This window comes from Phocoena sinus, chromosome 13, assembly GCF_008692025.1.
Source record: "Phocoena sinus isolate mPhoSin1 chromosome 13, mPhoSin1.pri, whole genome shotgun sequence".
Classification (NCBI taxonomy): Eukaryota; Metazoa; Chordata; class Mammalia; order Artiodactyla; family Phocoenidae; genus Phocoena; species Phocoena sinus.
The window spans coordinates 34,376,550-34,437,497 of record NC_045775.1 but is presented as its reverse complement, the minus strand read 5'-3'; the positions used below and the strand labels follow the sequence as shown (position 1 = coordinate 34,437,497).

The 60,948-nt window shown below is 44.8% G+C and overlaps 2 protein-coding genes and 1 long non-coding RNA gene across 3 annotated transcripts; 2 read left to right on the top strand and 1 right to left on the bottom strand.

Annotated features, from left to right (window-relative positions):
• Positions 1-351: 351 nt before the first annotated feature.
• Positions 352-35,541, bottom strand: LOC116763907. The gene is made up of 4 exons (XR_004352672.1): positions 35,088-35,541; positions 34,402-34,524; positions 26,883-26,977; positions 352-630 (listed from the first exon to the last, which is right to left on the bottom strand). It is a non-coding gene; the product is annotated as an uncharacterized LOC116763907 (long non-coding RNA).
• LOC116764312 (60S ribosomal protein L6-like) lies at positions 22,421-23,896 on the top strand. The gene is given in 4 exon segments (XM_032652833.1): positions 22,421-22,524; positions 23,098-23,671; positions 23,674-23,742; positions 23,745-23,896. Coding segments are annotated over 3 exon segments (696 nt in total). The 5' UTR covers positions 22,421-22,524; positions 23,098-23,157; the 3' UTR covers positions 23,858-23,896.
• LOC116763905 (ubiquitin-40S ribosomal protein S27a-like) lies at positions 22,551-23,058 on the top strand. Its single transcript, XM_032652019.1, has one exon. It carries the CDS (start codon positions 22,576-22,578, stop codon positions 23,041-23,043), a length of 468 nt encoding a protein of 155 aa, XP_032507910.1. The 5' UTR covers positions 22,551-22,575; the 3' UTR covers positions 23,044-23,058.
• Positions 35,542-60,948: the final 25,407 nt, after the last annotated feature.

Sequence of the window (60,948 nt, the reverse complement as noted above, 5' to 3'; positions counted from 1 at the left end):
GCCGAGGTTGAGAATCACTCCTCCACTTCCTGAGAAAAGCGAGAGAAAGGAGAGAGCAAGATAAAGGTCGAGAGGGGAAGAGAGAGAATGAGACCTGATTTCAGGGGCTCTGCCTGGCACTGGTCATTGAGGGGATTTGGAAGAATCAAGAGGCAGACACATTCCACTCGAGCAGGGGGAAAAAATGTTCAAGAAAGTAATATACTTCGAATGCGTTCCATTTAGAGCAAAACAGATGTGAAAAAGCACTTCTGAAAAGACCAGAGAGTGTTTCATTTTGTGCCAAACACTGTCCTTAGAGATGCCCCAGCTTACCAAAAAAAAAAAAAGAGTCCCCTAGAGAGAGTCCCATTTTTCTTTATTATCCGGTGAGTCTAACCAACGCCAGGATCAGGTTCAGAAGCCGGGCTGCTCACATGCGTGGCCTTCCTGGTGTTAGCTGAGGAGCAAGCTTCTGATGTCACCATGGGCTCCTCAGCGAAAGAGCCTCACCCCTTGGCTCCATGTGGGCTGTGAGCCCAGAGTGTCAGTCCCTGTGCCGTCAGCACACGCCGGCCTCGACAAGTAGGGCAGCATCGACATGGCTCCAACCTCCACCAAGAGGTACTTGCCGCTGGCAGGAAGCTGCTTCTGCAGAATTAAAAACCATCAGAGTTGATCAAAGGAAGTGCAGGGTAGGCTGGCAGGCGGGCCAGATCCTAATCTCCACTTGTTGGCCTCACACATCACTGCACATGAGTCACCCGCTGAGCTCAGCGGACATGCTGTTTGGATTAGGCTTTTACAGGCGAGGCTTGCCAAGCTTGCCTCTGCCGGCTCGCTGCACAGAGCAGCAGAGAGGCGAGGGAGGAAGGTGGGATGTGGGTTAGATGTGGTTGCCCAGGTGCCAGGGGGGGAGGCGGTTAGCTCCCCAGCTACACAGGACAGTGGCAGCAGGGGGTGGTTGTGAGTCCCACTGTCCCCCACCCATCTTCTCAGCTCAGCTCCACGAACCCCATTAGGAGCAACGGAGCCCACACCAGGCCTACACAGCCTTCCTCTCTTGCCAACTCTCCAATTAAGATGTACTATTACAGGACTCACATCTTGCCTTCACTCAACCATTTGCCTCTCAACGAGCAGAAATTCCTTTTCTCAAAAGCAGGCAACACTTCATCACTCAGGCATCCTGCTCAAATGCAGTGGAGTCCAGCAAAAAAGGGAGGGAGGTCAGAAAATAAAAATTCCTAAATTAAGAGCCAATCCATAAAAGCAGGGCTTCCCCTAGTGCCTAGCTGGTGTGACATCACCATGAGTTACTCAATGAAAATGGTGTCAGAGTAGCGGCTCAATTACACGTGGAAGATTTCCTCAAGAAACAGAAGTCTGCAGAAAATGAATAGGGGTAGAAGATATTCTGCACTTAGGTCTTCGGGGGGCTGCCTCCAGAGGGGCTGATTTCCCTGGGCAGAGAGCTAAATGGGATTCTCTTCCAAACAGTGCCTAGCAGAGTCTTGGTACTAAGGAGTGGCAGTAGAGGTAACCCAGTGGTTTGTTTTGCGATGGTAGGAACAAGATCAAAATCCTTTGTCTCCAATTCTGCCAAGTTTTGCTTCTGTGCGTGGTAACTTGGGAAGAAGCAGCCCCCATTATTTTGTAAGCCAAGGATTTTTGGCTTGTAGTCTCTGTATTCTCTTTAGAGTATTTTAGACTCTCATTTATTAAAAGCTTCTAAATGGAGGTGGCAGTTCTTGACACTTTCAAAATAAATGTTGCCACCGGTCCTTACACCACTCTTGACTCTAAACCACAAATTTCCAAACTTACCATTGTTCAATTAGCTGTAATTTTAAAAGTATTTCTTATTCCTGGCTTCAGGTTTCTTTTCACCTATCTATAATTCTCAGGGTGCTCAAATTTGCTCATGAAACCTGTCCTTTCCTTCCTTTCCTCCTTTATTATTTTCACTTAAAAATGCAAATGGAGATAGAAGGTACTACCCTGGGTAGGATTCCAGTCACTAAAGCACAGCACAGCAGTGACTGTTAGGTGAACCTGTTTGAACTCCAGCTCGGCCACCAATTCCCAATGTGACCTTGGAGCAATTTTCTTAACCCCTCACAGTTTCAAATTCCTCAGCTGTAAAATGTGGATAAAAACCACCCTGAGCTGGGGCTTCCCTGGTGGCGCAGTGGTTGAGAGTCTGCCTGCTGATGCGGGGGACACGGGTTCGTGCCCCGGTCCGGGAAGATCCCACATGCCGCGGAGCGGCTGGGCCCGTGAGCCATGGCCGCTGAGGCTGTGCGTCCAGAGCCTGTGCTCCACAACAGGAGAGGCCACAGAGGTGAGAGGCCCAAGTACCGCAAAAGAAAAAAAAAAAAAAAAATCACCCTAAACTCATTGATGAGGACTAAATGAGCTAAGGCAAGAAAAACATTCAGTAAAGTCCCTGGCACCCAGTAAACACATAATCAACGCATTATTATTTCTATTACAGTAATTACTCTGCAACCAGCATTACACAGCTAATGGTGGTAAGCTTAACTGGATTTTACCATTTAACATTTCTTCCTTCTGAAACTCCTCAGTGCCCCCAGAGAGCTGACATTTGCTTTAATCAAAAGTATTTGCTTGACGGTGCCTGTGCATCCTTCGTTAGGAAAAGACCATAGGAGAGGAGAAGGAAGAGAGGATTGTGTATCAGTTATGAAAAGAAGGTATTTTCCCTTGGGGGTTCCTTTCTATAACTAGAAGGAAAGTCTCAACTCTTGAGGGCTTGCTATGGATGGGGGACAGAGGGTGCACATTCACATCCTAATGGAATCTGTGAGTGGAGGAAATCATAGGTAGGAATGGGATGTGGCTCAATGTATCAAAAAGGCACATCTACCGAGTTTCTGCGTAGCAGGGGATGACGTAAGGAGTAGAGGTCTTTCTGTTTAGAAAGGCACCGTGATAGGCAGCATTTCTAGTGCACGGGTAGGCCCTGGGCATAATCTACAGGTGGGAGCTGAGAAAAGGGGAATTGGAGATGCTTTGCATAAAAAAAATAAGGCATGCCCCCATTTAGATTTAGTTGGGGAGAATATGTTGGAAGATTGGAATATGTGTTGGAAGATTCTCCCCTCCCTTCCTTAATATGGATTTGGACTGAGACTGATGGTTTGTCTTTGGTGGTGGGTGTGTGTGTGTGTGTGAGAGAGAGAGAGAGAGATATCTGAGAGTTACAAGCAATCAGAAGACCACAGGAAGAATGAGGAGGGGTATCTTGACTACATGCTGGCAGAGGGACCCTGAAGAGAACGAGAACTGGAGAAATGAAGCCTCCCTTGGATTGTTCTGGGCATCATCTAACTACATGGCATTATTTCTAACTGAGTAACTCAGACTTTGAGAAATGCATGGCTGTGGATTATCTTTACCTTACAGATGATCCTATTTGTGGTAAGAGGTAAGGTTGGGTTGGATCTTGTTGAGTGGGGATTTCATGGGCCGGGTTGGGGGGTTGCATTAAAATGTAAACATTGTGATAGCTTGTATTCTTTGTCTTTTGTGTGCTTTAATCCCAGCACCTAGAACAGTGCCTGGGACATCGTTTGTATTTAGTAAACATTTATTGAATGAATGAATTTTGCCATGGAGAAAAGTAGGCTCACAGAGGAAAAGAAGAAACAGAGGTTGGGCCTTGGGGCTGGTCATTAAGGATAGGAAATGGGCCATGCCTATGAAGACACCCTGCTAAGGTTTTTTCCTTCTTCCCTTGGCCTCTGGGAACAATCATGTTTAATATTCAGATTTTTTCCCCTTCTACATATTCCCAAATTTTCAATGAAGTGGTTTACACATACATGTTAGAGGTGTAGAATTAAGTGACAACACAACAAAGGCAAATGTCGCTTCCCCGCATTGTCCCTTGTATTAGTTTCCCATGGCTGGTATAACAAACTGTCACCAATGCCACAAATTTATTATCTTACTGGTCTGCAGGTTAGAAGACCTAAAATCAAGGCATCTGCAGGGCTGCATTGCTTCTGAAGGCACCAGGCAAGAATCTGTTTTCTTGCCCTTTTCAACTTCTAAGCACAGCCTGCATTCCTTGGCCTTTTCCTCACATCCCTCTGACCTCTGCTTACATTGTCACATCTCCCTCTCTGACTCTTACTCTCTTTCTCTTATAAGGACCCTTGTGGTTTCATCGTGTTCACCCAGATATTCCAGGACAATCTCCCCAATTCAAGGTCCTTAACTTAATCACATCTGCAAAGTCCTTTTGCCATGTAAGGTAACATATTCACAGATTCCAGAATGTGGACATTCTTGGGGGCCATTGTCCTGCCTACCACATCCCCGAGGCACCATCGGTGTCATGTCCAGGGAAGATGGCAGCCCTGGAACACAGGCCAAGACCCACACTCCAGCGAGCAGAGACCCTAGCTGAGTGTGGAGTTTAAGGGCAGGTGAAAGCAGAGGCATAGGCAGCAGCCTGGACTGGCTTTGGAGATGAGAGACCCATCCCTTTCTGCAAATATACTGGAGCAAAGTGATTCTTAGTGACAGAGACAGAAAGATAGAGTCTGCTTTTATGGATAGAGGGGCTGTCTAGGCAGCAGACACTGAGGTTACAGCCCTTTTCCAGTTTGGGGGTTAAGAATTTGAAACAATTTGTAAAGTGCAGTGTCTGGTTTATGGCAGGTGCACAATTCAATAAGAGCCATCTATTATTAAAACCAGAAGGAAAGGGGGCAGGGGGGCTCCAGAGCCCCAGCTGCCGGAGGAAGCAGGTCATACACAGCTCTACATCCCCAACCCCGGGAAAACAGGAAGAAGACCTGTCATGAGGGAATAAGGTATGAGGCAGGTGTGCAGAGGTAGAGTTTCAAATGCCCTTTATCTTAATTTCTTCACATACAAGCTAGGAGGAAGCATCTGGCCGGTTCTCTAATGAAACTTGGAACTCACTGCTGAAGGCAAGAAGAAAATATTTTTGTGGTTTTTCTGTGGGGGAAGAAAGCAATAAATTTTTCTGTTGTTGAAGGAACACCTTTCAGTGGTGTAGCTCTGAGAGGGATGTATTATTATTAAAGCATACGTGCCTGAAAGTTTATCACTCAGGCCATTGGGAAGCTTCACGTAGACCCTGAAGGGTAAGAACAAAGGATGAGCTGGTGGTCCCAAGCTCAAAGGTAGTCACAGTAGATACAGATTTAAGAAATTGACATTCCTACTAGAACAGCTAGGTTTTTGTGGTGAGTGTTGGCTCTGGAAAGCTCATCTGTATCTCCCCATGGATTTCTTACAGAGCCCCTGCTCAGCAAGGAGCATCTGTTTTCAGTTGGCCTGCTCTTATCAGTCGGATGTGGTAGGAGAAGAGGACAAGGTTTTGCTTTTTTTTCCACTTAAAAATTAAAAAAAAATTTTAATGTTTATTTATTTATTTTCTTATTAGTCATCCATTTTACACACATCAGTGTACACACGTCAATCCCAATCTCCCAATTCATCCCAACACACACCCCCACCCCCAGCAATCTGTATGTCTTCTTTGGAGAAATGTCTGTTTAGGTCTTCTGCCCGTTTTTGGATTGGGTTGTTTGTTTTTTTAATATTGAGCTGCATGAGCTGTTTGTTATATTTTGGAGATTAATCCTTTGTCCAATGATTCCTTTGCAAATATTTTCTCCCATTCTGAGGGTTGTCTTTTTGTCTTGTTTATGGTTTCCTTTGCTGTGCAAAAGCTTTTAAGTTTCATTAGGTCCCATTTGTTTATTTTTGTTTTTATTTCCATTACTCTAGGAAGTGGATCAAAAAATATCTTGCTGTGGTTTATGTCAAAGAGTGTTCTTTCCATGTTTTCCTCTAAGAGTTTTATAGTGCCTGGTCTTACATTTAGGTCTCTAATCCATTTTGAGTTTATTTTTGTGTATGGTGTTAGGGAGTGTTCTAATTTCATTCTTTTACATGTAGTTGTCCAGTTTTCCCAGCACCACTTATTGAAGAGACTATCTTTCCTCCATTCTATATCCTCACCTCCTTTGTCATAGATTAGTTGACCATAGGTGCGTGGGTTTATCTCTGGGCTTTCTATCCTGTTCCATTGATCTATATTTCTGTTTTTGTGCCAGTACCATATTGTCTTGATTACTGTAGCTTTGTAGTATAGTCTGAAGTCAGGGTGTCTCATTCCTCCAACTCCGTTTTTTACCCTCAAGACTGCTTTGGTTATTTGGGGTCTTTTGTGTCTCCGTACAAATTTTAAGATTTTTTGTTCTAGTTCCGTAAAAAATGCCATTGGTAATTTGATAGGGATTGCACTGAATCTGTAGATTGCTTTGGGTAGTATAGTCATTTTCACAATATCGATTCTTCCAATCCAAGAACATGGTATATCTCTCCATCTATTGGTATCACCTTTTATTTCTTTCATCAGTGTCATATAGTTTTCTGCATTACAGGTCTTTTGTCTCCCTAGGTAAGTTTATTCCTAGGTATTTTATTCTTTTTGCTGCAATGGTAAATGGGAGTGTTTCCTTCTCTTTCAGATTTTTCATCATTAGTGTATAGGAATGCAAGAGATTTCTGTGCATTAATGTTGTATCCTGCAACTTTACCAAACTCATTGATTAGCTCTAGTAGTTTTCTGGTGGCATCTTTAGGATTCTCTATGTATAGTATCATGTCATCTGCAAACAGTGACAGTTTTACTTCTTCTTTTCCAATTTGTATTCCTTTTATTTCTTTTTCTTCTCTGATTGCTGTGGCTAGGACTTGCAAAACTATGTTGAATAACAGTGGTGAGAGTGGACATCCTTGTCTTGTTCCTGGTCTTAGAGGAAATGCTTTCAGTTTTTCACCATTGAGAATGATGTTTGCTGTGGGTTTGTTGTATATGGCCTTTATTATGTTGAGGTAGGTTCCCTCTATGCCCACTTTCTGGAGAGTTTTTATCATAAATTGGTGTTTAATTTTGTCAAAAGCTTTTTCTGCCTCTATTGAGATGATCATATGGTTTTTCTTCTTCATTTTGTTAATATGGTGTATCACATTGATTGATTGCATATACTGAAGAATCCTTGCATCTCTGGGATAAATCCCACTTGATCATGGTGTATGATCCTTTTAATGTGTGTTGGATTCTGTTTGCTAGTATTTTGTTGAGGATTTTTGCATCTGTATTCATCAGTGATATTTGTCTGTAATTTTCTTTTTTTGTAGTATCTTTGTGTGGTTTTGGTATCAGGGTGATGGTGGCCTCATAGAATGAGTTTGGGAGTTCTCCTTCCTCTGCAATTTTTTGGAACAGTTTGAGAAGGATGGGTGTTAGCTCTTCTCTAAATATTTCATAGAATTCACCTGTGAAGCCATCTGGTCCTGGACTTCTGTTTGTTGGAAGATTTTTTTTTTTTTTTGCAGTACACAGGCCTCTCACTGTTGTGGCCTCTCCCGTTGTGGAGCACAGGCTCCGGACGCTCAGGCTCAGCGGCCATGGCTCACGGGCCCAGCTGCTCCGCGGCATGTGGGATCTTCCTGGACCGGGTCACAAACCCGTGTCCCCTGCATCGGCAGGTGGACTCTCAACCACAGCGCCACCAGGGAAACCCTGTTGGAAGAGTTTTAATCACAGTTTTAATTTCATTACTTGTGATTGGTCTGTTCATATTTTCTATTTCTTCCTGGTTTAGTCTTGGAAGGTTATACCTTTCTAAGAATTTGTCCATTTCTTCCAGGTTGTCCATTTTATTGGCATAGAGTTGCTTGTAGTAGTATCTTAGGAGGCTTTGTATTTCTGCAGTGTCTGTTGTAACTTCTCCTTTTTCATTTCTAATTTTATTGATTTTAGTCCTCTCCTTCTTTTTCTTGATGAGTCTGGTTAATGATTTATCAATTTTGTTAATATTCTCAAAGAACCAGCTTTTAGTTTTGATCTTTGTTATTGTTTTCTTTGTTTCTATTTCATTTATTTCTGCTCTAATCTTTATGATTTCTTTCCTTCTGCTAACTTTGGATTTTGCTTGTTCTTCTTTCTCTAGTTCCTTTAGGTGTAACATTAGATTGTTTATTTGAGATTTTTCTTGTTTCTTGAGGTAGGCTTGTATAGCTATAAACCTCCCTCTTAGAACTGCTTTTGCTGCATCCCATAGGCTTTGGATCGTCATGTTTTCATTGTCATTTGTCTCTAGGTATTTTCTGACTTCCTCTTTGATTTCTTTAGTGATCTCTTGGTTATTTAGTAATGTATTGTTTAGCCTCCATGTGTTTGTGTTTTTTACGTTTTTTTCCCTGTAATTCATTTCTAATCTCATAGCATTGTGGTCAGAAAAGATGCTTGATATGATTTCAAGTTTCTGAAATTTACTGAGGCTTGATATTTGACCCAGGATGTGATCTATCCTGGAGAATGTTCTGTGCGCACTTGAGAAGAAAGTGTAATCTGCTGTTTTTGGATGGAATGTCCTATAAATATCAATTAAATCTATCTGGTCTATTGTGTCATTTAAAGCTTCTGTTTCCTTATTTATTTTCATTTTGGATGATCTGTCCATTGGTGTAAGTGAGGTGTTAAAGTCCCCCACTATGGTTGTGTTACTGTCGATTTCCTCTTTTAAAGCTGCTAGCAGTTGCTTATGTATTGAGGTGCTCCTATGTTGGGTGCATATATATTTATAACTGTTATATCTTCGTATTGGATTGATCCCTTGATCATTACGTAGTGTCTTTCCCTGTCTCTTGTAACATTCTTTATTTTAAAGTCTATTTTATCTGATATGAGTATAGCTACTCCAGCTTTCTTTTGATTTCCATTTGCATGGAATATCTTTTCCATCCCCTCACTTTCAGTCTGTATGTGTCCCTAGGTCTGAAGTGGGTCTCTTGAAGACAGCATATATATGGGTCTTGTTTTTGTATCCATTCAGCAAGCCTGTGTCTTTTGGTTGGAGCATTTAATCCATTCACCTTTAAGGTAAATTATCCTTATGTATGTTCCTATTACCATTTTGTTAATTTTGGGGGGTTTGTTTTTGTAGGTCCTTTTCTTCTCTTGTGTTTTCCACTTAGAGAAGTTCCTTTAGCATTTGTCATAAAGCTGGTTTGGTGGTGCTGAATTCTCTTAGCTTTTGCTTGTCTGTAAAGGTTTTGATTTCTCCATTGAATCTGAATGAGATCCTTGCTGGGTAGAATAATCTTGGTTGTAGGTTCTTCCCTTTCATCATTTTAAGTATATCGTGCCACTCCCTTCTGGCTTGTAGAGTTTCTGCTGAGAAATCAGCTGTTAACCTTATGGGAGTTCCCTTGTATGTTATTTGTCGTTTTTCCCTTGCTGCTTTCAATAAGTTTTCTTTGTCTTTAATTTTTGCCAATTTGATTACTATGCATCTCAGCATGTTTCTCCTTGGGTTTATCCTGTATGGGACTCTCTGTGCTTCCTGCACTTGGGTGGCTATTTCCTTTCCCATGTTAGGGAAGTTTTTGACCATAATCTCTTCAAATATTTTGTCTGGTCCTTTCTCTCTCTCTTCTCCTTCTGGGACCCCTATAATGCGAATGTTGTTGCATTTAATGTTGTCCCAGAGGTCTCTTAGGCTGTCTTCATTTCTTTTCATTCTTTTTTCTTTATTCTGTTCTGCAGCAGTGAATTCCACCATTCTGTCTTCCAGGCCACTTATCCGTTCTTCTGCCTCAGTTATTCTGCTATTGATTCCTTTTAGTGTAGTTTTCATTTTAGTTATTGTGTTGTTCATCTGTGTTTGTTTGTTCTTTAATTCTTCTAGGTCTTTGTTAAACATTTCTTGCATCTTCTTGATCTTTGCCTCCATTCTTTTTCCGAGGTCCTGGATCATCTTCACTATCATTATTCTGAATTCTTTTTCTGGAAGGTTGCCTATCTCCACTTCATTTAGTTGTTTTTCTGGCATTTTATCTTGTTCCTTCATCTGGTACATAGCCCTCTGCCTTTTCATCTTGTCTATCTTTCTGTGAATGTGGTTTTTGTTCCACAGGCTGCAGGATTGTAGTTCTTCTTGCTTGTGCTGTCTCAGTCTTGCTCTTAAGGAGGTCATTCATTCTGTACAAATGTGGTGAACCCTTGCTGGACGTTCTAGGCACTGATCTAGGTTCAAGGGATATTACAACGACCAAAACAGACAACAAATGATAACCATGTATCAGGTTGTGATAAGTGGTCTAGAGACAGACAAGGCAGAAGAAAGGGTTGAAGAGCAGCATTTGATGTGGGGCGAGTGAGGAAGGCCCCTCTGATAATGGGGTAGTTGTGTAGAGACTTGAAAGAAGTGAAGGTGGCAAAGGGGCAAGTCACACAGACATCGCAAGAATGGGCCAGGTGGAGGGAACATCTATTGAAGCCTATGAAAGTAGCTCAGTTTTCAGCGGGCACTATGTACAGTGCTGACAGGGTTACAATATCTGTCTCCCTCCTCATGCAGAGTCCTCATCCACAATGGTGGGTGGCAGCTCCTTTGTGTCACACATCCCAATCTCCAGCCACGGAGAACTGGACCTGAGGAGGGAGGGCATCCATCCAAACTGAGCAATCTTGCATAAAGTAAGGGCAATCAATCATCAGGGAAAATCAGCAGTACGCTGCGACTGTCTCTCGAGGCTCACCTGGGGTTTTGAGTCTAGGAGGCTGGAGTTAGAAGGCCAAAGCCTGTGTGACTGAGAGTGGGTTTATCAGCCTGTCCTTGAGGCAGAGACACACCCCAAGGCTATGCTGTGCAGTCGAACCTTTCCTAGGGTGAGTCCTGCTCCTCTGCCGGTATCTCCTGAGTGCAGGCACATAGATTAGGTGCAGAGATTGCAAAGGAAGAGCACACAGCAAACAGAAATACTTACACTGAGATTGCTTAGGCTTGAAGCAACATTCCTCTAATGCTCCCTATGCACACACACTTGATAAGTAGAAACATAATTTGGATTTTTCAAAACTCTTTTTATGAATGGTGGGGTTTGTTTGTTTGTTTTTTTAAGGCACTACTTTTTTAAGAAGCTTGCGTGTTTCTATCTTGAAAATGTAATTTATGGGTGTGAGGAAGGATTTTTGTTTTTGTCTTTTTTTTAAAGGAAATTTTCAGATGAGGAAGCTTTGTCCTTTTAATACCTTGAATATCCAGGGTGGATGGAGCCAGTCAGGCTCTGACACGCCTCTTGTTCCAAGCTCTGCCGTCTCTTGGACTGCAGCCTCTCCACAGCTTACCCTGAGTTGGCTGAGCAGTTTTCTTCATGAGTAAAATGCAAATAGCAATGTTCTCAAGGCCAGAGCATTTCTTTCTCCCAGGGAGGTTGTGAATTTCTAAGGTGCTTCTCTGCTAAGCTGAGATTTCATTAACTAAATTGTGTTAAAGGCTTATTGTCATACCTTGCACTAAATATCAATACCATACAAATACCAGTAGTTGCTAAATACTAGTGCCTATAGAGGTTATGTCAAAAAAGAAAGTCCTGGGCTTCCCCGGTGGCACAGTGGTTGAGAGTCTGCCTGCCAATGCAGGGGACACGGGTTCGAGCCCTGATCTGGGAAGATCCCACATGCCACGGAGCAACTGGGCCCGTGAGCCACAACTACTGAGTCTGCGTGCCTGGAGCCTGTGCTCCGCAACAAGAGAGGCCACGACAATGAGAGGCCTGCGCACTGCAATGAAGAGTGGCCCCCGCTCTCCACAACTAGAGAAAGCCCGCGCCCAGCAACGAAGGCCCAACACAACCAAAAATATAAATAAATAAATAAATAAATTAAAAAAAAAAAAAAAAAAAAAAAAAGAAAGTCCTTTTTAGATAGAGATGCATACTGAAGTATTTATGAGTAAAATGACATTGTGTCTGGAGCTTGCTTTAAAAAATTCCAGTTAAAAAAATGTGCATATTTGTGGGGGAAGGAGATGGAATTAGGGTGCTAGTTGCAACAAGATTGGCACCTGTAGAGATTGTTCAAACTGGGTGGTAGGAACATGGGGGTTCACTATTCCATTCTGTCTCACTTTGTGTGTGTTTGAAACGTTTCATGATACAAAGTTAAAAGACAGAGAGAGAAAGAAAAATAAAATAGTCTGACCCACTCTTTTCTCTCTGGACTCTGTTATTACATAACGTCAGCAGGGATCCGAACGTGGGGAATTTGATTATGGGAGTTTTTGCAGTGTGACTTCAACAAAGGGAAAGCTTTGATGGATTATTTCTGGAGAGTGGAACAGTCAGGGTTTCCAAGAAGAGTGATGTTGAAATGACTAATGAAGATTCCTTGCTCAGTGATGCAGCCTGCGGGCTCTTGTCAAACGTTCTGGGAAATCGCGGAAGGGGCTGGCTTCGACCTGGTGGCTTAGCACTTACTTGCGCAGGGCAGGAAAGATTCACGTGCTCCCTGCAGTTTCCCTCAGTCCCTCGAGAATGGTAGTGGGATTTACTTGTACTTTATATCCAGGGCTATGGCCAGGACAGTGCAGCCGTCCAGGTCAGTCGTGCATCCTGGCTCCCTGGACGTGACATTCTCAGAAGCCTCGGTGTTTTGCAGCGGAACGTGGTTGAGGGAGTGTGTGTAGGGCAGTCAGGCCTGGCAGCCTGTCTCCAGCATTCTCGCAGATTCCCACTAAGCCCAGAAAGGAGCACCGGAATGCAACACAGGAAGTTCCTTCTTCTCAACCCCCGTCCCTGGGCTTGCAGGGTGGGGTGGAAATTGGCCTATGGGTGACCACACCCAGCTCCCTATCCACCCCAACCAGAGACTTTACATCCTCAACAGCTGCTGTCTGTGTTTGGCTTTCAACTCAGGCTGCTTTGACCCAGCTCCCAGAAACCAGTTTGCAGGGGACAACTGTGACACAGACGTTCCAGTCATAACTGACCTGCAACTTCTTCCTACTGTCCCCCTGCCATGCACATAGTGTGTCCTCATTTCATTGCTAAGACAGGATTTATCTCAGGCGGTGCATCCTTGATTTGCCTATGATTTTGTTCTGGAGTTTCTTAAAAGTTATTCCAAAAGCTCATCTCATCACTTAAAATGTGTGAGGAATTTTTTTTTTTTTTTTTTTTTTAGTGGGTTTCAGTGGAATAGAGAATAAGGTGATGGAGATGCCTTTATTTGTATTGATTGCTCAAGCTGCTCTGTGGGATAAGATTGGACAATGAATGGTGCTTTAGGAAGTAACTTGGCTCTTCCATATCGTAATCAATTCAACAAATCAAGAGATGATGTGGGCTATGAACTCTGTGTGGTGCTGCCTTTTTAAGAGCTCATAATCCCTGAAAATCATTCAAATCCTTCAGTATGGTAATAGCACTCCTGGAAATTTCTACAAAGGAAATAATTCAAAAGAAGAAGGAGGGAGGAAATCTTTATACGTATATAGATATTTATGGGAGAATCACTTGTAATAGTGAAAATTGGAAACATAGCAGAGGAATGGTTAAAAAAATTATGATATATCTGTGGAAAACCATGTAGCCACAAAAAATGATGATTAGGAAGACTATACAAGGAAAGTGTTTATTAAGTGATGCTAAAAAAGTGGAACACAAAAATTATATGAACATTAAAATTATGTAATTGTATTATAATAATGTAATTTCTATATCTGACTGAAGACTGAAAGGAAATTTGGGAGAAGGGAAAGTGGTTGTGTTAAATGGTGGAAAAAATGAGTGATGTTTTTCTTTTTAAATACCTTTAGTGTTGTTGTAGACTTATTTTAGTAATAAATAATTCTTTTTTTTTTTTTTTTTTTTTTTCGGTACGCGGGCCTCTCACTGTTGTGGCCTCTCCCGTTGCGGAGCACAGTCTCCGGACGCGCAGGCCCAGTGGCCATGGCTCACGGGCCCAGCCGCTCCGCGGCATGTGGGATCTTCCCGGACCGGGGCACGAACCCGCGTCCGCTGCATCGGCAGGCAGACTCTCAACCACTGTGCCACCTGGGAAGCCCATAAATAATTCTTTTAAAAAAAAGAATACTCAGGCTCCTTAACTTGTTGTGGTTGTTTTAACTTTGGGCAGTAAGTGAAAAAATATTCAAAAACTAAAGGAAGTCACATCAGCAACTATCAAATCTTGAGCTCAGAATGTGACTAATTGACAATAGTAGGAGTCAGATGAGAGAATCTAAAGGTAACAGATACAGGAAATAGGTCCAAGAGGCAGTGGGGGAAAGGATTTGCATAGTTGAATATTTACAAAAAGGAACAAACTCACATCCATTCATTAGTCTATATTGAGTCTGATGATACCTGTGAACAAAAAGAGAGAGCCAAAGAGGCATCCTATATTAGCCTTTCTCTAACATTAATGGTCCATTTTGGGTGCCTTCCCTGAAGGCAGCTGAGCAACTCACTTGGAGGAATGGTTCAAATCATTCCTGATTTTTAAATATTAACCCTTGGCCAACTTAATTAATCATAGCGTACCAGCACTTGAAAGCACTCAAACAAAACACCCTTTACCCACAGGAGATGCATCCACCCCAAGCTGCTCTTCCCTTATAATCTTGCCCCAAACTTGCATGGGCAGCTCAGGACAAATTCTGGTCCCAGGCTGCCAATGTCGTGTATTGATGGAGTGAAGCAGGCTGACAGTCTGCAACCTGAGAAGGTTTTTGGAGAAGAGCCTGTGTTAAGTGCCAGTGTTAATTACAGTTGATTTAAACCTTAGATTGTGGATGGACCATGAAAAAGGCAGATTGATGACTACTATGTGGTCAGATGAACCCAGATACTTAGATCTTTCAAGAGAAAACAAAAAGCCTTAAAATCATCTCCAGGGTACAGACACTGTGGTAGGTCCAGCGAAAATTATAAGTTTAGGGTTAGACACGACTCTGCCCACAACCCAAAAGAGTGTGTTAGGGGAGCAGGATGGAAATACAGACAGAATTCGGGTCAATAAACGTATCTCACAGAACAAAATATAAGTACCTCAAAGTAAAAAATTTGAATTAGGTAACCTGGGTTTAAGTCCCAGCTAGGCCCTCTGATCAACTGTGTGATGTTGGACAACTGTCTATGACTCAATTTCATTTCCTGTAAAATAGGAACGAATAACGTCTACCTCAAAGGCAGGTATGAAGATTAAATAAGATAATGCATTTGAGAATCTGTTGAATCCGCAATGTGGACTGCATAAGGCAGTGGTTCTCAAACTTGACTACACATTGGAATCACTCGGGGAGTTAAAAAAAATACTGATGCCTGGGTCTGAATTAATTGGTATCATGTGTAGCCTTGGCAGTGGGATATTTAGAATTGTAGAAGAGAAAGAAACAAACCTATAATTATAGTTGGAGATTTCAAAACCCTTCTCTCAATAATTGACGGAACAAGTAAGGTAGAAAAATCAGTGAGGATATAGAAGACTTGAGCAATGCTATCAACCGATTAGACTTAATCGACATTCCACTTAACAATGTCAGAGTATATATTCTTTTCAAGAGCACACAGAAAATTTTCCAAAATAGACCATATTCTAGCTATAAGATAAGCCTTAAGAAATTAAAAAATATCCAAATCAGAAGAGTGTGTAATTTGATCACAGTGGAATTAAGCTAGATGTTAGTAACAGAAAGATATCTGGGAAATAGCCAATTATTTGGGAACAAATTTGCATACTTTCAAATAACCTACAGGTCTAAGGAGAATTAGGGCAATTAGGAAATATCTGGAACTAAATGAAAACACAACATATCAAAATTTGTGAAATTCAGCCAAAATACATTTATAGGGAAATTTATACCACTAAACACAGTATGGAAGAAGAAAGGTCTCAAACCAACGGCTTTAGATACCACCTTAAGCAACTAGAAAAAACAGCAAATTAAACCTAAACTAAGCAGAAAAGTGTAAATTATAAAGATTAGAGAAGAAATTAGTGAAATAGAAAACAGAAAAACAATGGAGAAAAATCAATGAAATTAAAAGCTGGTTCTTTGAGAAGATCAATAAAATGGATAAACCTCTAGCCAGACTGATCAGGAAAAGAAGAGAGAGAAGACACAAATTACTAATATCAGGATTGAGAGAGGTGATATCCCTACAGATTCCATAGATATTATGGAATAAAAGTATTATAAGGGAATATCAAGAACTTTGTGCCAATAAATATGACCAAATTAGAGGAAATGGAAAGATTCTTTGATGCAATTTACCATTTAATTAAAAAAATAGATAACCTGTATAACTCTACATCTATTAAATAAATTGAATTAGTGGTTAAAATTCTTCCCACAAAGAAAATTTCAATCCAAGATGGTGAATTCTATCAAATATTTAAGGAAGAAATAATACCAATTCTACACATGAACACTTCAAGTAAATTGAAAAGGATGGACTATATCCCAACTCATTCCATGAGACCAGCATTACTCTGATACCAGAACTAGACAAAAATATTACAAGAAAAGAAAACTAGAGATCAATATCTCTCATGAGTATAGATGCAAAAATTCTTAAGCAAATTTTAGCAAATAGAATCTAACAATATTTATAAAAGATAACAAATAATGAGCAAGTTGGTTTACCTCAAGAATGCAAGGTTAGTTTGATATTTGAAAATCAATCAATGTAATTCACCATATTAACAGACTTAAAAGAAAAACCATATGAATATCTCAGTAGATGTAGAAAAATAATTTGACAGCATTCAAAATCCATTTCTGTTTTTTAAAAAAGCAACTCTCAGCAAAGTAGGGAACTTCTCAACTTGAGAAAAGGCATCTATGAAAAACTTAAAGCTAACATCATACTTAATGGGAAAGACTGTCTTTCCTCTAAGACCAAGGACAAAGCAAGGTTGCCCATTTTCACTATTTTTATTCAGCAATGTATTGCTTCTAGCCAGCACAATAAGGCAAGAAAAAAATATAAGAGGAAGTCAGACTGGACAAGAAGTAAAGCTGTCTTTATTCTCAGACAACATAATTATCCATATAGAAAATTCTATGGAATCTACCAAAAAGCTGCAAAACTAATAACTGAGTTTAGCGAGGCTGCAGGACACAAGATCAATATTAAAAATCAACTGTATTTCTAAATAATTTCAACAAACAACTGGAAACTGAACTTATATAAACATCAGCATTTACAAGTGCATAAGAATATCAACTACTTAAAATTAAACCTCACAAAAGGAGTCTAAGACGTGTATGCTGAAAAAACATTGCTGAGAGAGACCTACATATATGGAGAGATATACTGTGTTCACGGATTAGGAGATTCAAAATGGTTAAGATGTCAGTTCTCCCCAAATAGATCTATAAAATCAATGCAATCCCAATCAAAATCACACTACTAGACTTTTAAAACCCAGAAATTGATAAACACTGTAAAACTTAAGTTCATTCTAAAGTTCTTATCTTTCTTAGAAAAAGAATAGAGTTGGATTTCAAGGCTAACAATAAAGCAATAGTAATCAAGAAAATGTGACGTTAGTATAAAGATAGATCAATGGAACAGATGGAGAATTTAGAATATACCCACAAATATATGGCCAACTGGCTTTCTCACAAACGTGCAAGGGCAATTCAGTAGAGAAAGGCCAGTCATTTCAATAACTGGTGCTGGAACTATTGCATATCCACATGCAAAAAAGTAAACATCATTCCAAACCTTGCCTCATACATAAAAATTAACTCAAAATGGATTATAGACCTACATATAAAACTTAAAATTATATAACTTCTGGAAGAAAACATAGAAGAAAATCTTTGTGACCTTGGGTCAGTTATACCACAGAAAGTAGGATCCATCAAAAAATTAATATATGAGACTTTATCAAAATTAAGAACTTCTGCTCTTTGAAAAACATTGTTAAGAGAATAGAAAGATTGGGAAAAAGTATTTGTGAATCATATATCTGACAAAGGACTTGTATACAGAATATATAATGAACTCAAAACTCAACAATTAAGAAAACAAAACCCAATTTAAAAAATAAGCAAAAGATTTGAAAGACTCTCACCAAAGAAGATATAAGGATGGCAAATATACACATGAAAAGATTCTCAACATCAGCAGTCATTAGGGAAATGTAAATTAATACTACAATGGAGATATTATTATACATCTATCAGAAGAGCTAAAATAAAAAATACTGATAACACCTATTCCTGGAGAGGAGGTGAAGCAACTGGAACGCTTATACATTTCTGGTGAGCAAGCAAAATGGTAGAACCACTTTGGGAACCAGTCTGGCAGTTTCTTTTAAAGTTAAATGTACACTTACCATACCCACTTCTAGGTGTCTACCTAGAGAAATGAAAACTTATATGCTCATACTTGTTCATGAAGCTTTTTAGCAGTGTTATTCATAATTGCTTAAAACTGGAAACAACCCAAATGTCCTGCACTGGGGAACAGTTAGATAAACTGTGGTATATTCATACAATGGAATATTACTCAGCAATGAAAAGGGCAAACTATTAATACAGGCAACAACGTGGATGAGCCTCAGAAAAATTATGCTGAGCGAAAGATGTCAGACCAAAAAAAAAAAAAAGAGTATGGTTCCATTTATGTAAAATTCTAGAAAATGAAAACTAATCTATAGTGGCAGATAAGCTATTGCAGAATGGGGGCAGGGATTACCAAGGGGCACGAGGAAACTTTAGCGGTAATTAACTTGATCACGGTGATAGTTTCACAGCCATATAACATATATCAAAATTCATCCTACCATATACTTTATTGTTTTTATTATTATTTTGATGGCACCATGTGGGATCCTAGGTCCCCGCCCAGGGATTCAACCTGCGTCCCCTGCAGTGGAAGCACATGGAGTCTTAACCACTGGACCACCGGGGAAGTCCTTTTCCTACTATACACTTTAAATACGTGCAGCTTATTCTATGTCAATTATATCTCAAGAAAGCTGTGTAAAAAAATGTTATCTAGGCGACTCTAATGCACAGCTAAGTTTGAGGACCCTGAAACACATACAAGACTATCTTATGTCCTTCAGTTTTGGCTTAGAAGTGGCTGCCATTAACCCACAGAGAGTTTTCTATTGTCCAGATTCCAAACTTGTTACAAATCTAAAACCTATAGGATAGCTACAGAATGAGCATACAGTCCACCGCATAAATTCATTTTCATAGTTCCAAGGCCTTCATTTTAAGCTGCAGGGAAGTACTAGATAAAAATTCCTAATCCGAAATAGAGCAAGAAGCTTCAAGGCTTTAAGCTTCCAGGACTATAAATCAGCCACCGTGCAGAGACAATTTTGGAACTGGTAATTTGGTGAAATTGCTCTTCCCATCCCTCATAGACTCAGCTTCTGTACTACCCTTACTTTATTAGAGTTTGGTATTTGAACCCACTCCATTTTCTGCTTCTCTTTCCTTTGACCTAATCTGCAGTGCTTCTAAGAATAGGTACTTGAACGTATTGAAGAAGTTGCTAACTCTGTTAGGTTATGCAAGACTTCCTTAAATGAGTATATTTCCCCTTTCCTCTCAATGACTCAAACGGGACAAACTATAAAGGACCTGAAACTAGATGAATGAGACCAGTGTATGCATTATGCACAGTTTTGTTCAAAGGCAGGGCGATGACTTAGAGTGGCATAGTTTCATCTTCAACGTGCATATGAATCACTTGGGGATCCTGTCAAAATGCAGAATCTGAGTCAGTGAGGCTGGGGTGGACCCCAAGATTCTGCATTTCTAACCAGCCGCTCTTTGGTAATGCCAATGCTGCTAGTTGGGTTGCAAAGTGACCCTTCAAAGTCCTTTCATGCCTGGGACACTGTGAAACAATAATCACCCTAATAGGGAAGAAGAGGGCATTCAAGTCAAAGGGAGGAACATTGTATTAGCACTGCCTTTGATGACGCTCTCCAAGTTATGAACCCCCTGCATTACACAAATGCTTATACATCTGGTAAGGGTAAGGATTCATTGGTTGTGAGAATAGCTCAGAATGTTTAAAAAAATGTTGATGGAATTGCCTTACCTTTTACTGAAAAGGATTTGTAATAGATAGAATGGTTTTTGTAGGTTATAGTTAGTCACCCAAATTTAAGTCACTTTATCACTGTTGCATCCAACCATGTCCTGTGTGTGCCCCCCCTTTTCTTCTTTTTACAAAAGATACATAATATTGAAGTATGAAACTCTAACGTTTAATTTACTACGTAGCTGATGTTTTCAGTTCTTATGACAAATGGGCTGGTTTCTCTCTTAGATAGTGAGAGGATTATATTGCATGTCCTGAATTTTCTTCTTTTTGAGGCAAAGATAGCTTTGGTAACAGCAGCAGTTGCTTCAAATGATTTAGAGTTATAGTAAAATCGCTTGGAAAGAATTGCAGGACAGTATTGAGGCATGGTCATGAATCTTCCTGGGGAAGCTGGCTGCAGTCCTTGGGTGGGTCTTTCTCACTCATTACTTACTTTCCTTCCCCTCTGCTTTGTACATCACACTGCATGATTTTTTTCCAGAGCAGATTCTTGATTTTTGGAAAGGAACTTAGTAGTTTAGTTTTGCCTAAAGCTGACACATTCAAACAAACACATTTCAAATCTCTCCGAATTTGCAATTTAAACCAAGAGTCCTTGATATGCTTAAAACCAGGCCAGTCTATATTTTCATCAAAATTCTTATTATGGGTAATTTTCCATCTCAGTTTACTTTGCTATTTAAATTAGTTCGTCATGATTTTCAATGAAAATAACTGAGAAAAATGCATCCATAAAAGCTAAGAGTAAATCTATATTCGTAGCGCTGTATTCCTTGTCCAGGATTCCTTAATAAGTGATTACAAGAGCAATTTTCTGTCTTTCAAGTCAATCACCACTGGAATGAATGTGGTAACAAGAGTAGGTCTGTCAACAATATGTGACACTAGGGAGGGGAGCATAGGAGCTGGGCTGTCTGGACGATGGTTTTGGATGGGGTTTGGGGTTTTTGTTGTTGCCAGAAAACTCAAAGTTCAAAGAGAGAAAAAAAGCATATTGATTAGTTTTGGACTGGTCAAAGACTAGATTTATATCTGAATTTAACTAATGTTTTGCACATGGTCTCCTTTGTGTTTTGAAAGATGTTGTACCCCGGGTTATTTAAAGACCAGGGCCAGCTGAAAGTAATTCCTCTTCTTGTCTTCTCCAAATCATGACCATTTAATAGGCTGGTAGATATTAAATCTCTAGGAACAAAAGGGAGTGTGACTGGCCCATATGACCTGTGATCTCTAAAGTCCCCGTTGGCGCCTCAAGATCTTCGTGGCTTATTTTTCTCCCCAAACCCCCTATTCTAGAGGCCACGTTCGTGGGGATGTCTGGAGAACCAAGCTGACAACTTGCCCGTCTCCCAGTGCATCTTTCTTTTGTCCGGTTTATGAAAGATATTTGGATCTGCTGATGTCAACTTCAGCTCCATCAGTTAATTTTTGTTTAAAAATTAAGCTGCTAACATTATGAGGTGCATTGTCCTCACCACTTTGCACATATTATCTTAGTTAATCCCCATGATACCCATTTTATAGATGAGAAACCTGAGGCTCAGGCAGGTTCCATAACTTGCTGAAGTCCTCAAGGCCAGGATCCAAAACACAGACAACTTAAACCCCAGACATATGCTCTTAACCACAGTGTATCCTGCTTCCTTCATCTGTAGATTTTTACAGAACTTGGGAACTAAAGCAGTTTGGGAAAGGGACAAGAATATGGATTCTAATGAAGCTGCCTTAAAGCTTCATAGTCATCTACTCATTCAACAATAGTGTGCTCCTCAGATGGAGAGAACAAACGTATGGACAGCAAGGGGAGAAAGTGGCAGGGTGGGGTGGCTGTGGTGGGATGAAGTGGGAGATTGGGATTGACATGTATACACTGATATGTATAAAGTAGATAACTAATAAGAACCTGCTCTATATAAAATAAAATTCAAAAAAATATTAAAACAAAAAAACCCAATAGTGTTCTCCCGCTCAACTCTTCCAGAAGCATGCTTTCAGTTAAAGGTCATCGCATCACTCTATAGCAGACACTTTTTCCTGGCAGTGATCCTCACACTAATTCACAGGGTAAGTCTTCTGCAACCATGTTTCTATTTTAAAACCTGTCCCCCTAGTCAGAACGGAATAAGTCCTAAGCTGGGTCAAGAAGATTCTTTCTACTGGAAATCTGAAATTGGGAAGAAGACGTGGAAAGTTAGCTTCTGATATAGCCGGAACTGTGTCATGCAAACTTAGTGCAACATGCAAACTCAGGAACTGTAGGGAAGCCATTTTCTTCCACAGACGAGAACAGGGAGAGGGGAGCGGGGAAAGGAAGGAAGGTGAGGGGATGTTAGAGGACAGGAGAGGAGAGAGAGAGAGAATATGAAGAAGGTGAGGCAAACACACACAGTAGCTGAGACCAGATAGACACGGGACTTTTTGCCAACTTCCCAGTACATGGCTTCAGTTCTTCATGAAGTATCCCTATTTCCTTAAAAAAACTCTTTTTTTTGCTTTTTCCCATCTCGCAGGATGGTGGGTGAAAAGGCTGAGAAGCCAGATACTAAGGAGAAAAAACCTGAAGCCAAGAAGGCTGATGCTGGTGGCAAGGTTAAAAAGGTGAAGCACTTCTTTTCGGATCCGCCATCCGCGGTGGCACCAGCCGCCAATATGCAGATTTTCGTGAAGACCCTGACGGGGAAGACCGTCACTCTCGAGGTCGAACCCTCGGATACGATAGAAAACGTAAAGGCCAAGATCCAGGACGAGGAAGGAATTCCTCCTGCCCAGCAAAGACTGAGTTTTGCTGGCAAGCAACTGGAAGATGGACGTACTTTGTCTGAACACAACACTGAAAAGGAGTCCATCCTTCATCTTGTGTTGAGACTTCGTGGTGGCGCTAAGAAAAGGAAGAAGTCTTACACCACTCCCAAGAAGAACAAGCGTAAGAGAAAGAAGGTTAAGCTGGCTGTCCTGAAATACCATAAGGTGGAGGAGAATGGCAAAATCAGTCGCCTTCTTCGGGAGTGCCCTTCAGATGAACGTGGTGCTGGAGTTTTTATGGCCAGCCACCTTGACAGACATTATTGTGGTAAATGTTGTCTGACCTATTGTTTCAACAAACCAGAAGACAACTGATTGTATATTGGTTAATAAAAGACGTGAACTAATGAAAAAAAAAAAAAAAAACAGGTGAAGCAGGTTAAGAAGGGGAAGCCCCATTGCAGCTGAAACCCTGTCCTGGTCAGAGGAATGGGCAGATATTCCCGATCGGCTATATATTCCAGAAAGGCCTTGTACAAGAGGAAGTATTCAGCAGCTAAATCCAAGGTTGAAAAGAAAAAGAAGGTGAAGGTCCTTGCTACTGTCACAAAACCAGTTGGTGGTGACAAGAATGGCGGTACCCGGGTGGTTAAACGTCGCAAAATGCCTAGGTATTATCCTACTGAAGATGTGCCTCGAAAGCGGTTGAGTCACGGCAAAAAACCCTTCAGTAAGCATGTGAGAAAACTGCGTGCTAGCATCACTCGTGGGACCATTCTGCTTACCCTCACTGGGCGCCACAGAGGCAAGAGGGTCATTTTCCTGAAGCAGCTGAGCAGTGGCTTGCTACTTGTGACTGGGCCTCTGTCCCTCAATCGAGTTCCTCTGCGGAGAACACACCAGAAATCTGTCATTGCCACTTCCACCAAAATTGATATCAGTGGTGTGAAAATCCCAGAACATCTCACTGATGCTTACTTCAAGAAGAAGAAACTGCGTAAGCCCAGGAAGGTGAGATCTTCGACACAGAGAGAGAGAAATACGAGATTACAGAGCAGCGGAAGGTTGATCAGAAAGTGTGGACTCACAAATTCTGCGAAGAATCAAAGCTGTTCCTCAACTCCAGGGCTACCTCCGCTCTGTGTTCGCTCTTACAAACGGAATTTATCCTCACAAAGTAGTGTTCTAAACTTCTTACAAAGAACCTAATTAAATAATTCGGTCCATTAAAAAAACAAAAAACACTCTTTTTGCTTAAGCTGCTTCAAGTTGATTTCTGTCCCTTGTAATCAAAATCCTAATTAATGCTTATTCGAGCTCCTGCAAGACCCAGGAACTCTGACACTTTTGTACCTTCCCCAGAGCCCAACAGCAGACTCTGTGTTCAATCAATGCCTTGTTCTCCATTCTCTGCTTCAGTGTGCTTCAACCCTGCCCACTTATCTGGAGGCTTTATTCAATCATCTAACTGTATGGCCTGAATCCAGGCTCTCTTCCCTCTTGCTCACCTTATATTCTACCATGAGATTAATCTTCCAAAACTTTGTTTTCCCTCAAGCATTACTTTCCAGCTCTAACATCTTCGGTGGCTCACTAGCTCCTAATTGTGTCTCGTGGAACACCAAAGGAAATGGTCCATGATAAAAAGAGTTCTGTGGTCAAAGACTCTTAGGAAGTCCAATTTCCCCCTCTCTTGACCTTGCCACATAAATGAACAATATTAAAGGCTTTGAGAAGTTCTGTTTATAAACCATCCTCCGCCGCCCCTGGCCCTACACACACCAAAAACCAAAAACAACTCAGCTTGAATTTGACTTGACATTTCCTTTCTTGGTGTGACACCTCCAGGACAAGGGGAAACATCTACAGAATTAGGGTCGAACTTCTTTTTGGCCCTCTACCCATGTGCCCCATGTATGACTTATCTGGTCTGACTGACCATCTCTCCCAAAGCTGCAGCCACAGGAACCTCCTTCTTGCTTCCTGTGCTTCCTGGCCTCTGTGTCCCCTCCACACGGAATATTCCTTGCCTACCCTGCCTCCAAGCTCCACCTGTTCCATGGAGTCTTCTCAAACCACTCAATTCTACCTTGTGCTTATACTTTTCTCACCTCCTAAAGCCCTTGCGATTTGAACCACAGATTAGCATTTAGTCATTCACACATAATCTGTTTCTACCTAACTCTTTCACACCTATATGTTTGTCAACCCATGAAGAGTAAAAGTTTATGAAACACAGAAACCATATCTTTTCTTCTATAATATCCAGCTCAGGTCTAGCACAAAAAATATTTTTGAGAATGATGTATTGAATAAATTGGGCCAACACCATGACTTAGAATGACAAATATTTTCTCTCCGTCTGCTCAAGAATGGCCTGGCCAGTAGACCTAAGGTTGCTCAAGGCCTAATGCCGGGCTTTCCCTGAAGAACACAAGGACAGCTGAATGCTTGTGAGGAGTTACTTCTGTCAAGGCAGGGTTCTCTTGGGTACAGACCTTTGAAGGGATCCTTATCTGCTCGTAAGGGAAGAAGGTTACCTTGTTTACCTAACAAAGTTAGCTTGTTAGCTGAAAACAGGGGTGGTGCACACAACCCTGCCACAGTTAAAATCTCATGCTTGGAAAAAGCCTAAATATTCTGCCACATAAAATTGGTTGATAAATCTTTGATAGCATACCTATAGCACAAAATCATAAATAGCTTTAACAAATCATGTTGTAGAAGAGTATTTAATGACTTGGGAAAAAATTAGGATACACTGTTAAGTGAGAAAAAATGTCTAAAAGAGCATATATACTATGTTTATAATTTGATTAAAAAAAGAATATGCGTGAAAACAACATTGGAAAGGTAAACAAACATGTTAACATTGATTATATCTGGGTGGTGGGATCACAAGTGTTGTTTCTTTTTTTTTTCAATCCCTTCTTGTACTTTTCTGTATTTTCCTGGTTTTCTACATTGAACATATGTTACTTTTGTAATCAGAAAAAAAATAATCAGAAGCACAATTCTCTGTTTTCTCTCTTCTCCCAGCTCCTGCCTTCACACTGAATGCTTCAAGTTCAGAGGCCTACAGAATCCTCTCCATTTTGACTTTGTGCCTTAACCTCTTGTTGGTTGTGTTCAGCTTTCTTTTTTAATTAGGCTAACATAGGAATGTCTCAGAATCCACTGATAATCTGGGCACTGTCCAGTGTAGGCGTCTGAGCTATGTATAAGGAGCAGATCAAAAGATGTCTTTCCTTCCCCAGACATGTTCTGACTGCTCTCACTCTGTCTTTCCTCTCTTGTTCTCTTTTCTCCTAAGAAGAAAATGATGATGGATGTGGGTATTAAAATGACATCCTTTAAAGAGACGTGGAGGAAAGGCATAGGGTTACACAATATCTCCCCATGAATATGCATAGCTTTACCTGACTACTGCCTGAGAAAGATTCTAGCTCAGCTGGTCTGCTACTGTGCTGATCAGAGTAAGAACCAGGAAGAACTAAGACTTGGAAGGAGCCTGAGCATCCAGGCATTGTTACATTGGAAATACAGAAAAGGGAAGGTCCAGGGAGGCAGGGAGAGAGGAAGGGCATCAAGAGCCTGTGTGTGTGTGTGTGTGTGTGTGTGTGTGTGTGTGTGTGTGATGGAGGTACGCAGGGTGGGGGAGGATTGTGAGCTGAGTTTTGGAAGAGTGAAGAGGAACAAAAAAGGGGCAACTGAGCGGAAGAAAGAGAAGTTAGATTGAGTGTTGAGAATATACTTAAGCCCTTTGACCTTTTTCTCATGGGACTGGGTAAATATTTTAACTGATTTAAAAAATATATATAATACATATATATAATACATATATATAATACATGTATTATATATATACATATGTATTATATATAATACATTATATATATTTTATATATATATATATATACACACATATATATATATATATTTTTTTGTTTTTTTTCTTTTGGCTGTGTCACGTGGCTTATGGGATCTTAATTCCCTGACCAGGGGTCAAATCCGGGCCCACTGCAGTGCCACTGCCGAGTCTTAACCACTGGACCGCCGGGGAATTCCCTAAATTATATTTTTATACAGGAGTGCTGCTTCTTCTGCTGTGTTTCGTGCTTACTCTGAACCTCGTAGGGCGTCCCTATTCATGTCAAAGATGAATGCCTTCCTTACGAATGAATGTTTTCTATGGAGAAATGACGTAGGCTTACCTTATTTCAATGCCTTTTGCCGCTCTCTTGGCACTAGGTGAGCTCCATCAATGCACACACGTTCCTTATGATGAAAGGTGTAGCTGAGGATGCCCCTGTTTTGGAAGAAGGCAATTTGGTTCGAGTCTGTCCTGGGAATTGGGGTCTTGTCTTCATGTCTGGCCGAGGGGGATCTTCTGGAGCTTCTGCCCAGACCCCTCTGGGAGCTTTGTCTGCAGTTATGAGCTGTGAGCTGAAGCCTCAACTCTGTAAAGGCTCTGAGATTCTATTTCTCTTCAGGACAGGTAAAGCCTCCTGCCCCAGAGCCTACAGTGGCCTCAAGCCCCTGGTGCAGCCACAAGGCTGATACCCCAGGGTCTCTAACTAAAATGTCTGGAGGGCCTTAGGAGCCTCATTTAACTTGTTTATCCTTAGTGCAGAGGCTCCTCGCATAACACTGGTATCTTTCGAGAAGGAATACATTGGCAGTCAGCCTGGAAGCTGCAATCCCTATGGGAAAGGAAGGCATGGACTCCAGAAGGCCTCTGTTAGCAGTGGACATGTGGGGGCCAGGCAAGCAGAATTATTAACCATCTGCATCCAATGATTGCAGAATTCTGAGGAAATGGCTTGGGTACTGCCCCGAACATCTGGTACTGCACTATCCCCTACTGAGAAGGCACTTAGGGGAAGAGGTGAAGAGAGAGGAGTTTCTTTTTCAAAGTCCTCACTTGTAGGACCCTGTCCTTTTGCCTTTACTCTCTGTGGTGCCTCTGACAAACTGTACCGTTGTCCTTCGGTATCCACGGGGCACTGATTCCAGGGGCCCCTGCAAATACCAAAATCCGTGGATGCTCAAGTCCTTTATATAAAACGGCATAGTTCACTGGATACAGTCGACCCTCCGCGTCCTCGGATTCAACAAACCCCAGATCAAAACTTAATCTGCTGTCCATAGTTGGTTGAATCCCCTAATGCAAAGCCCGTGAAAAGGGAGCGCCGACTGTACATTTGTTGAAAAGAATCCGTGTATAAGTGGACCCAGGCAGTTCAAACTCCACGCTGTTCAAGGGTCAACTGTAACTGGCTCACTTAGGGCTGGGGGAACAGCTAAAAAGCAACTGACAATGACGGGAATCGGATAAGTCGGTGTCATTGGCCCAGGCTTTTATTTATTCTATATGTGGTAAATAAAGTCGCTTTATTACCTACCATGTGGGAGATTCTATCTATCTATCTATCTATCTATCTATCTATCTATCTAGTGACTATGAGCACACAGTTTGTTCATTCTGACTTGACCTGACTTTGCCCGTGAATCATGTGTTTATGGTCAGCTCCAACTGTTCTTTCTGGTTCCATTTTCCCTTTTGTTCTTGGCCCAGACATTTCTGATGGGCAAGGGAGTAAGTCCCTCTCTGCCTGGATTATTTTCATTCATTCCCCAAAAATACATATTGTTTCCCTACCATGTGTCAGGCACTGTCCTAGGCATTTGGGATACATTTGTGAACAACATAGAGAAAGAGCCCTGTGGGGGTGGGGTCAGGGGAAGATAGATAATAGGCAATAAACATAAATATATAAATTACATAGTATGTTAGGAGATAATAAATGCTATGGGGACAAAAACGAACAAGGTTGTCCAGGTTAAGGGTGATCAAGAGTGTCAGGGTGTAGGGAAAGGGCAAGTATCAGTATTAAACAGGGTGGTCAAATGGGTCTCATTGAAAAGGTGGGAATCTAAAGACTGAAGGAGTGAGAAGGTTGGCAAGTAGATTTCTGGGGCAAGAGCGTTCAGGTAGAGGGTAGAGCTAGAGCAGAGACCTCACTGTGGGAACATGCCTAGTGTGTTTGAATAACATCAAGGAGGCTGGACTCCCAGAATGAGTGAGGAAGGGAGTATCCAAAGAGGAAGACAGGGAATTCCCTGGCGGTGCAGTGATTAGGACTCTGTGCTTCCACTGCTGGGGGCCCGAGTTCGATCCCTGGTCAGGGAACTAAGATCCCGCAAGTCACGTGGTGTGGCCAAAATTTAAAAAAAAAGAAAAGAAAATAATCCAAAGAGGGAGCCAGGGAGGTGTGTGGTGGGAAGAGTGGGCAGATAATGGAGGAACTCTTTGGTCATTGTAAAGACTTCCATTTTTACACTGAGAGAAATGGGGAGTTATTAAAGAGTAACCCTAAAAGAAATGGGGGACAGGGGGCTTTAGAAGTTTTGATTAGAGAGTGATGTGGTCTAAAGTATATTTTAAAAGGATCACTCTTGGGGATTCCCTGGAGGTCCAGAGGTTAGGACTCCACACTTCCATTGCAGGGGGCATGGGTTTGATCCCTGGTCGGGGTACTAAGGTCCTACAAGCCCCAAGGTGCGGCCAAAAAAAAAAAAAAAAAAAAAGATCACTCTGGTTTCTGTGTTGAAGGCCAGAGTAGAAGCAGGGAGACTTTTGATAGGAGGACATAGCAGTAATCCAGGTGAGAGATGACGGTGGCTTCGACTAGGACAGCAACCATAAAGGGGGTGAGAAGTGGGTGAAGTCCAGATGCATTCTGTTGGTAGAGTTAATTCCTGTCAGATCTGATGTGCATGTGAGAGGAAGACAAGAGTCAAGGATAACTCAGTGTTTGGGCCTGAGCCACTGGAAGAATAGAGTTGCCATCAACTGTGATAGGAAAGACTGCAGGTAGATCAAGTTTGGGGAGCATCTCAAGAGTTTAGTTTTGGACATCTTGAGTTTGGAGATGCGGGGCAGACAGTCGGATATATGAGTCTAGAGTTCAGGGCAGAGGTCTGGACTAGGTATAAATGTGGGTCATGGGTGCATAGATTGTATTTAAAACCACATATCTAGATGAGATCATCAAAAGAGGTAGATAAGGAAGAGTAGAGGACTGAGGTCTGAGCCCTGCGCACGTCAACACTTAGAGGTCAGGGAAAAGAGGCAGAGCCAGGAAAAGAGACCAAGAAGGTGGGAGCAGTGAGAGAGGAGGAAAACCAAGAGAGTGAGGTGTTCTGGAAGTCCAGGGAAGAATGTGCATCAAGGAGGAGGATGTGGTTGATTATATCAGATGTTACTAATCAATAAGACAAGAACTGAGAAGTGACCACTGGATTTATTAAGCCATGGTAACTTGGACCAGAATAATTTCTGTGGAGCACTGAGGGATATAGGCCTGATTTGGGGTTGGTTTAAGAGAGGACTGGAGGAGAGAAACCGGACATAGCCAGTACAGATGACTCTTCTGAGGGATTTGCTCTAAAGGGGAGCAAACAAATGGGAGAGAGGCTGCCAAGGGAAGTACAGTCATTAAAAGGCTTTTTTTTTTTTTTAAGATGTGGGAAATAATAGCATGTTTGTGTGCTGATGGAAAGAATCCAGCAGAGAGTAATAATTTGGTGTAGGAAGAATTGCTGAGTAATATCCGTGAGTAGGTGAGAGGGACTGGGTTGCCTGCGCAAGTGGAGGAATTTGCTTTTGATGGATGGGTCACCTCTGACAGTAGGTGGAAAGGCAAAGTGTGAAGATGCAACTGCTGGACAGGGGATGAATGTGATGGTGGGACTCTGCAGATTTCTCCTCGTGTTGCTTCTATTTTCCCAGTGAAAAAAGAATCCAATTAGATTCTTTTAGAATTCAGCTGAGAGTGAGAATGGGAAGGGAATATTAAGGGTTTGAGAAGAGAAAAGAAGGAACAAAACTGTCACCCAGGAGCATAGGTGAGTGAACGGATCAGGGAAACACAAGTGTGACTGTTGGGCAGCATTAAGGGCCCACTTAAGTTTCATCAGCATGAACTTCAAATGAGGTCCAGCAGTGGGGCTGTGTGTATTTCTCTGGCTAGGTATGGCTATGAAATTTACACTGGGTCAGGAGGGGATTAAGAACATCAAAGGGGTGGGCAACAGTGAAGGGTATAGTGGGATCAACATATTGGAGGCTCTGGTGGGGTCAGAGGATGGCTGGGATCAAGCAAGGAGGTGAGCTGGAAAGATAGGAGGAGGCACGAAATTGAGATCATGGAGGGACTGCAGTTGTGTGTAATCACAACTATGGGTTGAGGGGAGGGAAAATCACTGGGGGAGAGAAATTCAAGAGACTGAGAGGCTGGGGTATTGGAAGGGTCATCTACTCTATACTGAATCGCCAAGAGTTAAGACAGTGTTGGTGAGAGTGACAGTGAACCAAGACCTAGAATATTTGCAAAATAATGCCTGGGGGTCAGGAGAAGACAGCAGTGATTGGTATAATTTGATAACACGAAATTCAACGTGGTGTGCAAGGGAATACTTCTAAAGGTGACGATGACCAGTCAGGAGGACACCTATCTCACCTCCAGGTCTAGGGACGGGGGCTGTGAGAGAACAAAATCAGGCCCTGCTGGAGAAGGCTGTGAGGGCAGCAGTGAACTCAGGGGAGAGCTGGGTGTCCCATAGGGACAGAAGTGAAGAGGATGCTCAGACAACAGGTTGAGGATAAAGGAGAGTTTGCTAATCACGGATTATGAACTCCAGAGGTCACGGAGGAAGAGTTTCAGGACTTGGGGAGGGTGGGAGAGGCCACAGAATAGGGGAAAGACAGGGCCTCTGGGAGCCAGGGAGATTTGAGGACTGACATGAACAGGAACGAGGACACAATGCACAGATGATGGCGGCAAGACTGAGTGCTGGGATTTCAGGGGCTCCTGGTGATGCAGCAGGGGAGAGGAGGCTCTCTGAATAGAGTGTGTCCCTGCCCCAGCCTGCCGACTCCCCGAAGGGGCCTCTCCTACCCCTTTGCTGCTAATTTGTTCTTTTCCAAACGCTTCACCTAGCAGTTGTGACAATTCTGATGGCCATGTTATCCCCTCACTGGTTTTGAAAGAAGTTGAATAGATTTTCCTGTCTCTGATAACTGTATTTCCTGTTTCTCTAAAAGCCCTAAAAGTACCTCATCACATTCACGCCCTCCACACCCCAGAGTTCACATCTGGGGCTCTGTTGACACACTTGTCCCATGGACTACTGCCAAAAAGGTCTGAGTTCAAATATTCACAGGGCTGAAACTCTCCCAGATGAGCATTTGGGGAAGGCTGAGGTTGCCCCGAGGACTGTCATACAGTCCGTCAAAGCCCATCTCGTCCCTTCTTACGTCTCCATACAAAACCTTTTCACCTCTCTGCGTGCACGATAAACTGCTTTGGCAGAAAAGCTTCCAAGTTCGGGGGAGATGGTTTTCCCTCATGTGGTCCACGTTTCAGAGAACACAGCTGCTCACCATCTTGGTGAATGAGGTCGTGCTTCAGTTCCTGGCTGCTCAAACCCCTCGTCTTCATTCAGCTCCTCCTCTGGGCTCAGCTCTGTCCTGGTTGAAAGCTCAGCCCCGTTCCTTTGGGCTCGCTCATAGCCTGAGTCGGCAGCCCTCTAATCACCTCCAGGGTTTGCTTCTGGACATTCCCCAAGGCACTTCCAGAAGCAGGTTTGGGAAAGGCTGCCCAGGATGCTAATAAAAGAGTGGTGTTTGCTAAGTTAAATGAAAGGATGAGCTCCTGGGAAACAGGTGATGTTCTGACATCCATGTCAGCTGTTTGAACACCAATTTCTCATCTTGTGGTCTTCTGGGAACTCAGAAGTCTGCTCTGTTCTGGTATGGTCTGACGCTTTGTTTGGGGGAACCCCACTTTCTCTCCTACCCTCACTTTAACTTACCTCAACTATTCTACCTTAACCAGCTCTCCAGAAAAGATAGCCAAAGTGGAATGTGACTAGTTAGACTCAACAGTTACCTCTTTAGTGAATAATTGCATTTTAGTGAGGAAGATGGGGGTCAGCAAATTCAAATGTCAATTGGCCAAGCAGGAGGGTGGAATGGCTGGGACTGGGGTGGACCACAGAGTACATGTCAGTGTGGCCAGCTCTTAAAGACTGGGGGGCGGGGGGAGAAGCTAAAAAAATCCAGATATTTCTGCACAATCTTCCAATTTTAAACGTTTGGTAATTAACTCAACTTTTAAAAAATGCTAGGAAAGCCAGACAACATGTATCTTTGGGTCGCCTTGGCCCATGGCCCAAGGTGAGATAGCAGTGACCTGTGTAAATTTAAACACACATCTGGTTCTGTGTTAAGCACAATGGTTCTTTTATGGTTGATTTTTAGTAAGGAGGCCACTTGGGGCTCCCTGTGGTCCTGAAATCACACAGGAAGGGCTGACCTTGGTGACTGCATCCAGTCCATTCAGAGTCCTCCTCTTACGGAGGGCTTGTTTCTCTATACACTGGGGTCTTAGGGTAGGTTGCCTGGCCCCCTCAGGAATGCCATCAAGTTCAATGAGGCTGCAATCACTCGGGTCTACTAGAGGCAGGCAGGTGTTACAGCAATGTCTTCCTCACTGTTAAAGACAGCTGAAGGCTGAAGTGGAGTCATGCCAATCTCTGGTCAGAGAGACCATCAGAGCTGATTACCCTACAGCAGAGGTTCCACAGGTAACCACTGGAGTCAGATCCCTGAGTTCGAAACTCTTCTCTACTAGTTAATTAGCCTCTCTGACCTCAGTTTTCTCATCTGTGAAATGGGGAATTAATAGTACATTCTAAGCAGGGTGAGCTGACCAAGTGCTTCCTTAGCACAGCAACTCGAGAGTAAGCGCCCACATTGGAAGACGAGTGTGACTTCATTTTTTAAACCAGGGCTTTATTTAGCATTTAGTTAAAGCTTATTTTTACAGACACATTTGAAAACTGGTGGTTCAGATCTGTTTCACTCATTATCTCCAAACCTGCCTTGCTCTTTGCCACCCTCTCCTGGAGTCATCAGATGTCCGAGTTTCCTGGGAATAATTTTTGTGTCTGAATCCCTTAGCCCAGGTGGTGGAACTTCATTAACCTTTTTTCCAGAGCAGTCTTATTGTGTCCAACAGGCTCCTTCTCAGGGAGCTGCACCCCATAAAGTCCCAGGCTCAGGAGACTGGCTCAGAAAGCCGCACCAAGCTCCTGGGAACCAGCCTGCTGGGACAGCAACTCTCTTTTCCAGCGGAGAGATATCCCCTCTTTACATGTGTGTACTCCCAGCTTCTTTTTCCCCCTCTTTTAGATTTACTCTGCCTGCAGCCTGTTCCCCACCGTCGTCCGTCCCCACCTCCACCAAAACGAAAAGCACCATCAAAAATTTAGAATCAAATTTTACATTTAAAAATGTGATTTCGTTCGTTGCCTTCTAACCTAAGGCAGCATCCCCCCATCCATCTTGAAAGAGAAGTCAGCATTTCAGGAAGACTGGCCACAGCCTTTAAAAAATACCAGGGGAGGGAGGAAACGGTCTGCGATTGGGAGTTCGGGAGGTGTATCCAGAGTGGAGAGAAAACCCTCAGGTTAGGCACTCAGGGGGTCTCGGGCGAGGAAAAGGAAGCCAGGCCTCTGCTACGGATGGAGTCCGCCCCTCCCAACTCGGAGAGCCGCCTGCAGCGCAGCGATGGCCGGAAGTGCTGGGCTCAGAGGAGGGTGGGTGGGGACGGGCTGCCCGGGAGCTGTGTCTCCCCGCTCGCCGGACTGGGATATTTATAGCACCTGTGTTTCTGGACCTGTCTCCACCTGGATTTATGCGGTCTGTGGCTGTAGCGTGTGGAGGGGGCGGGGGACGAGGGGAGCACGTCTTGCTGCAAGGGCTGATTCTCGGCCTTGGCGCTCTGGCTGGAATGGAAGTTTCAAAATCAAAACAAGGAGCCATCTGGGGGAACACCGCGGCAGAGCGGCTCCTCGGGGCTGCGTCTGCAAAGCAGTCGGCGGTTAGGCCCGGTGAAACCCGGGGCTTTCCAACTCCGCTCAGTGTCACATTTACCGCAGTCGTGGGCGGGGGTGGGCGGCAGGGGAAGTGGATCCCACCCACCCAGTCGCCTAGGGGCTCTGGCTTTCCCTTTCTCGCTGCTCTAGCGCAGGGTTAAAGCTGAAAGAATGTTCCCTTCTCCCGGGGGCTGGGGGTGGAGGATCTGCACTTTGAAAGAGGAGCCCAGAGAGCACATGGTGGCCCAGCGTCTGTTGAGACCGGCATGTGGAGTCCACGTCTGCGGACCTACCATCCCAGTCCGCACCCTCAACTTCCACCAATCGCTACGTGCCTGGTTGATGTCAGACGGCGATGACATCATTTAAAAAACGAAATAACTGTCCCTTAGGTTTTTCAAGAACCTAGCGGGCAGAGAATCCCGAGGGAGAGCCTACCGCCGGTCCTTGAGGCGGCCGTCTTCAGTGCCTACCTGTAAAGCCGCCCCGACTGCTCCACCAAGAATTAGTATGGAGAAGAGGCCCTGGGCAGGGTGGGCGGAAGATCCAGGAGAGCCGAGGACGGCAGCGATACCTAGAGAAACGAAAACATCGTTGACATTGCTCCAGCACGTTCCCTCTCTCATTTAACCTCAGGGCGGCACAAATGAGGTAGCACTATTGTCAGGGTGCCCATTTCACAGGTGGAGAAACTGACGCTTAGAGAGGCTAAGGGACGTGCCCCAAGGTGGCGTAGCAAAGGCCACCTTCAGTTTCAAACTGAGATTCGGGGGACCCGCGGGTTAGGGTGCGCGGCGAGTACGGAGGAGGCAGGCGGGCGTGGGGCGGGAGCGATTACGCCGGCTGCGGCCGCGCGGGGAGGAGCCGGGGTCCCGGCAGCGCCGCGCCGGCCCAGGGCCGCTCCAGGGCCGGTTTGGTCGCCCGGGACGAGGCGCGGCCAGCCGTGAATCTGGAGCGGGACGGCGAGGCCGGGGCAGTTGCCAGACGCGGCTGGTGACGGGCCCGCGCCGCCGGCCCCCACCTCCGGGCCGCGCTGCGGTCGGGCAGCGAGCAGGCCACATACCGCGCGGCGCAGAGGAAATGGCTGGAATTCCTCTCGCGGCGCCTCCCTCGGGCCTCGGGGAGGGCGCGGCGCTGGCGAGGGCTGCCCCGGCTCCCAGCTCCGGGCATGGAAGGGGACCCCTTCCCTGGGAGGGCCGCCACCACTCACTGCGAAAGGGCACAAGGTCGGCCCCCGCAGAGACTCCCCGGCCCTGCCCAGTCTCCTGCCCCCTTAACCTGTCTCGGGCTCAGATTGTCTGGGCCGGGCATATGGGGAGCGGTCCTGCACCCCTACTCAATCCCCTGCTGATCAGACCTCAGGCCCCAGCAACCGGGATGGTGCACAAAGCGCACAGCACGCGAGGGGCCTAGCTGAGCGCGACGCTGAAGCTCCAGGCAGTGAGGACTCTGCAAGTCCCAGACTACGCTTTTGGAAAGCCCTGGCCACTGATATCTGCGCATGTTCTAGGCTATTTAAATGTTTGTTAAATGAATGCATGAGAATTGGGTAGGCACGGTACAAACGGAAGCAGAGACCAAAGGAAAAGCAGGCCAAATGTAGATCCTGCTAGAAAGCGTTCATCTTTGCTTCCTGCTTAGGCAAAGAACCTGCTACCTAGGTCTGTCCTGCTCTCTCTCACCTGCCAACCCAAGGCAAGCACAGCCCAGAGGGCCTGGCACCAAGACGACTTTGACCTTCACACCTTGAGCCTAATCTTAATCTCAAGGCCCATGCTCAACTCTGTTACCCCGGCTTTAGGCTCTGGTGCCTTTTTGCATATCCCACCCTTCCCTGGCTCCACCTCCAATACTTCCCTGGCTGGCCCTCTTCCTTTCTCCACAGAGGGCTCAGGAGGGTCTGATTCCACATGAAGTGGGCTCTCCTCCCATTCCAGATGGGACTGGGGCGCAGAAGGTGGGGCCCCGGGCCAAGGCTGGGGGCGGGGATGGCGTGGCTGTGTCTGCCATCCCGATGGTTTCAAGCCTGGGAGCAGGGCAGGGACAGGGTTTCCCAAATTAATCCACATCTGAGTCCAGGTTATCAGCTTAAATTTCTACCCTCTCTAGGGGCTTCTGAGCAGCAGACCAACCCTGGGGAGGGACTTCTCCTGCAAGGCCTCAGGAAGCATTAGGAGGCCAGAGGCAGGCCTGTCCTAATGCACTTGTCTCTCCTCGGCCAGGTCAAGGCCGGGGCGGGGTGGGGGGGGATGGGGAGGGGCAGGGAGTGAGGTGTCATTGTCAAGACCGCCCCTGGACGCTGGCCCACAAGGAGCAGGCCCAGGAGGCCTTGGCGGACCTTCCATACAGATGCAGGCAGACAAAAACACAGACGGCTCACAGTGACAGTCTTGCTTCTGGGAATTTTGGAAATGAAAACTCATACATTTTTCACAGAAAAAGGAACAGATTTTGGCATCTTCGCTCCAGAAACAGGAACTGACCAAGACAGTGGCCTCTGATAATCACTTCCTCATCTCAGGGCTCAGAAGCTGGTGGGGAATCCCTCAGCTCTTCTGTTTTCTCCCCAGTGTTCTGTGGGTAGGAGCCCGAGGGTTTTAGGGGAGAGAAAGGAAGGGAAAGGAGAAAGGCATAGCAGAGAGGAGGGAGGCAAGGAGGGGAGATATTTTTAAAGTGTGTCCTTGAGGATTGAGGAGGCCGGGAGCCAGATGGGGATGGGGTCGGGGCCAGAGGGCACCTAACGGGAGCTCAGTGTAGCTGTTATTTCCATCTCCTCCTGGAAAGAGCGCCCGTATTCTGTGTCCCTCAGAGTTCACGGTTCTGTGGACCTGTGCCTCATAGTAAAGTACGGCAAACACACTTAGCCATATTACCTCCTATGCATTTATTGAACACCTACTGCATGTCCACAGGTTGCTAGGTACTGAGTGGATAAGAGACAGATTTCTCCCTTGCAGAGCTTAGAGTTGAGTAGAAGGAATTGGCATTCCAAAAATAAAGCATGAAGGTAATGGAGCTGAAAATAATTGCCAAGAGAGGAGAAAGAGGTCAGATCAGGTTGGGGTGGAATATGAAAGGCCTTAGGAAGAGGTCACATTTGAAGTGGGCCTTGAGAGGTAGATGGGCATTTGCCAGGTGGAGATGGGGAAGGAGGCCCTTCCAGGGCAGAGGAAGTGCATCAGCATAGGTGCGGGGGAGGGAAAGTGTGAGCACATCCAGGACACTAAGAATGTAGGGCAAAAGCGGGTGCAAAGGAATAATGGGAGAAACAGCTGGAGCAGGAACTGGTCCACTTTGCAGACGGTCCTGAGTGCCAGGCTGAGGTATGTGGGATTCCTCAGAGGGCCATGAGGCGGCCTTGACTGGCAATGGCCTGACAAATGCAGCACCACGTGCTGCTGGCAGCTCAGAGAAAGGAGTGAGGCAATGGGGAGGACGGCGGAGAGATGGGGAAGCAGCCAGACCCATCTGTGATAACTCAGCCAGACCATTAAAGTGTTTTATAGTCCAGGCCCCTGCTATGTGCAGCTGACCTGAAATTGGTCCCACTGAGTAGATCTTTGTTGGTTCAAGGTTTTTGCTGCAAAACTCTGAGCCTCAGTTCTCCTATGGGAGCAAAGTGAAGGTGGTACCTATGTTCTTGTGTGGAATGACCAGAGTGGTAGTCCCTGTGGGCAATCAGAGACCTTCCTCTCCTAAACAGGCTGATGGGGGAGTGGGGTACCTGCGCCGGCATGGAGAGCGTGAGTGGGAGAAATCACAGATGTGGGCTCTGAAAAGAGTGAGACCTTGGGGTAGCCCAGATAGGGGAGCGAGAGAGCCAGTCTCCTGAGGCAGCCAGGGTGGGAAGGGGTTGGGGAGGAAGTTCCAGGATCCAGAAGGTCTCTGAATAGACCCAGCGGGACCCTCTTCCTGCTCTGTGCCTCTATCCCTAACAGAGCACTTCTCACGTGGGGCAGGAAGGAACTTTCTCAGCAATAGGCAGAGAAGGTTTGTGGGTTGTAATTATTATTATTATTAAAAAATTTAAAAACAAAATTTATTTTGAAATAATTTCAAACTTAAAGAAAAGTTGCAAGAACAGTATAAACAACTCACTTAGCTCCTTAAATCAGATTCTACAATCATTAACATTTACCCTTTCCTTCCTTCCCGGCCATTATCGTTATTTCTTTTCTGTTCAATCTGAGAGCAAGTTGCAGACATGATGCCATTCCACCCCTAAATATTTCACTGAGTATATTTCTTCAAAAGCAAGTACACTGTTCTATAACCTGTGTGCAACCCATTCAGATTTCCAGATCCCATTCAAATTTTGCCCACTGTCCAATGTCTCCTTTTCCTTTCTAGGCCAGGATCCAAATCCAGATCGTGCATATAATAAATTTTTGAAAAATAAACTTTATTTCTCTTCCTGGATTGTAAGCTCCTAGAGAGCAGAGGTGGTGTTTCCCACAGGTCTTAGTACTTACTAGGCACTAAATAAAAGCCGAAGGTAAAGGATCGGGATCAGATGCCACATTATAAGGAGGGGAAGCCCCATGGGTGACAGCAATGGCTGAGTTTACTGTTTTGTCACACATCCCCCTCCGGATCTTCTATGACTTCTATGAGTGTGACTGAAATCCCACTTCCTGTGGGGTCTTTACTGGGGGGCCACCTTCTCTGTACTTCTTTCCCTGGCTCCCCCCCATCTCCCACTTCTCCCATGGGGCATGTTAGCATTTCATGAATACACATTTAAGGAGGATTTCAATTTGTCAGGTTTTGTGCCAGGCATGAGAATGCAGTGGTGAAAAATGCTAATGATGGAAACAGCTAAACGAATCCCCAGCCCCTACAAGGGCCTGAGGATCTCTCCCATGGCCTCATAGGGTCTGAGATGGCTACTTGGCTGGAACAGGCAGAATTGTCCTTGCTAGTTATGATTTTGTGGCGCCACCTGCTGGCCATATGTAAACACATGGACACAGTTACGTGTAAAAGTGTATGCACAAAGAAATTGACTATTAAAACAGAGAGGGAGACACACAAAAGTATGTACACACTGTGAAACATACGCACGTTCGCAAACAGGCACACATACATGGAAACACAGACATATAATCACTTACAGAAATTCAAGATCTAGCACAGTACCGTATCTTTGGTAGGAGTCCAATAATTATTTGCTAGTGTGTAAAAAAACCCCACCAAATTCTTTAGATCAGTTTTCTTTCAGGCTTATTTTTCACCACCTTTTCTAGTCAGTAAGGTAAGAACGCTCCACGGTCACTTGCTCCCTGCCCACATTCCTTCCCTGCATCCTATTCTTTCTTTTTAAAAATATTTTTTATTGAAGTATAGTTGATTTATAATGTTTCGGGTGTACAGCGAAATGATTCGGTTATACATATATATCTATTCCTTTTCAGATTCTTTTCCATTATAGATTATTACAAGATATTGACTATAGTTCCCTGTGCTATACAGTAGGTCCTTGTTGTTTATTTATTTTATATATGATAGTCTGTATCTATTAACCCCAAATTGCAAATTTATCCCTCTCCCCCTTTCCACTGTGGTAACCTTAAGTTTGTTTTCTATTTCTGTGAGTCTATTTCTGTTTTGTAAATAAGTTCATTTGTATCATTTTTTTAGATTCCACATATAAGTGATATCATACGATATTTGCCTTTTTCTTTCTGATTTACTTCACTTAGTACGATAATCTCTAGGCCCATCCATGTTGCTGCAAATGGCATTCTTTCATTCCTTTTTACGGCTGAGTAATATTCCATTGTGTGTGTATATATATTTCTCCGGCTATATGCCCGGGGGTGGGATTGCTAGATCATATGGTAACTCTATCATCCTATTAATTCATTAAAACCAAATTCAAATGCCATCTTCTCCCTTATCTCTCCAGCTAAGATAATGACTTCCTCTTCTGAACTTTCATAACTTTATGATATTTATCATTTTACTAATTTGCATTTTAGCTATTTGAGGATATGTGTTTTCTCCCTTTCTAGTCTGTAATCTCCTCAAGGGTAGGATTTGTGTTTGATTCATGTCCGTGTTCCCCCATAGTACCTGGCACATTGCCTTGCACAAAGTTGGGGCTCAGTAAGTATTTGCTGAATGAATGAATAAGTGATACAGTCACAGACACAGAGAAAAACAAAGATAATGCACAGAAATGCACATCTATCTACGTAAATTTCTCTCTTCTTGCAAAAATGATACACATTTACCTGAAAGCATAGAAACGTGCATATCTATGACTAAAGCTGTGAGGAGACACATCTCTTAAGTTAAGCACTTTCTTATTTCTGTTTTTATTCTGATCCAGACCTTCTTCCCACTGACTGACAGCAATAGCCTCTTAACTCATCTCTGTTCCTAGTTCTTCCCTTTCTACTTTTCCATTGCCCTCAGCCTGTACCTTCCTAAAGCACCTCTTTGATGATATTATTCCTTAGCTCAAGAATTCCAGAAGTTCTTGCATGATAAAGTCTGGAAAAAGCTAAATACTTTATTTTCTAAAGGGAAAGGACTCACAGTTACGACCAGTGAAAAATAAATAGAAGCGGTTTCTTTCTGGGAAAGTTTGTCACGGCCTGTTAAAAAGGACAGTCTTGGCTGGTGCCCCCTGTTCTCCTTCCATACTGCCTTGAATGTGGTTACAAAGGAGCTGCAGCAGCCATTTTGCAACCATGAAGGAAAGACCAAGGTGTTGTTCCTGACCTCACCGAGCAGCTAAACAAATGCTACTGCTTCTAGATTCCTTGTTTACATGAGAGAAATAAACCTCTGTTTGTTTAAGCCACTGCAAGTCATGTTTTTTTGTTAGGACATAATCCTAACTCAACATGAATATCTCCCTTTCTCTAACTTCCTTAACCTAGTTTTTCTTTTTTGTTTTCCCTTAACCTAGTATTTTAAAAACTGAGCCTGAAGGACAAGAAAAAGCAGACATAGGACAAACAAGGGAAAGTTTTCCAAGCGGAAGCAGCAGCATCTACAAGGGTCCTGTGGGAGAGCATTCATGATCTGGCCCTGCTTTATCATCCAGCCTTGATTCCCAGTATTCCCAATATTCTTTTCATGGTCACACCCTAGCCCAAGCCTCCATCATTTCTTGCTTAGACACTTTCAATAACTTCCCAGTTTATCTCCTTGCTCCGGCTACTGACCTCCTCTAATCCAGTCTACTCTCCCCCTTGTCATCCTCTTGTTGTAATTTCCTTATTTCTCTCTTAATAATTGCTGCCGTTTAAAAACTATATATTTGTTTGTCTTTGTCTCCCCCACTTGACTGAAGATCGCAGAAGGGCAGTTTATGGCCTTTCTGGTGTGGTTCACTTCCCGTATTCGGAGCCTAGCGCAGTGCCTAGTATAGGACAGGTGTGTCGAGAACTGTGAAGGAATCTGAGAATTTACCCTCCTTACAAGTTAACAAGTTAGCTTCATACTGTTTCATGGATGCTGGCAGGAGACACAAGACTCCCAGGACAGAGACAAAGGATGTTATTACTCAAAGCAATAGCAGTGGCTAGAGTATCAGCATTTGCACTGCTTCCTCGAGTCCCAATTCCCGTGGGGCGATGTAAAGAGGTCCAGGTGACACAAGCACATGTAGTGGGTTGCATTACAGAAGAGGGACCCTGAGCTTAGGGAACCAGGATCATTTTCAGTGGGGAGTAAACCTACTTCACCTTTGTAACACTGGACGGTACACAAACCTGCTCTTTGCTCCAGAGGGAAACACTGTCTATCTTTCAAGGTTCTTTACTATGCCAGCGTCTTTGGAAAGAGAGTCAGAAGCAAAGGGAGCTAGTGCCTTCTCTTGCAAGACCTGCAGAAATCGGAGAGACACACGGAAAACCCTTTGATCACCCAGGCTTTCTGCCCGGAGGCTCTTTACAGACCAAGCACAGGGAAGGGGCAACCGCAACAGAGCCTGGAGGTCTCATTTAGTTGAAATGTCAGCTATTAGAGGTCAGGAAGCCTCAGGCCACTGGAATTTGTGGCACAGAATACTGGAAAGGAGGAAGCTATGCAGAGAAAGAGCTCCAGCAATTTCCATGGGTTCCGTTGAGTTTTGGCTAAATATTAAACCGTGCATGTGTAGGGTAAGACTTCCACCAGGCTCTTCCTATAATTATCAGGAAGCTGTAAGCTGAACAATTTTCCAGAGCTAACATCAGGTCGGGAGATGTTAGAGTTGCAACTAGCCAGACTGGAGAGCAGAGAAACATTCTTGAATATGTGGGCATCGAGTAGCTTATCCCAACAGTAGGGTAACACTGGTCCCAGGTTATAAGTACTCTAGAAGGGGTTTTTCATCTTTGGTACTGTTGATATTTTGGGGGGCTTTCCTGTGCATTGCAGGATACTGAACAACATTCCTGATCTCTAATCATTAGATGACAGTGGCACCTTCCGTGTTGTAGCAACCAAAAATGTTTTCAGACACTGCTGATATCCTGGGTTGGGGGTTGGGCAAAAGTTGTATCTGATTTAGAACCACTGCTTTAGACCCACCCTAACAAACACAAATACAAGACTAGAAAGCATTTAGCATATCTATAAGTAACTCAACTATCTGACCTCCCCGGCCCCATCTCAACATTCTTCAAAGAAAGACAACAAAATTCAGACACCCAACAACGTAACATTTACGATGTCCAGCAGCATCCAATCCAAAATTATTAGGCATGCTAAGATGTAGGAAAAGATGACCCATAACCAGGAGAAAATCAATCATAAAAACCAGAACCATAAGCAATAGCACATTGATTAGACATGGTAGAAGAAAATATCTATGAATGTGCAAACATAGCAGCTATCCAAACTGGAGCTCCTTAGAGACTCAGTGACACGTGTGACAATATCAGCTGTCCAATAAGCATGTAATCAGAGTTCCAGAAAGAGAAAAAAGACGGAATACGGCAGAACTGGAAAAAAAAAAGTCTAAAAACTTTCCAAATTTCATAAAGTTATAAATTCAAATATCCAAGAATCTCAACAAACCCCAAACTGGTTAAGTACAAAGAAAACCACACCAAGACACTGCATATCAAATTGTTAGACTCTACTAATAAAGAGAAAAATCATAAAAGCAGCCGGAAGAAAAGGACACATTACAGAGAACAAAGGTAAGAATAAACAGTGAATTCCCCTCAGAAACAACAAAACCCAGAAGACAGGAGAATGATATTTTTTAAAGTCTATAAGAAAAGAATGTCAACATAGAATTCTATACCCAGCCAAAGATATCCTCCAAAATGAAAGTGAAATAAAGCCATTTTCAAAAAAACAGAAGCTGAAGCAACTTAACACTGGCAAAATGCACTACATGAAATGTTAAAGGAAATCTTTCAAATTGAAGGAAAATGATACCAGAAGGAAATGCTGATTAACACAAAGGGGTGAATTACCAAAGCTGACAAAAGAAGAAAAAAAAAATCTGAATAGCTCTATAGCTATTAAAGAAATTGCATATACAATTAGAAACCCTTCCCCAAAGGAAATTCCAAAACACCAGCTTCCGTGGTGAACATTTACGAAAACAAACAAACAAAAAAACAGAAACAATGTCACAAACTTTTTCAGAAAATGGAGGAAGAAACACGTTCCAACTCATTTTTATTTTATTTTATTTTTATTATTTGGCTGCATTGCCTCTTTGTTGTGGCATGCGGGATCTTTCATCGTGGTGCGAGGGCTCTTCCTTGTGGCGTGTAGACTTCTCTCTAGTTGTGGCGTGCAGGCTCCAGAGTGCGTAGGCTCAGTAGTTGTGGCGCGTGGGCTTAGTTGACCAACAAAGGATCGAACCCGTGTCCCCTGCATTGGAAGGCGGATTCTTGACCACCAGGGAAGTCCCGCAACTCATTTTATTAAAGGAGGGCTTTGCAAGTGTTTTAGGCTGTTCTGGGTGGCTACTGCTGTTCCTCCTCCCCCCAATCCTCCTCCTTCATCTTCACAATCTTTAAAATTGTAGAAGCCATTCTTAGCTTTCAGGCCAGAGAGAAACTGGCCAAAGGCCAGGTTTGTCCTGTGGACCCTAGTTTGCCCCCCCGCGGGGCTAAAGCATTAGTAAGCCACACTGTTTTTACCAAGGATTTTTGTGAGGCAGTTGAGAAGAGAGTTGTATCTCACACCAAACAGCAACAACCTAGTAATACTTGTATCAGACATTAAATTTTCAAATATTTGGGGATTTTCCAGGTGTCTTTTTGTTATTAGTTTCCAGTTTAGCTCCATTTTGGTCAGAGAGCATCCTTTGTATAATTTCAAGTCTTTAAAATTTGTTGAGATTTGCTTTCTGTTCCCCACAAATGGCCTGACTTGGTGAATGTTTCACAAACACTTGAAAAGAAAGTGAATTCTGCCGTTGCTGGGTGGAACGTTCTATACATTCCACTAGGTCAAGTTCATTGATGGTGATGCTTAGGTCTTTTATATTCTTAATAATTTTCTACCTGCTTTTTTATAACTTAATTATAGCCTCCAACTATAATTGTGGATTTACCTATTTCTCCTTTCAGTTCTGTCAGTTTTTTGTCATGAATTTAGAAGCTCTTATGTATTAATATTTGTTAGGGCCTTAAAAATTTAGGATTATTATGTCTTCTTGGTGAATTGATCCTTTTATCTTTAAGTAACATCCTTCTTTATACTTGGTAATATTTATTGTACTGAAATTTACTTTGCGTGGTATTAATGCAGCCACTATATATTTTTTGATTAGTGTTTGCATGGTGTATCTTTTACCATCCTTTTTCCTTTAATCTATTTATATCTTTTTGTTGAAAATGGATTTCTTGTAGACAGCATATAATTAGATCTTGCTATTTTATCCTATATGACAATCTCTGTCTTTAAATCTGGTTGTTTAGACCATTCACATGAATCAAGATCTAACATCTTGCTAGTTGTTTTCTATTTATCTGTTATTTGTTCAATTTTTCCTCTTCTTCTGCCTGCTTTTGTTTTTGTTTTTTTGTGGTACGCGGGCCTCTCACTGTTGTGGCCTCTCCCGTTGCGGAGCACAGGCTCCGGATGCGCAGGCTCAGCGGCCATGGTCACGGGCCCAGCCGCTCTGCGGCATGTGGGATCTTGCCGGACCGGGGCACAAACCCGTGTCCTCTGCACCTGTAGGCAGACTCTCAACCACTGCGCCACCTGGGAAGCCCTCTCCTTCATTTTTGAAAACTATTTCACTGTGTATAGGTTTCTGGGATGACAGATTTCTTTTGTTTGTTTGTTTTTCCTTTCAGCATTTAAAACATGTCACTCTTTTCTCTTCTGGCTGGCATGGTCTCTGATGAGATGCCTGCTGTAATTCTTACCTTTGTTCCTCTGTTTATTTATTTATTATTATTATTTTTAATAATATTTATTTATTTGGTTGCACTGGGTCTTAGTTGTGGCATGCAAACTCTCAGTTGCACCATGCATGTGGGATCTCGTTCTCCGACCAGGGATTGGACCTGCACCCCCTGCATTGGGAGCGTGGAGTATTAGCCACTGCGCCACCAGGGAAGTCCCTGTCCCTCTGTTTATAAAGCTGCCTCTCCTCAGTGGCTCCTCCCTGCAGACTCAGCCTCCCCTCCACTGTCCTGAGCAACTGCATACATCCCACCAGTTAAACAAAAGGCTATCTCCTTACAGCGTAGTTGGACCCCCGTCCTTTGTCACTTGAGCGTCTGTTATTGCCCTTAGTGGTCTGACTCCTGCCACTGCCTGCCCACACCTCCATTCAGGTAGCTTCTAGAGTGTTCCATTCTGTCACACACGCACACGACAATGTGCCCTCGGCCTCAGGTGGACCCGGTGATGGGATCTGAAGGTTCCCTGCCCACCGTGCTCCAGCCAGGATTGTTCAATGGGCTTCTTACCTTCTCGTTTAGTCCTTCACGCGCATTCCCTGTCAAGGATCCTAGCTTTGTCACCTTCAAACAAACACAGGACATTAACTGTTATGTTTTTAGTTGTTTTTATTGGAGAAAGGGCTGTATGGGTGTGTTTCAACCTGGCAGAGTTATTCTATTAATCCACCCATTTTTCTTTTATTCTGATTTATCTTATTTTATTTGTATTAATAACTTAATTTAAGACCCTTTCCATGTATCTAGCCTATCTATTTACAGTAAGTGTCCCCTGGGGAGGCTGACTCTATATACCTGTGGTAAGAATTGTAGGTCATAAGGATGGAATATTATGGGCCTTCTGGGAGGAACAGTAGAGAAAAATTGGGGACCAATGGTTAGGAACAAAATGGATGAAGAAAGTGGAGGACAAGGCTGTGGGAAGTCTCTCTTGGTGTTGACTGCTCTTGGGGGTGGAGTGGGGTCTTACCCTGAGGCTGGGAAGGATTGAGGTGCCGGGTACTAATTCAGGGTTACTCCCCAAGGATGCTGTAAGGTGGCATTAGTGGATAGTATTCTATGTCCTTCAACTTTTTGCCCTGGGGGACCATTTAAAAAGTTATCAAAGAGAAGGGGCTGTAGTGAAATGGAAAGAATCAGGCCACCTTTTGACAAATTAATGCAAAGAGACATCCGTGCTGGGGAGACTTTTTCCCACCTTGGCAAGAACTGCAGCATTGGAAGCAGTGCTGACATGGGTACCTGGGCACCCGCAGAGAGAGGTATTGTGGGAGCAGAAGGACATCTTTAATTACCTGTGAACTGCTTAGGTTGCTGCCTATTTGCTGGGAAGCAGCGTTCTGATGAAGGACGCTCATAGATGTTCCTGTGTCCTCAAGGGAACACTGCTGGCCGTGACAGCTTCAGAATTCCCATATAGAATGGATTAGGGACCCGAGCGGGGAGTGGCAAAAGGACACGCATCTGGGCACGTTTTGTGAACGCACTGTTTGTGTTCAGGTGGTGTGCGTGCTCATATGGGATGGTTTTGGGGGCACTGCCACTGTTCCACATCCAATTCCAATAATGGAAATGAAACATGTTACATGGAAATATAAGAAAACAAGTACAAAACACATACAAGTATTATTGGTAATTCGATTTACAGGGCAGCTCTGCCCCTGTGTACCAATCCTTTCAGCATTCAGTTCTCTTATTACTATTTCATAGGCCTATTGCTCTATGAGGTAGCGAAGCAGATGTTGTTACCCCACATTATAGCTGAGGATGAGGGGCTCCACAGTGAAAGCTGGGTAATTAAAGATGCTCCACTAGAATGTAAGCTCCCTAGGACAGGGGTTTTTACCTAGTGTTTTGTTTGGGACTTTGACCATACAGTGTACAGAAATAGGATGGAGGGGGTCAGTTGTAGTCAGAACTCACTCACCATTATGTAGAGCAAAGGTACTGCATGCATGTGCCTGCATGTGTCTGTGTGTGTGTGTGTGAAATGGGATTGACCCACTCTGGACAGTGAAACCTCAGATGATGAGAGAATTTCATATGGAAGCCACTGAATCAAAGCTTTGTTTGTACCACGCTCCCTGTCCTGGAGTAGTAGCTTCCCAGGATGAAGGGTTGAGTTCAAAGCTAGGGAGAAGGGGGCTGAGCCCAGCCCAAGGCAGGCAGGGCTGGGTGGCTATGATGCAGATCAAGACAGGGCCGTTCAGCACAGGGTCCACATGGTCTCTATTTTCCTACCTCTTCTTGCTCTACTCCTGAAGCAGTGGGGAAAGCTGGGGCTGATTTCTCTGCGGCTGGGAGCTGGGCTGAAACCTGGTGGGTAGCTGCTGGCCCACAAGACAGTGGAGGCTAGAAGCTGGGCGGAATGAAGGCTTCCTCTCAGTGTATTTCTTCCCTTGGCCACCAGATGGCAACACCTCCCTTGAAACAGAACCAGAGCCACAGGACTCCACGCAAGATGGTTATTATTCTGAGGACTTCCAGCTGCCCTGCATTATTGCCCAGCCCCGTTGGGGTGGGGTGGAGAGTGAGGGTGCCACAGCGAACAGGACCCTACAAGATCCACCAAGGCTACTCTTTCCACAGCTCTTACAGCCTAGCAAGGGAGACCGAAGTTAGGCAAATAATTACAAAACAATGAACTCATTTCATTTGTTCAATGAACTCATTTCAATAGTGTTATCAATGATAGATATAAAGTGCTTTTGAGACCCTATTAAGAGGAAGAATTTTATTTCATCTGGGCTGTTGGGAAAGGCTGCTCTATGAATGAATCATGTGTCCTAATAACTCCCACCCCTTCACACACCCTGTTACACCTACCATCACACACCCCGTTATATTCCCATTTTATAGCTAATGAACCCCACCCCCTCCAAAAAACCCCCATCCCATCCTATAATCCCATCTCAGACTCCATTGCAGACCATAATAACAGACCCTATTCCAACCCCTACACCTCCCTCACACAACCATCAACAAATCCCTTTACAATTCTTTCGCAGTCTCCTCCACATCTTTGTTGTAAATCTCATCACTCATCCCTTTGGAATATCCCGTCACTAACTTTTTTTTTTTAATTTATTATTTTTATTTATTTTTGGCTGCGTTGCTGTGCGTGGGCTTTCTCTAGTTGCGGTGAGCGGGGCTGCTCTTCGTTGTGGTGCGCGGGCTTCTCATCGCAGTGGCTTCTCTTGTTGCGGAGGATGGGCTCTAGGCTCATGGGATCAGTGGTTGTGGCTCATGGGCTCTAGAGCACAGGCTCAGCAGCTGTGGTGCACAGGCTTGGTTGCTCCACGGCATGTTGGATCTTCCTGGACCAGGGCTCAAACCTGTGCCCCCTGCATTAGCAGGCAGATTCTTAACCACTGCACCACCAGGGAAGCCCCCCATCACTAACTCTTAAAGAACCCTGGTCTTATTCATCTTTGCATTTCCAAAGCCTCCCGAAATACAGACAGGTAATATGTTCTTGAAAACACTTGGCAAACCAATGACCAGATGGCTCAATACTCTATCATACTCTATCACAGGGCTGTCATGGCTCCTATCACAGAGCCAGGGGTACAGCCCCCAGACTGGAAAGACTCAGGCCTCGGCTGCCTTCTTCCTTTAGGAAAGGGCTGAGGTGGGAGTTGCTCATCTCTGGTTGCTCCCCTCCCCCCACCAAACCTCATCAGTCCAGACAAGTTCCCTTCCTCCCTTCCCTCCACAAGGTTTGTGTTGCTTGGGACCAGGTCCCAGTCCTGCAGTCTGATTTGGTCTATGTCGCCCAGACCCATCAGTGGTCACCCTTTTACCTCCTCCTTGGAGCGTATGTAGGTCCTGATTGTGGGTCTGCGAACTGTGCCCTTAGTCCACGACTTTCCCTTCTCTCCTTCTCTGAGGGGCCAGAGAGCACAGGAGGGAGTACACCAGGGCTGGAAGGGACCTCAGGGAATCATCAACACCCTTCTCTTCCCCCCGCTCCCTCTCCTTTCCCTTCCCCCTCCTGTTTATCTAGTTTTTCTTTGGGGAATGTAAACATACGGCAGCATTACTTAGCAGGCAAGAGCTGGAAGAAAACATAAAGACCAAGTCTAACTCCCTCATGTAACAAGTGAGGAAACCAAGGCCTGGACAGTGGAAGTCACTTGCTCACACAACGCATGCTCCTCGCCAGTGTCCTTCCAGAGACCACCCTCTCTGTGCACATTAGCCAAGAAATGCTACTTCCATTAGGAAGGCACGTCCAGTGCAAACCACTCTAGAGATTGCATTTCAAAGATTGATAGACATGGCTTTTGCATTATCTGCTGTTTCATATTAGCTATGCTGTGGCTTCATTCTTTAGTGCTGATATTGGGGGCGGGAGGGATGGGGAGTGGGGGGTAGGGAGCCAATTCTGAGACCTTCTCACAGCCTCCAGCCTGCACGACTAGGCCCGAGAAGGACAGGGTGATCCATCCTATATTTTCAGACCGTCAGGAGATTTCATTGTTTAAACAAACATTTCAGCGAAGCCATCCAGCTGGGCAGTGATTTATGGCTCTGGCTGCAGTTTTTCCCCAACAAAGATAAACAATCCTACAACTCTTGGGACTGGGGCTGGGACTCCTGGTTCTAATAACTTGGAGCCGGCTGGACCACACCAGCCATCGCCTGGTCTGGGGTTTGGTTAGGATCTGTTCGCAATGGTCGTGCGGCTCAGCCACAAACCTGGGGGGATCGTGTGGTGTTTGGAAGCTAGAACCATACCTCCAGGGCAAGGGAGAGTGGCAGGCAGGAGAGAAATAGCACAGGGTTGGGGCTTCAGGCCCGTCCCCCACTTCTAGGAGGGACGCAGTGGTGTTCTGCGTTCTGTGCAGTGATTATTTGGTGGTTTGGTCAACGACATCTATTCTTCCTTCTTTTGGTCACAGTATGTCAATTCACTTCTTTTTATTTTTCTTTTTAAATTTTAGAATTTTATTTATTCTTTTATACAGCAGGTTCTTATTAGTTATCCATTTTATACATATTAGTGTATATATGTCAATCCCAATCTCCCAATTCAGTTTCCTTCTGTGGAACTGTTTTAGGCTGTACGCTGTGGCCCGGTGCTCGTAGAATCCACCCAGTCTTTGGCTCTGAGAGTGAATATGTGCTCAGGTCCTCCCAAAGCAATGCTTTCCTGTGATCACAGTCATTGGCTCAAGGGTAGACATCTAACCCATTAACAGATGGAGAAAGGCAATGAGACATTTGCTGGGGCTGCTGGGAGAGAGGCAGATTCAATTCTCTCTGGACTTGACTTTGAGATGATATGGGAGTACAGTTGACCACTAAGCTGTTGCCGCCATCTTGCCTCCATGGGGGTCACATGGTCCCTGTCTGACAATGGAGCCAGTAAACAGGAAGTGAGGCTGAGGGCTGCTCCTCCACCCAACAAGTCCTTTCTTTAAGGGTTGGTATTCTTTCACTTCCAACTGAAAGAATGTTAACCAGTACCCACCATCTGACACAGCAGGGGAGATTGACTAGGGAGGGCAGCCCCGGCAGCCTCCAGCTCAGCTGTCTGGATGTGGTGGTTTAGCCAGGGGACAGTAACTCCCTCATAATCTACCCCTCTTGCCCCCATCAATCTGATTACTTGTGTCTACAATTTATTTCAACAAGTGGTTAAGGGACTGTGGCAGATGCAGAGATGAATGAGACACAGCTCACATTTTCCCTAGAGTTCTTGGTTTGTTTAAAGCGGCTTGAGATGCACATCTCAAGAGAAGAACAAACAAGGTGCTTTGAGTGTGCAAGGGAAGAAGAGCTCACATCTGATGGTTGGGGACCAGTTGAGACTATGGAGAAGGGGTGTTTGGGATGGATCTTGAAAGATGATGAGAATTTGGGTAGACAGAGATGGGCAGAAGGCTTTACAGGTAGATGACGTAGTGTGATGGAAATCAGGGAGGAGGGAAAGACTATTTAGGGGAACACTGAAGAGTCGAGTTGGATGGGAGGATAGGAGATATTTAGGGGAATCACCAGCTGGCAAAGGAATTTGGTGTCATCTAGGCAGATGCCCCTAATGAGAAGCTTGTTCTTGGTTCAGCTGGTGACGGGGAGTAATTGAACTCTCTTGAGCAGGGAAGTGCCCTGATTGGACTTACTCTTGAGGGACTTCGGATAGGAGCAGGAAGAAATTGAATGTGGAAAAGCCACTAAGGCTATATAAGGAGATAACCTTGACTCAACCGTAGGACAGGGAGACAGCTAGGGGAGGAAGGGCAGGGAGGGAAAATCACGGAATAGTTCTAGTTTCTATTCTTTCATACTTCAAGAACTGTGAGGTTTCTTAAAGTCCAAAAGTTGTAAAAGGAAAGGTTGGTATATTTAACCACATAAAAATGTAAAATTTCTACATGGCAAAAATGCCATAAATAAAGTCAAAAGACAAGGACAAACTGGGGAAAATGTTTGCTACACAAGTGACGGAGGGTTTATTTCCTAAATATATACAAAGAGCTTTTATATTTCAGAAAGAAAAAATAACAAGCAATGAAGAAACGGGCAAAGGACGTGAATAGACAGTTCACAGGAAAAAATTTACAATGGTCATTAAGTATACGAATATGTAATGATGACAATTAACACATACTGAACTTTGTTTTTATTTACGCATCTAATTTTCACAATAATGGTAGGAGGAATGTATTATTATGATGGTACTCATTTTACTGATGAGGAACCAAAAACATAGAGAGGTTAAGTAAATTACCCAAAGTCACCCAAGCAACTAAGGACCAGAGTTTGTCCTCTCAAGCATTGTGCTACACTACTTGCTCCATGTCACCTATTCTAAAAGAAACCCATTTTAGAACTACACCAAAACATCATTCTGTTTATTTTTATTTTTTTATTTTTTAGCAGTACGTGGGCCTCTCACTGTAGTGGCCTCTCCCGTTGTGGAGCACAGGCTCCAGATGCGTAGGCTCAGCGGCCATGGCTCACGGGCCCAGCCGCTCGCGGCACGTGGGATCTTCCCGGACCGGGGCACGAACCCGTGTCCCCTGCATCGGCAGGCGGACTCTCAACCACTGCGCCACCAGGGAAGCCCCAAAACATCATTCTTTATATGAAAAGATGGGCAAAGATAAAAAAGTTTGGTGGATGGTTGACAAAACTGGGACCAGTACTCCCACATATTGTTGGTGAAAATGTGAACTGTGATAACCGCTTTGGAGGCAGTTTGACAACATCACAATTTTAAACACATATTTGCTTTGACCTAGAAATTCCATTTCTAGCATTTTTCTAACAGACGTACAAAGGGAAACAGAGAGAGATATTTATCGCAGCATGTTCACGATAGCAAAAGATTGAAAACAAGCTAAACATCCATCAATAGGGGACTTGGTGGATGGATTATGGTACATCCATAGGCTGAGAAGAGGAATAAGGCCTATCTTTGTGTATGTTACGGAACAACTTCTAGGATATGTCATCGAAAAAGGCAAGGAGGAGAACAGGGCATAGACTGTGCACCACCACATACCGTGCATCTCCACATACTCTGGCCAGGGAACAGTGTCTGGCCAGTGTCAGCCTTTGGGGAAAAGAGCTGGGTGCCTGGGTTAGGGATGAGAGGGGGCAAGTTTTTTCACTGTATATATTTTGGCATTGCTGAAAAACATTTTTAACATGTTCAGGGATCACCTTTTCAAAAATAAAAGTTTACAATAAAATATAGCACTACCTGAAACAACAACCACAGAAAAAGGTGTGATTTCCATTAGTCAGCCAGGGTCAAGCTTGTCGACACTCTCATCTCAAAGGCAAAGAGAAGTGGGCTGTGCGGTGGAGGATTGTACATAGAACTGAAGGACAGGGAGCCAGGGCTTGGGAGTTCAGAGAGCTAGGGAAGAGATATCTGGCCAGGTGGTCATTATTTTAAGATAGGAAACACACAAACTCACTTTTTAAATGTTTCACATATCAGAATTTATCTCCCTGTCCCTTAAAAAAACCCACAAAAACTAAAGTCCCTTTTGAAAAATTCTAATTTGTTTCAGATGAACTCAGGATTTTGCCTATGTCTAAGCAGAGTTGGGTGGGAGTCAGAGAGACCCAGCGGCCAGGAGTCAGCAAGCCCACCATAAGCTGCTCTTTCCTCCGCTCTGGAGGGTTCTTTCACCCTCTTTTGGGTGAAAGACTACTGCCAAAAAAATTATTTATCCTTGGTTGTGTTGGGTCTTCATTTCTGTGCGAGGGCTTTCTCTAGTTGCGGCAAGCTGGGGCCACTCTTCATTGCGGTGTGCTAGCCTCTCACTATCACGGCCTCTCTTGTTGCGGAGCACAGGCTCCAGACGCGCAGGCTCAGTAGTTGTGGCTCACGGGCCTAGTTGCTCCACGGCGTGTGAGATCTTCCCAGATGAGGACTCGAACCCGTGTCCCCTGCATTGGCAGGTGGATTCTCAACCACTGCGCCGCCAGGGAAGCCCCGGACATTCTTATTCTTCTCAGTAAGCTAAGAGGTGAGATCCTGGCCTGAGTTCAGAATGAGGGGCTCAGGGGTAGGACTGGGGCTTGAGAAGAGTGGTGAAGGTAAGAAGAATCAAGGTGAAAACGCTCAGAGCAACTGCTCTAGCAAAAATTAAGCAGTGATTAGGAACAGGTGAAACCTGATGATGATTTACCAAATTGTGTTTTCCTTAATTGCTTGCTCTTTAGGACTATCTCCTTTGCTCTGGAACTGCTTTAATGAGGATTCCTGTTTTTACTCTTAAAAAGAGAATTGGGTGGAAAATTCAATTTAACTATACAAACATTAGTTTGTATAGTTACAAACTGTGATGTGTCAATTACAGGGCATGCAAAAATGAGTAAGACTTGGGCCCTGGTCCCAAAGCATTCAAGTTCAATAGCAGATACAGACCTGGTTGTAAGTATTACACTGAAGTGTAACGGTGGAATGATGGAAAGAAGAAAATGTTACAGACATAAGACTAACTGCTCCATGCAGCTGAGCAGTGCTGTAAGGGAGGCTTGGAGGGAGGCTAGGTCTGAGCCTGGTTTTAAGCGTGGGTGAAGGAAGTTCTATCCCTAAGATTATGCATGAAAAGACTTACTTAGATGCCTGCCACCTAGCATGCTCTCAATCTGCTCAATCTGTGTTGCAACCAGGGTAGGTTTAATCCTCATGGGTGGCGAGGGAGGTTTTGAGCTGCTTCCCTGTAGGTGTGTGTGGGCTGGTGATGGTAGGGGGAGTTGAGGGCCCAACTTCCTTTTCTTGAGGATTCAGGTGTCCTGGGACATGGTGGGCCTGGGGTGGGGCAGTAACTTGGATGGGGAGAGAGCTGAGAATGGCTCTGGTGCTGGCTGCTGTGGAAAGATGAGGCACTGGTGGGCCATCGGGAAAGACAACCCAGGATTCTTGGGGGCTGGTGTTGGTCCCTGGGTGCAGAGGTCTGGGTACAGCAGTTTCTCTCACAGAGGCCCTTTGCTGGCATCATCTTCATCCCTTCTGCATGGGCCCCGCAGGTCAGGGGCCCACCAGCCTCTCTGTCCTCATAACCTTCCCTCCTCTCCTTCTCCCTTCACCATTTCAGAGGAATCTTTACTGTTTATCTTTGGAGAGTATAGAGGAAGGGTGGAGAGAAACCCTGCTCTCACTCAAGATGTTTCTCCTAAATATTTTAATCTTGCCCAGACATCAAAGCTTGTATTTTCCTTTTTCTCCCTACACATCCTTCCCTTGAGGCGGAGAGCAGAGAACAGCCTGGCTGCTTGAACATGAGTTGGGGGTGGGGTGGCGGTGGGGGGTGAAAGACAGAAGGGAGCTCCTGGGAGCACAGAAATGGGTCATTATCTCCAAAAAGTCTCCTGCTGCATTAGAGCTGTTGGCCTTGAGACCAGCACCCACCTGGTAGCTAGCCGAGTGTGCTACTTGCAAGTAATACAGTAAATGAAAACTGCTTGGGGACCTAGCTTGCAACCAATATCTCTGAAGTGACGATTTATGTTCACAAAACAAATACGAGGCTCAGGCTGTGCAGATGGGTTGCACTGCATGCTGTTGTTTTCCCGGGGGACAGGAGGGGTAGTTGGGAGTAGGCAGGAGATGCGGGCTTGGCACCCTGCCATGGTCACCCATCCCAACCTTAGTGTCTTGTGTCTCTGGTTACTTGGTTTTGCCTGCACTGTCTGCTCATTTCAGGGAGGGGTGAAATTTGGGAGAGTTGGTGTTATAAAAAGTGGGGGGCTTCCCTGGTGGCGCAGTGGTTGCGAGTCCGCCTGCTGATGCAGGGGACACGGGTTCGTGCCCCGGTCCGGGAAGATCCCACATGCCGCGGAGCGGCTGGGCCCGTGAGCCATGGCCGCTGAGCCTGCGCGTCCGGAGCCTGTGCTCCGCGACGGGAGAGGCCACAACAGTGAGAGGCCCGCGTACCGCAAAAAAAAAAAAAAAAAAAAGCGGGGAAATGTGTGATCACGAGCATCACAGGGAGCGAGCGTCACGCTAGCCTGGATCTCAGACCCCTCGGTGTCCAGTTGACATAGACAGAATCCCACCCCTGGCCAAGCTACACCTTTTGTCAGCCTCGGGCTGCACGCTGACTTGATGTCCTCCTCTACCTGCTGCGCATGTTGGGGGCTTCGGGGGAGAGTATAGTGTGACCCGCATTATCCTCACAGAGTACAAGAGGACTTCTGGGAGGCTGGGGGTGAGGAGGGAGGGAGAGAACAAGGGCTGTAAAAAGCCGCTGAGCAGAGAGGAGGGCTGATGAAAGTTACAAATTCTGATAATCTTCCATCTTCAGAACTTTTCATCTGGAGCATGAAATTTAATCAGATGTTTAAAGATCCTGGAGAAACAAATGAAGAAACACAAGAGCAGAAAACGGAATCCCGGGGCAGGCGCAGCTTCTGTATTATTATTATTACACTGAAGACTGGTACTAGAACTGGCTGTGAGATTGGTTTTGGAAACCCTGTTATGTTGCTGGGGTAAACAGGCCCTGGGGAAAAATCGCTTTTCATTTCCTGAGATAGGAAGGGTCAGAACGTGCTGGGAGGAAGGGGTCATGACTCTCTGGAGACAGCAGGACCTGCATCCCCATCAGCCAGTGAGATGTCAGGTTGAAACCAGATGGTAAATGTTTCATCGCAAAGGACATCCGCCAGCGGGAGGGTATGTCCTGGGTCAGGGGGTCCACATGTCTGGTGCCAACACAGTGAATGGTGGTCAGCCTTTCTTGAGCTCCTACTGTGTGCTCAGCCAGTACTGATGTGACACACAACCTAGGCCACTCACATTGTATTCCAAGTGAATGCCGCTCCTTGGAGCACATCCCAGTTATCTATTGTATCACCACAAAACTTAGCTTTTTTTTTTTTTTTTTGGCTGTGCTGCACAGCTTGTGGGATCTCAGTTCCCCAACCAGGGATTGAACCCGGGCCCCAGCAGTGAAAGCACCAAGTCCTAACCACTGGACCATCAGGGCATTCCCAAAACTTAGCAGTTTAAAGCAACAGTTTATGACTGTTTTTCATGGTTCTGTGGGTTGACCAGGCTCAGCTGGGTGGTTCTCACTGGGGGTTTCCCATATGCTTTCAGTCCGATGTCTCAGCAACTGCAGTCCTATGAAGGCTGGTTCACTCACATGACTGGGGGGTTGACCCTGGCTGTCTGCTTGGGGCTCAGCAGGGGGTCATTGACTTACACGTGGTTTCTCTACATGGCTTGGATTTCTCACAGCATGATAGCTGGGTTCTGAGAGGGAGTATCCTAAGAGCAAGTGTTCAAGAGGGTTGGGAAGAACTCGCAAGGCTTCTTATGACCTGGTAATGGAGGTACAAGAATGTCATTTTCATTGCGTTCTGTTGGTCAAGTCCGTTCAAGGGACAGGACTTAGACGCCACTTCATGACGCGGGAGTGGGATGCGGGCAGAGGGAAGTGAGGTTGATGGCGGCATCTTTGGAGGCAAGCTACTACTCACACCACATGGGCCCAGGGCAGGCTCCGCGGGTGTGCGACCAGGGCAGTGGCATGGGGCCTCACACTTAGAAGCGTTCTGTGCTTGGGTCAATGCTCTGCTGTCATCATCTTGAAATTTTTAATAATTTTAACAAGAAGCGCTGTCTTTTCATTTTGCACTGGGCCTTGGCGAATCAGATAGCTGGTCCCCCGCAGGACCCATTGTGAAGGATTTGTGCAGCATGGTAGGAGGGGAGACTTGGGCTGGACTCTGTGCTCTGCAGTTGGAACTCCTGCCTGCGGAGAACTTGCAGACCATCTGAGGACACAAGAAACACAGATGCACTAAAACTAGCCAACGACAATGTCTGAGCAGAAGTTAGGCTGTGATTGCCAAAGGAGGGCCCAGGTGGGGTGGGAGGATCCTCGTATGTTGCCTTGGGCTCATATTCAGACTTGAAATCCATGCTGGGCAAAACCTTCCTTCTCTGGGACCAGAAAAGCATCTAGGAATCTTAGGAATGTTCTTTTCCTCTCCCCACTCTACCTCTTCCTTCACCCTTATTCCCAGGACCCTTGTGCTGAAGGCTTCTACAAAGGGGCTTCCATATCACGCTCTGGAGTGTGGGAAGGAGGGAAAGGGGGATGTAGGAGCACAGGCACTTAATGCCCAGCTCAGGCTGAAGGTCTTGAGTGAGTCACTGGAAGAGGCCTGAAGGAAGCTGGGCCAAAGGTGGTCTGGGACGGGGGACGGGAGAAGGGGGATCTCGGGTCTCCTCTAAGGAGTGCTGAGTGCCCTGGTACCCTGGACAGTGCCTCCCTCCTAGTCCCCAGCCAGATCCCTTGCCATTCCCCAAGGTACAGACCATGCCCTTTTCCACAAGAGGAATGGCTCAAAGGGCCCGGGACCCAGCCCAGCCCCGAACTAGGGCGCAAAGCCAGATGGCCTCTGAGGGAGGCCACCCTTTCTTTACAAACAGTGTTCGGTCTCCTTCAGCGGTGTCTCCTGCTGTGATGGATGTGCAGAGTAGCCTGATTCTGCACGCTGACAGGGCATCGAGGCAGCTGACCCATTTCCATCTCTGTGCGGTGAGAGGACTAAGGAGGGTGCTGCTTCCTGGGGAGCTGGTTCTAACGTTTCTCTAAAACTGTTGCCACAGGCCCATCCAAGGCCTGGTGGGTCATCATTCTTGGCCTTGCTGGTCCATCGCCTAGGTGCTCTCAGACTGTCCCTTGACCTTTGTGGGCTGCTCTGCAGGGACTGTGGTTCCCAGGCTCTTTGCCCTTTGGCTTCCAGATGAGCTCACCCAGTGGGGGGCCTGGCAGCAGGTTAGAAGGTGATTAAGAGGGGGAAAGTTGGGATATTCCTTTCTCTTTGCTTCCTAAGGTGTCTTTAGCAGAAGCTGGATCTCTTTATGGCTCCAGCTCACATCAGATGACCCCTCTCTCTGTGGTTGTGATTCCCATGGGATAGCCCTGGCTTCGGACTCTGGTGACCTCACTTTCTCTCTTTCCTATCTTTCTCCAGCCCTGGGGCAGAAATGGCTCCCTGCTGTCGCTCACGTCTGGATTGGCTTAGCATCCCTGTGTGGTTTCTTAGCTCTTCCATCACCCGTGTAACCTCTTCTCTCTATCAAATTTCCTCTGACTGACATCACTGGTCATCTGCCTTTTATGTATCCAGGAAGCCCTGGAGGTGGGAAGGGTCCTGTGACCCTGGCTCCAGATGGAGTCTGCGAGCTCAGCTCCAGATGGATCCAAATGTTATGCACACCAGTAGCTGCACTATACAGCTGGGGGCAAAGCGAGAAGGCAGCCGGGCCTGCTCCCACCAAGTCCAGGTCACTAACTCCTCAGACCACCTTGCTGAGCAGGAAGAAGAGGCTCAGTGGGGCAGGTAAAGGGACAGCGTGGCTGACGTGCCCAGAGGCTGGGGCGTGGTGCTCTAATGATTGTCCTTATGAGGTTCCCTGATATGGGGCCCACTCCCATTGCTTGTGCCCTTGCACTCCGGAGGCCAGTGATTAAGAATATGTGTTTGGGTTGAGAAACAGTATAAATATGTGTGTGTACATAAGGCTTAGGGGCTAATGTAGATGCGTAAGTGTGAGGCTTAACAGCTTACATAGATGAGTACGGGTGCGGTTTCCACGTCTGTAAGGATGTGGGTCTGTCACAGATGAACCTTGAACCTGGCTCCCAAGATCACTTAGTCTCCAAGACAAAGTCTTCAGGGTCATTGGCAAGACATGAGTCTGGAGCAGAGTTTATGGAGGCGTTGTTATCTGAGCCTGAAAAAGAGACAAGCAAGAGCTGAACCCAAGTCAGGGGCTACGGGGACCCCCACCGTCCTTCCTTAATTGGGTCCAGCTCCCTGTTCACTGCTGCAGCATGGTCCTTCCATTGGGGAACAGAGCAGGGGCCTAGTGGCAAGTCATTTGGCAGGTGACTATCAGAGAAGCTCTTAGGCCCTGATGGACTGACTGGACTTTTCATTAAAAAAAAAAGTTGATCAACCTATTTTGGTTCTTTATCAGCAGGCAGGATTTGGGGGAGAAAAAGTAGTCAAAAGGGCAAGAACCGGGAAAACTGGAGTAGTAGCTAGAGAGAGAGAGAGAGAGAGAGAGAGAGTGTGTGTGTGTGTGTGTGTGTGTGTGATAGAGACAGAGATCAGAGTTACCCTGTAATGACTTCCAACTTCCCTCTCCTGCACCCACATTGTGGGGACATCACAGTCTCAGGTCTGCACCTACTACCCTGGCGATTAGCCTGGCTCTGGCCAGGGATCATGGGTCAGGCTGGCTCACATCAGGACCTGTCCTACTATCAGCCCATGCAGGCCTTCTCCCACCCTGCGGGTTGGGTTTGAGGCCGAGTCCTAGCAATGCCACGTCTCCCTGTGTCCTAGGCCTGCAGCTTTGTTTTGGTTACCTGTCTGTCCTTCTAGGCCTGGGGCCTTGCTTTGTTTCTCTGGCCTCTCCCCACCAGATCTAGCCTTTGGTGGGTGCTGGGATCTGCTGACA

Bases quoted from the DNA above. Each gene is read 5' to 3' on its own strand.
- LOC116763905 (XM_032652019.1), top strand. From the start codon at position 22,576: ATGCAGATTTTCGTGAAGACCCTGACGGGGAAGACCGTCACTCTCGAG.